This window comes from Thamnophis elegans, chromosome Z (assembly GCF_009769535.1).
Source record: "Thamnophis elegans isolate rThaEle1 chromosome Z, rThaEle1.pri, whole genome shotgun sequence".
NCBI lineage: Eukaryota > Metazoa > Chordata > Lepidosauria > Squamata > Colubridae > Thamnophis > Thamnophis elegans.
Window position 1 is genome coordinate 78,139,408 of NC_045558.1, and position 54,424 is coordinate 78,193,831.

The 54,424-nt window shown below is 39.2% G+C and overlaps 1 protein-coding gene, 1 non-coding gene and 1 pseudogene across 2 annotated transcripts; 2 read left to right on the forward strand and 1 right to left on the reverse strand.

Annotated features, from left to right (window-relative positions):
* Positions 1-7,107: 7,107 nt before the first annotated feature.
* Positions 7,108-28,263, reverse strand: PDIA4 (protein disulfide isomerase family A member 4). Its single transcript, XM_032236905.1, has 10 exons — positions 27,815-28,263; positions 26,308-26,458; positions 25,134-25,339; positions 23,809-23,947; positions 14,350-14,555; positions 14,106-14,264; positions 9,877-10,028; positions 8,877-9,033; positions 8,558-8,791; positions 7,108-7,824 (listed from the first exon to the last, which is right to left on the reverse strand). Exons 1-10 carry the CDS (start codon positions 27,906-27,908, stop codon positions 7,409-7,411), a joined length of 1,914 nt encoding a protein of 637 aa, XP_032092796.1. The 5' UTR covers positions 27,909-28,263; the 3' UTR covers positions 7,108-7,408.
* On the forward strand, positions 21,483-23,800 carry LOC116520516 (annotated as a pseudogene).
* A 6,945-nt stretch (positions 28,264-35,208) lies between the features above and the next one.
* TRNAA-CGC lies at positions 35,209-35,280 on the forward strand. The gene has a single exon. It is a non-coding gene; the product is annotated as a tRNA-Ala (tRNA).
* Positions 35,281-54,424: the final 19,144 nt, after the last annotated feature.

A 54,424-nucleotide genomic window follows, 5' to 3' on the forward strand; every position in this document is an offset into this window, starting at 1 on the left:
TTACTGTGGGATTACTGTGCTTGATTGGCCAGCAAACTTGCCTGACCTGAACCCCATAGAGAATCTACGGGGCATTGCCAAGAGAAAGATGAGAAACATGAGACCGAACAATGCAGAAGAGCTGAAGGCCGCTATTGAAGCATCCTGGTCTTCTATAACACCTCAGCAGTGCCACAGGCTGATAGCTTCCATGCCACGCCGCATTGAGGCAGTAATTGCTGCAAAAGGGGCCCAAACCAAGTACTGAGTACATATGCATGCTTATACCTTTCAGAGGTCCAATATTGTTCTATGTACAATCCTTATTTTATTGATTGCATGCAATATTCTAATTTTCTGAGATGGTGGATTTGGAGTTTTCATGAGCTGTACGCCATAATCATCACAATTATGACAAATCATTGCTTGAACTATCTTGCTTTGCATGTAATGAGTCTTATCTCATATATTAGTTTCACCTTTTAAGTTGCATTACTGAAATAAATGAACTTTTGCACAATAGTCTAATTTTTCGAGTTTCACCAGTTAAAATCCTCAGACTACTTCTCTGTTGGATTGATTAACAAGATTATTCTGTAAATAATGTGCTATGTGCCATTTATTTGCTGTTTTTTTTTTCATAAAAAAGCTTTAGGTATGTGTATTATCAGAGTATCTGTAGTATACCATTAAGGTGACCAGATGTCCCAATTTCAGTGGGACAGTCACGATTATAACAATTTGTCCTGTGTCCTGGGGCGTTTTTAAAAAAGTCCCGGTTTTCTGGCTTCATGTTGAAAGCCCAGTGGATTTGCTTAAGAAATCCTAACTGGGGCAAAACAAAAGACACCCTGTCTAATCCCCCTCTCTGTCTCAGTACTTTCATTGAAGATATTAAAACATTAAAGCAACAAAATGGATCCCCCCGCCCTTTTACCTCATTTTATAAGAAAAAATGACCCAGTACCATAGAGCTCCAGGAAATACTTGGCTAGAGAAGTCGCGAGTGTTCCTTCCTGGATTTTCCAGAGGGGAGAGGCACGGAGATTGGAGGTCAGCTCATGTGGGAAAAATGGTGGCAAAGTTTCTTTGAAAAATATTTCCCTGACTAATTTCACCATTTTAATTTGCTCAATTCTTTGTATTAACATCTACATCATTCTGGATTGACTTGGAGTGCAAGCCTGCTGGTAAGTGAGCTGGATTTTTTTCTTTTATTTTTTTTTAATGTATTTTAAAATAATATTTTATTTATTGTGCATAGGATTTTTTAAAATAGTTTTATACTGTGTGGATTCTTTTTTAAATTGTCTTAGACTATTTAAAAAAAGATTCTATCCAAAATAAATTGAAGTGAAACCATTTTTAAAAATTCTATGCACAATACTTTGAAATATATTGTGCATAGAATTTTCAAAAATAGTTTTACTTCAATTTATTCTCTGTGGAATAGTTTGATTCAATTTATTCTGTGTGGATTCTATCCAAAATTCAAAATACCAGCTGCAGTTATTCACTTAAGAATTGTAGCAAGAAAGGTGGTATAGTGACCAAAGTTACAATGGCATTGAAAAAAGTGACTGATGACCATTTTTCACACTTAGCGACCATTTTCACACTTAGAGACCGTTGCAGCATCCTCATGGTCACACGGTCAAAATTTTGATGTTTGGCAACAGATTCGTATTTATGATGGTTTCAGTGTCCTGGGGTCATATAATCACCTTTTCACAAAGTCAAATGGGGAAACCAGATTCACTTATGTTACTAACTTATCAGCTGCAGTTATTCACTTAAGAACTGTGGCAAGAAAGATGGTATAATGGGCTTAGTGACCAAAGTTACAATGGCATTGAAAAAAGTGACTGATGACCATTTTTCACACTTAACGACCATTTTCACACTTAGCGATCGTTGCAGCATTCTCATGGTCACGCGATCAAAATTTTGATGTTTGGCAACAGATTCGTATTTATGATGGTTTCAGTGTCATTTTAATTGCTTTTTGTGACCTTTTGACAAAGTCAAATGGGGAAACCAGATTCACTTATGTTACTAACTTATCAGCTGCAGTTATTCACTTAAGAACTGTGGCAAGAAAGGTGGTATAGTGACCAAAGTTACAATGGCATTGAAAAAAGTGACTGATGACCATTTTTCAGACTTAGCGACCATTTTCACCCTTAGCGACCATTGCAGCATCCTCATGGTCACGTGATCAAAATTTTGATGTTTGGCAACAGTTACAATTTATATTTGTAAATTGTAGTTATGTTGAAATAAAAAAAAATATTACAATACTATTTTTGCGTTGTATGAAAATTTTTGTTGCTCCGTATAAAATTTTTAATCAAGGCCCACCCCCACCCCCCAGGTAAGAGGTGTCCCTCTTTACCAATCTGAAAATCTGGTCACCTTTTATACCATGCAAGAAATATTATGCAACATATAGTAAGCAAGCACACTGTCTTAGAATAACAATCAATGAAGATATTAATTTACCCCAAAGATCAACCCCAAAGATCAACAACTAGCAGGAAGGACATAGACAAAGTTTTGTTGTTACTTTTTAAAGAGAAAGTGGTAAAATGAAAGACAATAAAAGAGGGCCCTGAGTCAACCAAAGTCAAATGCTATACGGAGTTTAGACTAGATAGAAATAAACATTCAGGAAAGAGAAGAATAAGGTCCAGATTAGCGAAAAGGCAGAATCTCACAAGAGCAGACCAAATTTTAGAAGATGAACAATCTGGGTTTCTCTTTCAGAACCTAACTCCCCAACTGTCAGGCACTACTGCAGTTTATAAATCTGCCTTTTGTAATGTTTATTCAAGAGTCATATCATTCAGCCTCCTGCTTTCCACTGGAAAGGAAACAAGCAAGCTTTAATACTGTTAAGAGACTGTAAAACCAGGAGATCCACTAAATTCCATTTGAATCTTTAAAAGACACCTAATCTGATGTCTTGAAATTCAAACGGATGACTTGATTGAAATCTATAAACATCCGCTCAAAAACTGCTTATAGACCAATTTCACATCCATTATCCATCAGCCAAGAACAAAAGAATGGTTTATCTTCCATGATACCTGAGGTCTGTTGAGTCCTCACAGTAAACAACGGGAGAATGAAATGGGGTGAATTCTATATTATATGCCAAAGAAACTACAGTTTGAGCAGTATTTTTTCAGCAAAATAGCTAATATTATCCATTAAACTGCCGTAACAAGAAAGATGGTACAATTATTTATTTATACCAATTTACACATATGTGTATCAGCCGGAAAAAAAGCCTACAGAACGGCAGCATTCAGCTATCCATTACAGTTGTTCTTAGTAGTTTCGGGGCTGGGACTATCTCACTGTTATATTTTTGCATATTGGTTTCCCATCATGCATGAGGGTATGAAACAGAGGATTCATATGCAAGTTTATATGTGGTTCAAAAATACGTTTGCCTTGTTATGTTGGCTAATTGTATTTAAACCTATCGTATCATATTTTTTTTTAAATGATAGTTTGAAATACAATTTCACCCTATCTTGAAAAATAACAAAATAAGAGCTATATAAATAGAAAGCGTGTTTAAGTGAAATTCAGACTGGTCCGAGAGTAGTGGATAATTTCAATTTCAATTGATTGTTCACCGTCAGTTACAGATTGATCTGATCTCCTTGTTCTCTCTTTCTCCCTTTCCCACTACTGCCCTTGACTAGTCTTTTGATTTACCACAATTATATTTGTTCAGTTCTCCAATCTATCTGCAAATGCACCAAGGGTGTAAGGTTTAGCTGCCTTTAAATGGTTTAATTTGCTTCAGTTACTGAAAGATCATAATTTTGTAATTTCAGATACAAAAAAAATTGTAAATGTAATATTCATGGCACCTTTATTTGAGTACAGATTTTACCTTTTACTTAAGTTTTCTTATGTTAATTAAAAGGATTATGGTTAATACTATTCCTGACTAGCATAGCATAGTTGAGCAGGAAATAATGAGGACAGTTCCAGCTATAATCAGAGCCAGGGATTTTCAATTGACTCTAGATGGTTTCAGAAGGGTATTTGTATAGGTGCCCTAAGCAACTGTATTGTATGTAATGTATGTATGTCCCTACGTCGGTTGTGTGAAATCAAAATTTAAGACCCCAACAAAGTAATCAAGGCTTACCTCAGTGTTTTTATTAATAATTCTTACTTGAGGGAGACACACCCCTGAGACAAAGAGATATGCAAGTTATCCTCAACTTACAACCATTTGTTTCATGTCCAAAGTTACAAGGACACCAACAAAAGTTTTCACACTTATGAAACAAGTTTCCTTATGTTCATATGATCAAAATCTGGGCACTTGAAAACTGCATTATATTTGCACTCCTGGAATCATATGATCACTGTAATCTTCCTGGCCAGCTTTTGACATAAAGAGTCAAAAGAGAAAACCAGATTTGCTTAATAACCACGTGATTCCCTTAATAACTGCAATGATTCACTGTGGAAAAAAAGGTCACAAAATGGGGCACAACTCACTTAACAATTGTCTTACTTAGCATCAGAAATTTGGGCTGAGTTGTGGTTTAAGTTGAAGACTACCTGTAGTATTACAGCATTTTTCAATGATGCTTTCTAATGGAGACTGTTGTTTCAACCAAAATAAGGTGCTTATGGGTAGAAATAATATACTATATATAGCACTGGAAGAAAGTATGAAGCTCTGGCATTCAATCTATTTCCCGCACACAATAAATAAAATAAAAGACCTATGAATAATCAAACCTATCAGAAACACAGACTACTACCTTGTTGTGTCTAAACCAGATGCAAACCTTAAGAGAAAATTCAGTTTGCATCTCTCTACCTGTTTGTGAGGATTTCCAAAATTCTATAGCTAAGGCATAGTGAATATATCCTCAAGTTAAGCTTGATTCCTGATGTCTCTGCAGTTTTCTTGCCTGTTTCTTGAATATGACTTGTTGGATTTTTTTAAACTTCCCAGACTAGCTAATAGGAGTTCCCAGACTTGTCCCCATGTAATTAGTACTCAGGGCTTAGTATTATAAATTATCTAAGACTATATACACCACCAGGATTTCCCTGAAAAAAGGTATCAGATTGAAATATGAGGAATCACATTAGTTGATACTGTTCTTTTGTCTACAAATTATTTCAAGCTTAGTCATTCCATACTCTCCTTGTAATACATACAGTATCTAACTTCCAGAGAGCATCACAAGAATTAGTTTGTTCAAAAACCTTAAGTGCTTTTCAGGTTCTTTTGTCTTCAGTTCTTAACAAATTCAGCTATTATTTATAATATTCCAAATTTATTGGATTCTGTTATGTTTGTATAGAAAAGGGTTGTAAAAAACTGCGTTTTGTTGGAGATATAAGGATAATTCTTCTTTAAAACATGGATTTCTACAAGGATCTATTTGTAGATGTAATGTTATGAGTGCTAGTGGGAAAAAGTAGGGAATTATATAAATATGACTGTACAACAAAAGTTAAAATTTTCACATGACAATATCCTTTTGAACTACATAGTTAGTACTTGGAATTTGACAACGTAAATGAGTTCATTACTATGATCAAAAGACTTAAATTGCAGCATTAGGAAGACAAAGATATGGCCCCTTCATTCAATGGGCTGAGGATCTGATTGCACTTTATATGTGGACTGCCTAAAGATGTAACCTTTCTATGAACAAATATAATAAAATAGGGGGTTTATTTATAAAAAATATAGGTTAAAAAATGGAAAGCAAAGATAAAATGTAAGAGAATCACTTCACTTTGGTAGAAAATCCCTCAGAACACTGACATCTATAGTCTTTGATGCATAGTTGAAAGATAGAAAAGCACAATATATTGTCTTTCCCTCACTCCAATTTCTGCTTGACTTGCAGCCAGATATAGATTGCTGAAGAGCATAAAAGCCTCTGATTATGTTTTGATATTTTGGATGATTACATTATATGCTGCTTCAGACAACAATATTTTACCAAGTACACAAAATTATATATTAGAAATCTTTGTTATTTTTTCAATTTTTAAAAGTGCTCGCTAAAATTTAGTTCTTTATACTTCTGGTTTTATTTTTTCTAAAAATGTATCAGATTACTTATTTTTTTATATGAAGCTGAGTAGTGAGAGCAATTAACCAGCAGAACGGCTCGCCTTCAGAAGTTGTGAGTGCTCCATCATTGGAGGCTTTTAAGAAAAGACTGGACAGCCATTTGACTGAAATGGTATAGGCCAGTGATGGTTAATCTTTTTGGGATCGCATGCCAAAAGCAGGGGGGGCGCAGTGGGTGTGTGCGGTGTTACAGTGTGCGGTGAAAAACAGCCGAAAAAGGAGCTGACAGGGCAACGCCTCGTGTACCCTAACAAATGGCTCCACGTGCCACCTGTAGCATAAGATGTGCCATAAGTTTGCCATCATGGGTATAGGCCCTTCTGCTTCAACAGGGGTTGAATTAGACCTCCAAAGTCCCTTTCAACTTTGCTATTCTGTTACTCTGTTAAGACTACAAGAATGGAGTTGCTACTGTGACTTAATGTGCCATCACAGAACTTTTGTTCACAAAATGTAGCTTTTAATTTCTAACAACAAAATTCAACAAATATCCAGATTAATGTCTTTTACAGGATATTAGGGTGTTGATTTATAAAGATGAAAAAACTAGTCCATAAATATACAACTGAAAAGAATGCACTGGTTTCCCATGTTTTAAATATTTCCATTTGGATATAGCCAGCAATATATACTATATTGCCAAAAGTATTCGCTCACAATGGAGTCTGATTATGTGGATGGGTGAGCGAATACTTTTGGCAATGTAGTGTATGAGTTTCACTCAAACATCTGATAAGTTATTATGTAATGGTACTTTACTGTCATTAAGCAATAATTATGAACAAACATCTTGTAACCTTAGAATTGCTTTTATCTTGTAACAATTGTAACAAATTGCACAAGAAGTATGAATGTAGGTGATCACTTGTTAAGTACAGACACTGTTGCTATCTAAAATTTGTTTTGCATAGATACAGAAAGTATAAGACCAGGATAGAAATTAGTTCATATATTGCTATGTGTTTGGCCATGTGCATTTATATTCATATCATCTTCTTTCCATTAAGAAATCATGTGGAATTAGAACAAACATTGATTTGGTTGGGAAAGTTTCTTTGTTTTCATGTAGAGAGAAAAGAATTGAGAATGTGAGTCACAAAAATGTATTGGTCTTAAATCAAAACTGTTAAACTAATAAAATTTCACATCAAAAAGTGAAGGTTCAAATTTGCTTTATAATACAAAAATCTCATACTGCAATGTTTTTCCACCTCTTTGTTCCAGATGCTGCACTGCTCCTCCACTTTCAGTAAGTTAGCACTGACTTTTTTTAAAATCTGAAAAATGTTCTATTTAAAGTTCATCTTTTGTTGCGCTTAATTTGGTGGCATGTTCTTCAACAAATTTGCTCAAGCTCTCCAAATCTCTTTCCCCAGTTTCAAATTTAATTGGATTCTTCTTGCTGTTGCTGGGAGCAAAATAGATCGTGGGGAAACCTTCCACTTTATAGCTGTCATTTGTGACATCATTAGCAGTTGCGTCCATTTTAGCAATTATTACATTTTTCTGATTTTTATATTTTTTACCCAATTCCATATAGATGGGCTCTAGTTTCTTGCAATGCCCACACCAGGGAGCATAGAATTCTATAAGAACATCTGAATTTGGATCCATTACTATGGATTCAAACGTTTTACCAACTACAATCTTCACTGGGCCTTTGTTATTTTTTGGTATTGGCTGCGATTTCACAATGGGTTTTAGTTTACCTACAAAGGAAATAGAAAAGCATTGTTATACCAACACCACACCCATGCTATTTCCACTTGCAAAATTACAGTCCCCACATAAGCTGTTCCATAGTAGTATTTTTTACTGGTTCTTTAAATCAAACACAAAACACTTTTTCCTGATCATCAGACTATACAGGTGTTCCTCAACTCATGCCAGTCACTTAGCAATCATTCAAAGTTCACAATACCACATTCTACTTACATCCAACTTTAAAGTTATGACTCCTGCAGTGCCTCCCCTCCGCACTGTTTCTCCCCACATCCTGTCCTGCTGGGTTCCCGCAGGTATTCAACCTGCTTTGCCACCCACCGGTTCCACACAGTCCTCTCCACTCACTGCCACCAATTGCTCACTTAGTTTTTACTGTAGAACTCCTTCTGGAAATGCCAGAGATTGCATTTTTGAAGCAGCCTACAAACATTATCTAGCAACAAAGTCTAGGTTACCAAGCAACAGAGAAGCTTGCTGTTCTTCCACAGTGCCTTTCTTTCTAGCTCAGCAACTCTAGAAGCCGTGAGAGAAATAAAGCTGGGAAGAGCTTTGTTGCACCTTTATTTCCCCTCTGGCAGCTTCTGGCCTTCCTTTTTAGCCTAGGCATGAAGAAGCTGCAGGGGAAAAAAGATGGGAAATATTTGTCCCATCTTTGTTTCCTCTGCAGCTTCTAGTATGTGGGTACCCAACTGTATACCTAAATCCAAGACCATTTACCTTTTTTGAATGACAAAACAAATTCTCTAAGTACATCAGAATCAAATTCTTCTGGTTCCATGGCATATTTTTTACCAGCTTCATCAAATATGGCAACATTAACATCTTCTCCACTGTCAACCAATCCCAAATCTTTTATTTCTGAAGAGTAGTCTTCTTCATCAGCAATTGCAAAAGTGTATTCTGGAAAGTCCTTAGCCACCTCTAAAACTTTATTTCGCCAATACTGGGTAGCTGGAAGTACCAACAGACCATTTATAGATTAGTAGATGATATTACACTAAATATTTTAAGAAAATTACTTTATAGTTATACCCACCAACACGATAGTCAAAGCTGAAGTCTACCATATAGTAAACAACTATTAAGGGCTTCTTAGTATATCTCTTAGCATCATTAGAAGTCTTGCGATGACCAACAAGAGGTAGGGCATGTTTCATCACATGATTTTTCACTTCTGCAACATCAGTAGATTCCTGCAACAAAAACTCTTATTTCATTACTTCGTGATGAACCTTATTACAAGAGGCTTCATTATGCAGAATATTCATACCCAAATCCTAACATATATATATATGTTTTCTGAGGTTTTCGCGGGTGTTAGTATGTAGGTCTCTAGTTGTTCGGGTTTTCTCCCGCGTAGAATTGGAGATGTCTTGGCGACGTTTCGACGAAGTCACATTCGTCATCTTCAGGCTGCTGCTGACTACTTCAGGTTTGGTGTTTCCAGGAGTAGTTACTCTACGCGGGAGAAAACCTGAACAACTAGAGACCTACATATATATATATATATATATATATATATATATATAACAAATATAAATCATCCCATACAAATATAGAGTTAAACTTTAATTAGTCAGAAGTGTAGTTCAAGAAACAGCTACTGAAAATGAGTGGAATTTCAAACTTTTCTGAAAGCACATTAAGGAATTTAATTAAAATTCATGCCAAAATTGAGGATTAAAGGCCATAAAATATTTTATGATTTGCACCGACCACATTAAATATTCTGGATTTCATGATTTGTGAACAATTGCATATGTTTATATGCATACATGCAAAGCAGTGTATAACTTCATTTAAGTTTATGATTTCAGGTATAGAATCCCATTAGATGTTTGCATCCAGCTTCACAAGGTCAAACATAAGAAAGACCAACATGAAACATGCATTATTTGCAGGCTGGATCAGCTGAAATAAGTACTTCTACAGTTATAAAAAGTAATCTGGAACACAACAAATCAGGGAATTCGCAAACACATGTGAAAGGAATAAGTCAGATCTGATTCTAATATGCATTTATCATAGTAACTCACTTTTATATCCAAAATAAGTATTGGGGCCTCATATTTTGATTGAAATTTTTCAGGCTGCATGATCACCAGTTTTCCAGGATCTACTTTCAGGAACTTTGATATTTCATTGCTAAAACTATGGTAGAATTTGTAATCTTCTCTCAAACTGTTAGCTGAAAAGGAAAACCCAAAGCATTAGGGAAAAATTCTACAGAAAAATTAGTAGTTTCTGAGTTTGAAAAATTTGAATACTTTGCACATTATTGCCTTTTTCCAGGATTTATTAAAAGTTTGACAATACATAGAAAGTTTACAATAAAACTTTTTGCTACATTTATCTTATTTTAATTTCTGTTCTGCATTAGATTTACTATTTCAGGTCTGAAGGTCCACATTACGACATTATCAAAGCTTTAATTAGGATAAGTAAAATAATTAAAATATTGATAAATAAAATATAATTAAAATTTAAAATAATTAAAGATAATTAAGAACTAGTGTGATTTGGTTTTTAATGGAGTAAGCTAGAAACCAGGAGACTGCAAATTCTACTCCCACTTTAGGCATGAAAACAAGTTGTCTTCTATCCTACCTCACAGGATTGCTGTGGGCAAAGAGGAGGAGGAAGGAGCATTAGATATGTTTGCTATCTCGAGTTGTTTATAACAAAGTGGGACATATAGGTAGTCATCGACTTAATAACCACAATGGAGCCCAACATTCCTGTTGCTAAGTGACACATTTGTTAGTTGAGTTTTTCCCCATTTTATGGCATTTCTTGCCAGTTAGTGAATCACTGCAGTTGTGAAGTTAGTTAACATAGCTGTTAAGTCAAACTGGTTTCCTCATTGACTGCTTGTCAGAAAGTCGCAAAAAGTGATCACATGATCCCAGGACATTGTAACCGTCATAAATATGAACCAGTTGTCAAGCATCTGAATTTTTGTCACATGTCACATGTAACTGTGAATAATTGTTATAAATCACTTTTTTCAGTGCTGTTGTAACTTTGAATGGTCACTAAACGAATTGTTACCAGTTGAGGACTATCTGCAATTGAATGAATAAATAAATCCAGTGGTGGGATTCAGCTGATTTGCACTGGTTCGGGAGAACCAGTAGCTAACTTTCCGAGCAGTTCAGCGAACCGGCTGTTGGAAGAAATCTCCATCCAACAGTCTTTTGTTTTTCCCACTTTATGGAATTAAATCCTGTCAGGAAGGTGACATTCTGATGTGCCTGTGTGTTGTTTCTAGCCTAATTCTGCTTATCTTTATTGCCCTGCTTAAGTGTTTTCCAAAGCTGCCTGTGGTTAAACCTTTTTACATTGTAACAGCTGTTAATAATTCTTGACATTATGCCCAGGCTATAGAAAGTCTGGGCGGCTTTTATGGAGTCTTTTTTCCTTTGTTGGTACTTTTATTCGGGGCTTCACTTTATTAAAGGGGAAGAGTTGTTTTAAGCTTTTTACACTGCTTTAGTGATTCCTGGCACTGTCCTTTTGGGGTGTACTTCTAACACAGCTGGATCCTCTCCCAGCCACTTCTTGCTTCCTCAGTCCCCAATTAAGGGTGAAAGGGGGTAATCTTGGGCCTCTTTCTTCCCTGGATCGATAATCATCTCTAAATGGCTAGTCTTTGGGTTTTTTTGTTACCAAACAAAAGGCTTCATGAGGCTTCCCCCTCCCCCCAACATGGATGGAAAAGCAATGAGTTAATTTTTTCCAACCGTCACTGCCTACCTGATCGAATTAAGCAATGCTGCCTAGAAAAAAAATCTTTTTCAAACTGCATCTTTCTCTCCTCCCCACAATGTGATCTTTCCTTAAATCTGGATGATTTCCTTAGGATATTTTGTGAGGTGAGTGAGACCAACTGGTATCTTTAAGTGGTGCAAATGGATCTAAGGATTGCTTCCCCTGGGTGGGAAAGGGTGCTTTGTCCATTCACTGAGCACAGGAGTCTCTTGTCTATGTGAATTCTTCAGTCATCCAGGTCATGGTTGTCCCAAACGTGTTTTTTTCAAGAGGCAACAGTTGCCTCTTGAAAAAACATATTTGGGACAGGAGTCTCTTGCATTGCTTCAGAGTGACCAAGGCACATGCTTGCTCACTGTTAGTAAGATTAAAAAAAATAGGTAGCTGTATGTATCCTCCCTCCAATTTGTTTTAGTCTTGTGATAATAAAGCTTAATAACATGGCACCAGGCTTGAAGTTTATTTAGATATTTGTGGCATGTACTAATTTTATTGTGATCCTGGCGAGCTTGGGAGGACAGAGACTTGAACCTGGGTCCCCTATATACTTCGTTAATTTGTCTCTTTAGCATGACATTTTGTAGCCCAACTCTGCCCACCCACTTTCTGGAGAGCTTAAATGACCTCTCTGCTAAAGGGTTTCACTTTATAAGCAAGAGTTGGCTACTGACAGTTATCACTGCATTTTAACTATTTTGATTTCTCAAGGTGCTCTGGCACACAGTCTGATTTGTAACTACAGGTTGCAGGTATTGCTGATGAAAAGGAAGGTATTCTGACAGAATGGTTTAGGTTTCCATGATGGCTGTGACTCATTGATCTTCAGTATGTATTTCCCCATTTCTAATCTAACGATTGGTATTTAGGGCAGTTTTTTGCAAGCAAAGAAGCTTGTATTTTTGTACAGGCAATCTTTACTTACAACAGTTCATTTAGTGATCATTCATAGTTACAATGACACTGAAAAAAGTGACTGGGAAATATGAGAATTTATTCAGTGGTCTGATTCAAATAACTTAACAACCGGTTCTTTGCCCTAACAACCAGCTGGGTAGGCATAACTGGATAGTCATGTGACTGGGTGGGCATGGCCAACTCAACATCACTCATGTCGGGCGCCACAACTCACTAGGCCACGCTGTGCCATGCCTTATCCCTTCCCTCCCAGCCACTCCTGGTCACACTCGGCATCTTCCCGACCTACGACCACAATTGAGCCCAAAATTTATGTTGCTAAGTGAGAAATTTATTAAGTGAATTTTGCCCCATTTCATGACTTTTTTTGCCACCTTTGTTAAGTGAACTGAACAACTGCAGTTGTTAAATTAGTAACATGGCTGTTAAATGAATCTGGCCTCCTTGTTGACTTTGTTTGACAGAAAATTGCAAAAGGGGATCACACGATCCTGGGAGACTACAACCTTCATAAATGTGAGACAGTTGTCAACCATCTGAATTTTGATCATGTGACCGTGGGGATGCTGCAATGGTTGTTAAGTATGAAAAATGGTCAAAATTCTCTGCATTTGTTTAAATCCATACCTAGTTCTGTGTCTTTCCTGCCTGTTCCTTTATCTCATTTTTTTCCAATATGTGTACAGTATTATGTTTTTCTTTGAAAAAGAAATGAAAATTACTGTATTTTTTGGAGTATAAGGCACACATATTTTCCTCAAAAGAGACTGAAAATCGGGTGGGTTTTATACATCAAATACAACATTTTTTTGCCTACCGAAGCCCTGCTCCTTCACCAAAATGGCTATGCGTATCCTTATGGAGGCTTCCAGAGTGCTTCTGGGGGCTGGAGAGGGCAGAAATGACTAAAAAATGGCCCTTTCCACCCCCAGCAGCACTCTATAAGCTTCCATAAGGCTATGCATGCAAGTTTTTGGCGAAAAACCTACCTACCTACCTACTCTCTCTCTCTCTACCTACCTACCTACCTACCTACCTACTGTAGTTCTTTCTCTCTCTATCCCTCTACCTACCTACCTACCTACCTACCTACTTACCTACCCTCTCTCTCCCCCTACATACCTACTGTATTTCTCTCTCTATATATATCCCTCTACCTACCTACTCTCCCTCCCTCCTTACTTACTGTATTTCTCTCTCTCTCTCTCCCCCTTTACCTACCTACCTACTCTCTCTCTCCCTACTTACCTTCTATATTTATCTCTCTCTCCCTCTATCTACCTACCTACTTTTTGAAAAAAATTGCCTCTTCAAAACCTTGGTGTGTCTTATACTCCAAAAAATACAGTATGTTGCCCCATTTTATTAAAGCAGCAACAGGTTATTAACTGAAGTGACAGTCCTTTGAGAATTATGTGGCACTGCAATTATAAAAGATGAAGACTGTATGGTATTATTTAATTTTCATATTTTCAGTTTGTTTTTCTGCTACTCTGCATTCACAGAAACTTTTACAAAGTAATTTATATGTGCTAACACTGAACAATATTTGCAATCTTTTAATAAAAGAAAAATGTACCTGCTTCTTGATAGAGATGATAGGCTGTGTCTTGGTTTTCTTTAAAAACACCAATAATAATAACATCATCTCCATCTTTCAGAAATTCTTGTACTTGTTTAATGGCCTGTATTTGTTTGGATGGAGGGCCACTCTGTTCTATCATGTAATCAACAATCCCTGAAAACAAAAATAGTATCGTTATTGTCTAGAAAAGCATCCGTTTAGTATCATCTTATGACTGAAAAAACAAAGTTCACCATACCATACTTTTCTCTTGGCCCATTGTAGGCAAAAGGTTTGCCCTTACGGAAGATCTTAAGAGAAGGGTATCCAGACACATCAAATCTCTTTGCAAGTTCTGTTTCAGCAATAGCGTCAACTTTTGCTAGAGGGATAGGAGGAATACGCTTGCTAAGCTCCTTAGCTGCTTTTTCATATTCTGGAGCTAATCTTTTACAATGCCCACACCTATATCAGAAGAAAGGCACAAAGAGATCAAAAAGAGATCAAAAAGAGAAGTTCTGTTTAAAAAGTTCTGTTACTGTTATCTTTTTAGGTAAAAGTTTTTTAAATGTATATTTTGATATAATATGTTGCAAATTATTATTTTACATAGCAGTTTGCAATTATCGTGGGTGTAAATATACACAGTATTTATGGAAGTGTTATGTTGCCTGTTGTTGCCATGTTATTTCACATCTACCCTGAAGAAGCCACAACTTTTGGACTGAAATAATGCATATTTATATTATACATGGCATCTGATGAAATATGTGTGATCATACATTTATACAAACTATATCCCTGAATCGAGGGATGAAGGCTACATGTTTTTTTCCACAAATAAGTTAAGTGTCTTGAATACGCAGATTTCTTCTATTTCACATTTTTATTAATTTATCAAAATATAAAATACAAAAAGAAATTCAAAAAAGTAATAGAAACCTAGGAGGAGGAGGGAAAAGAGAAAAAATGGTGTAAAGAAGGAAAAGCAAAGAAAAAGTCACCAACTTCCAACTCTTTAAGCACAGTAGTAGATAACATTACAACCTCAACTTTTTATTTTTACACAACAGTATATACTAGCCATTTCTATAACAACAAATCTATCTAATTAGCAAACATAAGATCAATTTTTTATTTTTTTTATTGCAAGCACAAAATCTGGAAGTAATTTCCACATAGAAACAAAGTTAAATATATTCTCTTCTTTGGATAAAAGAATCAATTTGACCATCTCTGCCTCTTGCTGTGGGGAATAATATATGATTCTATTTACTCATTGCTCTTTATTCAATTATATAAATCACATATAAGTACAATTAACTCCATTTAACTAGTTTAACAGCCCTGTTGGACTCAGGCTGCCCCAGGTACCTGGTGAGCCTGGTCTGAATGGAGAAATTGGGGGATCCGAATTGAAACACCTGAAGGTCCCAGGTCCCAGTGGCATTTTGAGAGATGGATGGATCTGTTGCAGGGGGCATCCCAGCAACATTCAACACTGAGCCAGTAGAAATGCGGGGTTCCACCACAAAACTGCGTTCGACTAAAGGGCGCTCCACGAAACCACGTAGCTGACGTCATCACAGGGCGACAACAGCACGGAGACAGAAGCATGCTGTAAACGCTAAACCTAAAATTAACCCCTAAACCTAAACCTAACCCCCCTAAACCTAATCCTAAACCTAACCCTTAACCTAACCCTAACCCTAAACCTAACCCTAAACCTAACCCTTACCTTAACTTGAATCGGCTTGCTTTCAAAGCGCTATTTAAAGCGCCCTTTTTTCTCCGCGCTTGCTGTTGTCGCCCTGTTGATGACGTCAGCGACGCGGTTTAATCGGGTGCGCTTTAGTCAAGCGCGGTTTTGTCGTGCCACGGAAATGCGGATGGGGGCCCATGTCAAGACTCTTAAGCTTTGTAGTGGCTCCAGGGATGGAACAAGATTTGATGCTGGGGTTAGCCTGGCTCAGGAAATGGAACCTATATGTAAATTGGAGAAGGGACCTGTTAAAAACCTGATGGACCTGCCCAGTGTGACCCAGAGAAAATTCAGGCAACAGCTTAATCAAGGTACGAGACCTGGGCTATAGCACATGAACAGGGGAAGGACCTTGGCTTTATTCCTAGAGTACTTGGATCTGAAAGAAGTGTACAAAGGGATAAAACAGTCCAACCTTTCAAAAACAGCACCACAAAAATTAGATTAGGAACCCAAGTTAAAATAGGGAAGAAAATGGTAAGTGAGCACCTGTCTATCTTAGAGGAGTTCAAATCACCAGGACCAGATGGATTGCCCCCCAGGATTCTGAAGGAACTGGCAGACGAGATCTCAGAACCACTGAACTATATCTTTCAGAGATCCTGGAGCACCGGAGAACTGCCAGAGGACTGGAAAAGAGCTGATGTGGTTCCCATCTTCAAAAAAGGGGAAAAAATATCTAGGAAACTACAGACCTATCAGCCTGACTTCAATACCAGGAAAGAGTCTGGAAAAGATAATCGAGCAACGAATTAGTGAACACCTAGAAGTAAACAAAGTAATAGCTAAAAGCCAACATAGGTTTGTCAAAAACAGATCATGCCAGACTAATCTTATTGCATTCTTTGACAAAGTGACACAATTAGTGGACCAGAAGAATGCTGCTGATATAGTTTACTTGGACTTCAGTAAGGCATTTGACAAGGTAGACCATAACCTACTACTAGATAAAGTAGAAGAATGTGGGTTAGACAGCATCACCACCAGATGATGCTGGCTGACCAACCGCACTCAATGTGTAGTCCTCAATGGAACTGCATCTACATGGAGGGAAGTATGCAGTGGAGTACCCCAAGGCTCTGTTTTAGGCCCAGTACTCTTCAACATCTTCATCAATGATTTGGATGAGGGAATAAATGGGGAACTCATCAAATTTGAAGATGACACCAAGCTGGGAGGAATAGCCAACACTCCAGAAGATAGGCTCAAGATACAGAAGGATCTTGACAAACTTGAACATTGGGAACTATCTAACAGAATGAAATTCAATGGTGAAAAGAGTAAGGTTCTATATTTAGGCAACAAAAACGAAATGCACAGGTACAGTATAGGTCAGTGATGGCGAACCTATGACACGCGTGTCAGTGCTGACACGCGTAGCCATTTGGGGTGACACGCACAGGATTCATCCCTAAGGTGACCAGACGTTCCGCTGTTGGGACGCGATGCATCTGTAGCGGAGGAGCGGGATCCCGAGGGAGGCTGTTGCAGAAGGGCGAAATCTGAGATTTCTTCGCTTCTGCGGCAGGATAACATTTGTTCTTTAGAGGAAGGGGGGGAGAGACCACTACAGTTGCATTTCTTTTCTTGCTGGGGATTTAGAAGTCTTATGTTCACTTTTATTCCCGGGGAAAAAAACAAACCCGAGCCTCCGCCGTTGTCCAACCCTCGCGTTTCCTGGCAAGAAATCCATCCCCCATTATGACGAGGTATGCCGGCTTTCGATTGGTAAGGCATCCTCGGCATCCCCCGGGTGATCTCTGGGCCCCCGGCTTCCCCATCTCCTCTCCTATGGGGAGACGTGCATCATAATGTTGTAAGCTGCCCGGAGTTACCTGTGTGTGAGGTGGGCTGCCCTATGCATTTGCGTTTGTGTGCTGGAGAGAGAGTGAAAAAGAGAGGGAGAATTATATTAATTAGAAGCGGCGGTGGCGGACGTCGGCAGCGACTGTAACGACTGCTCGGGCGAGGTGCGGAGGAAGAACGGAAGGTCCCTCCCGCCCGCAACGACGGCTCCAGCCATGGACGACCAGGCTGGCCCCAACAACAACAACGCACTGCTCTTGCCGCCACCTCCGGATGGGAAGCAACCACGCTTGTGCGGCCCCTGTGCTGAGGTGGGAAGCGAGTTGGCAAGGCGTGGTTGCTTCCCACCCGGAGGTGGCGGCAAGAGCAGGGGGTTGTTGTTGTTGTTGAAGAAGATGCCGGGGCCAGCCTGCTCGTCCATGGCTGGAGCCGTCGTCGCGGGCGGGAGGGACCTTCCGTTCTTCCTCCGCACCTCGCCCGCGCGGTCGTTACAGTCGCTGCTGACGTCCGCCACCGCCGCTTCCCTCGTCCGTCTCGATTGCTGGAAGCAGTAACAAACGGCGCGTCTGCTCCGCTGTCAGCGCCTTGACAGCCACCCCAGCCGGCGGCTACCGGGCCTCGCTGGAGTCAATTGCAAAACCGCGTTCAGCGCTTTGAGGACCTGAGGCATCTTGGGAAATGCAGTTCCCTATCGGAAAGAATGGAGTAGCTGCGAATTTGTAACAACAGAAGATAATAACTTGGTGCTTCGCAGGTTACGAAAATCTCAAGTTTGATTTGCACACTGTTTTTTAAAAGTTAGATAAAGAAATTATGCTGTGAAAGCGACTAGAAAGCCTCCCCTCCCCTTCCTGTGTGCGAGAAAGGGAAGGAGAGGAAGGAAGGAGGGAGGGGGGAAGGAAAAGAAGAAGGGAGGGGGGAGAAGATGGAAGGAGAAAAGATGGATGGAAGGAGAAAGAATGGGAGGAGAAGGAGGAAGATGGAATAAAAAAAGAAGAAAAAGAAGGGAGGGAGAAAAGAGGGAAGGAGGTAGGAAGAAAAGGGGAAGAGAGGGAAAGAGCAGAAAGACAAAGAGGATGAAGTTGATAGGCAAGAGGAAAGAGGAAGGAAGGAAAAAAGAAAAAGGGAGGGAGAGAGGAAAGAAGAAAAGATGGAACTAGAAAGGAAAGAAGGGAGGGAGGGAGGAAAGGGGAAGACAGGGAAAGAGCAGAAAGACAGAGAAGGTGAAGGTAGATAGGCAGAAGGAAGGAAGAAGGAAGAAAGAGGGAAGGAGGGAAGGAGGAAGGAACAGAAGCGAAGAGGAAGAGAGAAATGGAAAGAGCAGAAAGACAGAGAAGGTAGATAGGCAAAAGAAATGAAGCTGAAAGAATGGAAGGAGGAAGGAAGAGGAAAGGAGGAAGGGAGTGAGTGAGGAAAGAAGAGAGGATGGAAGGAGAAAGGAAGGAAGAGAGGGAAAGAGCAGAAGACAGATAAGGTGAAGGTAGATAAGCAAGAGGAATGAAGGAAGAAGTGAGGAGTCTCGAGGAGGGGGAAAACATTTAGTGACCAGAGTTACAATGGCATTGAAAAAAGTGACTGATGAACAAAGAAGTTACTAAGCAGGTATGTTAAATAATTTGTTTTTGGTTTATTAAATACAATTATATTGCAATTATATATTTTTGTAGTTTAAACTATAAATTGCGCAAAATTATGTTTTTGTCGAAGTGATACACAACGCGAGTTATGCTCGATTTTTTGCCGATTTTTGACACACCACGCCAAAAAGGTTGCCCATCACTGGTATAGGTGGTACCTTGCTCAATAGTAGTAACTGTGAAAGGGATCTTGGAGTCCTAGTGGACAACCATTTAAATATGAACCAGCAGTGTGCAGCAGCTGCCAAAAAAACCAACACAGATCTAGGCTGCATAAATAGAGGGATAGAATCAAGATCACGTGAAGTGTTAATACCCCTTTATGATGCCTTTGTAAGGCTACACATGGAATACTGCATTCAGTTTTGGTCACCACGATGTAGAAAAGTTGTGGAGACTCTAGAAAAAGTGCAGAGAAGAGCAACAAAGATGATTAGGGGACTGGAAACTAAAACATATGAAGAACAGTTGCAGGAACTGGGTATGTCTAGTTTAAGAGAAAGAAGAACTAGGGGAGACGTGATAGCAGTGTTCCAATATCTCAGGAGTTGCCGCAAAGAAGAGAGAGTCAAACTATTCTCCAGGGCACCTGAATGTAGAACAAGAAGCAATGGGTGGAAACTAATCAAGGAGAGAAGCAACTTAGAACTGAGGAGAAATTTCCTGACAGTTAGAACAATTAATCAGTGGAACACTTTGCCTCCAGAAGTTGTGAATGCCCCAACACCGGAAGTCTTTAAGATGTTGGATAGCCATTTGTCTGAAATAGTATAGGGTTTCCTGCCTAGGCAGGGGGTTGGACTAGAAGACCTCCAAGGTCCCTTCCAACTCTGCTATTGCATTGTTCAGTGAAAAGTGTCAGATGAGATTCTACCTCATTGATCAATGGACTGTGCTATATATATATTGCAAGGGGCCAAGCTATCTAAGCCAAAGGTCTACTCAATTACCCTGAGGGAGCTAGAAGAATTGTATGCATTCATTGTTAAGAACCTCACTCAGGGATTTATCTAGCTGATATGGCCTCAGGTGGCCAGTCCTGTTCTATTTAGGGAGAAGAAAGATGGATCACTTCACTTGTGCATAGATTATAGAGGGTTAAATGGTGTGTGTGTGTGGAAAACATTTACTCCTTATTCCTAATGAAAGATATGCTGACCCACCTGGCTAAGGGCAAGATTTTTACTAAATTGGACTTACAGGACACATACTATCGGGTGAGGATAAAGAAGTGGATGAGTGGAAGACCACTTTCAACTGTCCACTAGTGTACTTCCAATTTAAGGTCCTCCCTTTTAGCTTCCAAGGGGCTCCAGTTGTTTTCATGCAACTGATTAATGAGATGCTACACAAGCATCTATACAAAGGGGTGCTGGTGTATTTAGACGACATATGGATTTACACAGAGACAAAAGCTGAGTATGTGAAGTTGGTGAGAGTGGTTTTAAAAAAGCTAAAAGCTAAACTATACACCAAACTTTCATGCTAGATTCACCAGAGCAAAATAGACTATTTGGGATACCCCATTTTGCATAAAGGAGTTGAAATGAATCCCCAGAAGATCCAGACAGTACTGGGCTGAGCTTTGCCCTGCACTAGAAAGCAACTGTAAAGCTTCCTTGACCTTCACCAACTTCTACCGGCAATTTATCTCTTCTTTTGCCCAGATTGCACTCCCTGTCACTAATCTTTTAAAAAAATGAAAGAATCCAAACCTAAACCCAGCCAACCTTTAAAATGGACAACAAGTAGACTTTGATTTACAGCAGTTCACTTAGTAATGATTCAAAGTTACAACGGCACTGAAAAAAATGACAATTTTTCACACATGACTGTTGCAGCATCCCCATGGTCACGTGATTTACATTCAGATGCTTGACAACTCACTCATATTTATGATGGTTGCAGTGTCTCAGCGTCATATGATGCTTTTTGTGACTTCTGACAAGCAAAGTCAATGGGGGAACCAAATTCACTGAACAATTGTTTAACAACTGCAGTTAATAATTGTGGCAAGAAAAGTTGTAAAATGGGGTAAAACACAACACATTTCTCACTTAACAACATAAATATTGAGCTCAATTGTAGTCATAAGCTGAGGACTACAGCTACTGAGGGGGGTGAGAAAGAATTTCCTGACTAATGCTCTGTCACAAATGCCTCTGTATAATTTGCACTAAGTCAGACATGGTCAAGCCATTAATCCCATCATGCCAGCTGACCGCCCTAGTATTAACCAGTACACAAGTGAGAGAAAAGCCTCAGATAGACAATATAAACAGCGGCTCTTAAAGACTCACTGCAGGAGGACAAGTGGTTTCAAAGTCACAAAAAATAAATATTCCATATAGGACGGACTAGCTGGGGTAGGGGGAAGAAAGTCAAAGATTACTAATTCTGGATAAAAACCACAATTCAAAAACCGTGGGACATTTTGGCTTTGTAAAGACTCTGCATCTAATTAAGAGACAGTTTGGTGTCCATCCTTAAAAAGGGACATTGAAAGCTATGTGGCAAGTTGCCCAATTTGTGCCTTTGCTAAATAGCAGCAAAGGAAAACCCCAGGGCTCCTGCAACAAGTGGCTGAGTCAAAAGCACCATGGCGAGAAATCTCCATGTATTTAATAGTAGAACTGGTGTCCTGCCATTATGCTGGGTTAAACGGGGATTGGCATGCTTGGAATGTTTCCGCTTCTGCTATACACTTGAGAATTAGGGAGGGTGACTGTCTTCTGAGATGGGACGGACTCCTTCTCAGCTGTTTTTCACCAAGTTCCAGGGGCCCAGAGTGTGAACTGCTATGTTCCTAGCACATCAGCATTCTTAAAACATTTTCTCGGTATCACATTGGCTGCTGGTGGACTAGTCGGGGGGGTGGGGGATGGGTTAGGATTGGGAAACAGAAAGAATTGCTTTTGAACGGGCAGTGGCTTGCACTCGGATCCAAGATGGCGGCAAATGAAGTTGAAGCAGCCTCCTGAGCTCAAAGAAGTCCCAACTATTCACAGTTGGCCACGGCTGTGCCAGAGCCAACAGCACTTGCACAGGTTGATCGCGAGAAGATGTATCAATAGATTAATGAACTATCCACTTGAAACTTGTGAGAATGCACTAATCGAGCTAAGTAAAAATGAGAGTCTGTCCCTGATCTTTCCCCAATGTTATGCGCTCATTTGGCGCAATTGCACCTGTTACAGGAAATTGTAACTATCTACCCATCTATAAATCCACTAACTTTGAGAAGTCATCAATCCAACTGAGTATGCAATGCTCTGGCACTTTTGCACTGTGTTGTATCACATCCAGAAACCCGCTCAGCTTTCCTTGCTGCACATATCCCTCTTTTCTTGTATCCCTTCTTCCACATTGTCAGCAAGATTCATCTCTTTGAATATCTGTGACTCAGAAATCTCAGAGTAATTGGGGTGCTTGTGAAAACAGATGAACAAGAAGTTATCAATTTCCTACTAACAACTGAAATTATATCTTTGTGTTTGCGCATCATGGAGTCTGGCAGTGATAGTTGCTACTTTTATTCTACAGAAGATCATATTAGATGATACAGGATTGGCATACATCTTTCAGACTTATGAGCGATTTTCTAATGTTGCAATTATACTGGGTAAAATGGTCTTGCAACTTTCCAAGGATCCTTGTGCAACCTGCTGAAACATGTGGTCCGTTGTTACCTTTGCCTTTCCGATAATCCAAGGGCACGGGAAGCCCTCAGGCAGTGCCTTCCTGATCAGCTGAAAGATACCATCTTTGAACATGTTGTGAAGGACAACACCACTACAAAGTATTGGCTAGCCCAGCTGGTCAAGAATCTCCAGGAAGGCCAAGTCACTGACCCCAGGGTATCCCCCTTCATCCACAATGACAGCCAAGGAAGTGGCAGAACCCAGGAGGAAAGAGCTCATGTTTACAGAGAGCCAGGAATCAATGACCTCTTCCAAATCCTGTCAGCAATGCATGGACAGCTCCACTAGATTGCCAGTGGTCACTTAGATGGCAGGCTGTTTCTATACTTCTCACTGTACTATAACTTCTCACCATGTCTTAGAGAATTATGATACCAGCAAACACAGTTGGGACAGACAAAGAATTGTCTTTGTTTTGTGCAGGAACTTCAGACTCATCTAGGGTAGACAGGTGCTCACTTACCATTTTCTTCCCTATTTCAACTTTGACTTTACTGCAACCAGTTTCTCTCAGTAAAAAATACTTTTGATTCAATTCAATGAATCCAAGAGTCTGCTTTCCTGAATGAGCTGACTGGGGCAAGTCTAACAGTACAGCTTTGAAATATTAGCTGTTTAAAGTTTTTCGATGTATAATTCAGCTGTTTTTTAAAAAGCTGCTGAATTTTTATATTTAAACAAACTACTTACCATGATGTAAGTGACCATGAAAACAATGTCTATGAAGAGCAAACTTGTGCTGGCTTTTGATGTTCTGCCAAAGGAGGGAAACAGTTATGACATGTATGATAAAATATTCTGCTTTTTCTTACCATGGAGCATAGAATTCAACTAGAATTATGTCTGCTTCATTCACTGTTTCATCAAAGTTCTCTTTTGTTAAAACCAATGTAGCTTCAGGAGGAGGGACCCATTCAGGTTGTGAAACTTCTTTTACTTTAGCCACAATTTCTAAAAACACAATATGAAGAAACTCATTTTTATTTCTAATTAGCAAAATTTGTATCAGTTTAACAAGTGTGATTATAACAAAAAGACAACTGATAATTTGGAAATGTATCTTATTCCAGAATAGAAAAGTCTGGGGCATTTTAATTAGATTAGAAATTAGAAATACTTCAGCAAAGGTGAAACTAACAATGAGAATCAAACTTATATTTATTTATGAAACTATTTTGCAATCAGTTTTTGAATCAGGAAAAATATGAGAGAACTGGCTTTCATCAAGAAGAAATCAAATCATAATAAATATCATTTGGACGTCTATTGTTGCTATTATCATCTTTGCAGTCATTTTTTTGAGATGATTGGAAAACTGACTCATAGGTCCTGTTCAAATACAAAACACACTATAGCAGTGATGGTGAACTTTTTCAACATAGAGTGCCCAAACTGGATCACATGTACGTGCACACACTGGAGCCCCGGAAACTTAAAGACCAGCTGGCCAGTGTGCATGAGTGTGCCGGTCATCTGATCTTCCAGTTTCCGCTGTGCACATCTGTGCCGGCCAGCTGGAAACCCAAAGACTCCATCGCCAGCTGCAGAAGAGCAGCTGGTGATGGAGTGCATGCCCAGAGAGGGCTCTGCATGCCACCTTTGGCCTGAGTGCCATAGGTTCGCCATCATGGCAGTATAGGAAAAAAAGCATGCAAATAAATTCTTATCCTGAACCAATATCTCATTCTAAATTTTCAAAATTATAATATAATTGTATGGAAAAATAAAAAACTCTTCCCAGACTTGTCTGTAAAATTAATAAGTGTCTACTTGGCTGGTACTATAATGGAACATTTTCAGCAAATATAGGCTATGCTATAGGAATCCTTTATACACATAATGATGAAGCAAAGCACCTGGGACATCCCCTTTCCAGGTTTTGTCAAAGACAATAAAGATTTACTTAGTGCAAATATAGTTTGTATATCTTCTTCTGGGACACTAAAAAAGCATGTCCTTTACAGAATTCTCAGAAGCACAGAAAAATGTTCATATTCCTTGTGCATCTTCTAGCAAATCTACCCCTGTAATAAATAAAATAACACACTGCCTTCTTTTAGTTTTTTTTTTAATAATCAAGGAAATCTTGTGCATTTGGAATAAATTTTACCTTGTGCCTAAATAACTTACTACCTACCAGTTTCTGTTCTTGATCCATCATAATCTATTGGTTGTCCTTTCTTCAGAATTTTAATGGTGGGGTAACCACTAACATCAAAACGACTTGACAAACTAGAGGCTAATGTAGCATCTATTTTGGCAACAGGAATAGGTGGATTATTTTCTTTTAATGTTTTGGCTATTTTTTCATATTCTGGAACAAACTGCTTACAGTGTCCACACCTAAAGAAAATGAGAGAGTTTGTTGCTTCTACACAAAATTTAGAAATTTTAGATTAAGGACAGAGGCAATTTTATCTTAATATTATGTTTAGTTAGATAGCACTCTGATCACATAAATGGAAAGAATGAAATTGGTGAGAGAGATAAGTAATTAGAAAGATAAGGATCATTGGTAGACTTCAATGTTGTGGGCTCAACACAAATGAAACTGTTCGCCCAAATATACATGACAGTATTTATTTCTTTTTTTTAGACACCTATGCAGACTCAGACAATAAATACATAAAACCAAAACCTAACATATTATCAACCTGACTTTTGGGGAATTTTTTTTCATAGGATAGGAACCCCCACTAATCTCATTTCTCATAAGCTAGAAGTCCTAACAACTTGAAGAGGAATATACTAGATGTTCTGGTCCTAGTTTAATAAGGCAGTTGTTTAAAAACTTGAGAATTAAATCACTTAGGATTTTAAATACCAAAGGCTCTGAAATATACCCAGACGCTTACTGACTCTCACCCATCCACATATAGGCTAGGGTATTTTAAACAGCAATATGGTATTCATTTAACTACCATATGTAGGTATGCTAGTGCTGAAAATAGTCATTTATGACGGGTCTTTACACTTACTATTGCAGCATCTGGGTGGTTATGTGATCAAAATTCGGATACCCCACAAACAGCACATATTTTTGATTGTTACAGCATTCCAGGTTCATGGTAGTCATTATTTACAATCACCCCAGATGCCACCCAACAAGCAAAGTCAATGGGGAAGCCAGATTCATTTAATAACTATTGTGATTTTCTTAATCATAGCAAAACAAGGTTTTAAAACTGGGTGAAACTCACTTAACTATATCACTTAGCAATGTAAGTTCCAATTGCAACTATGGTCTTAAGTGAAGGACTACTAATAAACCTGAAAAGATGAAAATGAAGAAGCAAAAGCATGATGCTTACCAGGGAGCATAAAACTCCAGAAGTACAGTGTCTTTGCCTTCAACAAAACTGTCAAAGTTCGCATCATTCAACACTAAAACACCATTTTCTTCTTTTACTTCTGAACTGTCTTCTTCTTCATCATCATCAATTTCCTCACTGGGAACAGAATCTAATTTAAAGGAATACAGATTTCTCATATCTGTAAATTCTGAATTACAATGCACATGAAATGCACTGCTACCAACTTTTTTCAGCAATACCCGAATGTTTAGAATGGATCATAAGAGATTCTGCAAACAAATATCACACATATCTTTTCCCCAACCATAGTTTTTCAAAACTTCAAGTATACAGTGGTGTTCTTCATGCAGTTTTGCACAGCTTCTGAATCTCTAATGCTGCTGAAGCTCAGTATTTCCTGATTGTTGCTACCTTAGAATTTATTAAAAATCTGGAAAGCATTAATTTTATCTAACATTTAGTAGATTATGCATTTTTACTTGAAGTTTAGTACAGAATAAGTGCAAAATATAACAGTGTTTTGGTGGAAGAAATTATGAAACCAGGGTTACCATAGAATAAACTGCACATCAAAAATGTTGGTCACTTTCTAAAGTAGGGAATCTGTAATTTTACATGTTTTAACTTACAACTTCCACAATTAGTATTAATAACTGAGACTTCTTCAGGAAGATCAACACATTAAGAAGGCTAAATTATTGATGAAATACTTCATTAACAAATATTCCTTCAGATAATGCCATCTGAACAAATTTTCCAAAGATTCAAAATTCAAACTGGTAAAACAGGGTTTTCAGCCTTTCTGGAAGAATTATGAGTTCAACAGATTTTAAACTAATTTTAAATCCTTCCAAAATAGATAAAAAAGCCTGTTTCAGGCTCAAACAATCTCTTCAAAATTCAAAACCATATTCCACATTTCTAAATCCAATTTATCATTAATATTTGAACAAAAAAAACTCCAGTCTACCATAGCCATAGCCTTGACAAATTGACAAATTCTTACAAAACTGTTTTTCATGTTTTTCATAAGTTTTTAAATACTTCACAAATCACGATAAAGAAATTCATTCTGACTCCTTGAACAGATGAAATTAAACACAATGTTGGAATGAATTGGGGGGGGGGAAATATCTACTACTTTAAATCAGTATACATTCCATCTCCAATTACAATTTGCTTGTGTAAAGTGAACTAATTACAGGGTTAGGCAGATTTAATTATATATGGCTATATCAATATAATTTAAAGAAAAACAAACACACCATCCCAAGAGATCTAATGTGGATGTCAATTTGAATTTGAGATCTCTTACATGAAAATATATAGGTTTTCTGTATTTTAAATAAAAAGCTACTGCTTTTTTCATGTGCATACTCTAAAAAGGTTATGGGGACAAGAAAAAGATGAAATATTCCATTGGCTGGAAGACAGACTAATTCAGCCAAGTAAATTCTCAGCCTAGAGAAAGGTGTTTTGTTTTGTTCTCGACATAAACGCTTACCTCCCTCTTCTTCCTCCTCTTGGCATCTGGCTAGTAAAGCAAGCTGCGCCAGTGCTAGGATAAGCGTTAGCAAGCACACTCTTCTGACGTTCATTGCAGCAGCAACGTCCTCTTTGGAGTCCAATTCTTCTCAGCAACACGCCTCTCTCTCGCTCTTCCCTTGAGAAAGAAAGCCTCTTCTTCCCAGAAGGCGAATTTACAGGAAGTCGTGCGACTTGATTGGCTATTAAAACAGTGAGACTCCTGAATAGTCAACCAATCCAAGAACGACGTATGTTGAAAGGAATTCAAGTTGTGTTTGAAGAAGTGACTATCAGCCGGAGGGTGTGTGTGTTAATTTCTGGAAGTGGAACGTCCCCGCGCTTATATCCCCTACGGCGAATCTTCTATCTGCAAGAAGAAGGTGTGGCAGCACACACAAAAGAAAGCCCAGTGAAATGTGTCACTGTATGCCCACCTTGTGCGAATTTTTTTTTAAACTACAAAACTCTACTGAGGTGCCTCTCACGGATTGGCTCCCCTGGAAACTACCAATCAAGACTTGCCACTCGTTTGGAAAGGCAAACAAATGCTGGGGTGGAGCAAAAGAAAAGCGGACAAAGAAAATGGGGGCGTGGTGGTGTGGGGCTCAGTTAGGCTGACGGGGAAGACACTTATCGCTGTTGGATTGGTCTGACAGTGAGGAACAGAAATAGTCATAGGGCGGGTGAACCGTGGACGCTTAGGCTGGTCCACGTCAGTTGAGCAAATGGGTTGGTTCTAGTTAAATACTTTCTTGAAGTAGTATTAAGGCCTTGAAGTAGCCTTGATAAGAACAACATAAGCGTTAAGGTTATTAGACAGCAGAAGAGAACCGTGTAACTATTCGCTTTTATTATTTCACATACTTATTGCATAATTTTAGATGGAAATAATACTGTAATATGCAGGAATGACGTTTGTCTTTTAATACGGATACAGATCTTGAGGAAATGCAGAGAATTTGGGTTTGGATAATTAGCATAACTATTTTGATAACTTATCAAAAGTTAAATGACTAACTTGTAGGAAGATTATGTTCTTGGGCAATAATGTTACTTAGGAATGAAAACATCTTTTTTTCTGTACAATACAATATCTTGTAAAACTAGCTCCCCAAAATTGATGTTCATTGTTTTAAATTTTGGTGAAAATTTTTTTTTAAATACTAAAGCACTATAATTAAGGGAGAAAAATTAGAATATAGACTGGTTCACCTATTGCTGAGTACATCATCTCAATTGAATGAGATATATAAGCAACTCTCCAAAAGTTGTTCTGTGGGAATCAGAATTTAATACAATAGATTAAATAGGATGTATCCTGGTTGAAAATCCAGTCTGTTGGCATTTTTCCTTCTCTTTAATTTTCACTTGTAACTGGGAGGTAGATGTGTTATTTAGTATCCTTGTCTGTAATACAAAACCTTCCAAATGAAGGGAGTATTAATGGAAAAAGCCTGTAAAGATACTGATATTAGGAAAATGTACTTTATTTATCTTTAATTTACCAAATTATCTCTTTAAAATATTGCCTTTATCTGTCACATCATTTGTAGCATTTACTTGAGTTTCTGTCTTTATTCACTTTTGCTTATTTAAATACTGTTAGATGGCTAATATCAAAAGCTTGGGGTAGCATAGAATTAAGAAGAAAAACATGAAGTAGTCTTCAATATACAATCATAATGGAACCTGCCCTTAATGGTTGAATGTTGTAGTGGTCATTAAGAAATGCCATAGATGCTAGTTGCATCAGTAGTTCACCATGGATGCAGTTTTACCAACAACCAAAACTAACTTCCAGTTTTTGGCAAAACTATTGTAAAATGTGGTCACATGACCCCTAGATCCTGCAAATAGCCTTAAATGCCTGAAGTTTCATCCCATGACTACAGAGGAGGCTTAACCATTCAAACTTTGGAACCAGGTCCTACCTATTCCAAGATCGGTCCATTGTAACTTTCAATGCTTGCTACGTTACCAATCATAAATAAACATGAATATATCCTGTTTTCTTTGTGTTTCTTATATATTTGATATGATCAATTGACAAAGTTTCTACCATAAGCTAAAGACTACTTGTAAGATGTTCGGAGAATAAAATGTTTTTGCCCACTTCAAAAAGGAGAAAGCACTAAGCAGACTCCTTGGAAAATTTGGTTTTGTAAGTGGAGGACCAGCACTGAAAACAAATGCTTCCCAAACACATTGAACACATTTAGTTACACAAAAATAAACTGGTGGTGAAGCAGGATAACACAATATGTATTAGAATGATTCATAACTGGTTCCATTTAGTGTTTTGCTGCTAAATTTTATACTCCCCAAAATGACTGCATCAATGACAACTCCTCCAATGGACAATATGCTAATCTAAATAAGCAATATCAAAGCATTAATTGCTAAAACTAACCCATATGGTTCAGCACCAGACCAAATTGGTAAAAAGGTCATGTGTGCTGCAGAGAGCATGTATGAACCTCTTAGTTATAAAAATAACTGCAAGCAATCATCAGGAAATTAAATACCACTTGTGAACATCTTTATAGTAACTGACCACTAGACTAGACTAGACTATTAGAATAGAATATAGAACGGAACGGAACAGAACAGAATAGAATGACAAAGTTGGAAGAAACCTTGGAGGTGTTCTAGTCCAACTTCCTGCTTAGGAAGGAAACCTTATACCACTTCAGACAATTTTCCCCACAAGAACCCTTTGAGATGGATTGATCTGAGAGAGTGACTTAGCTCTCTACCAGTCCATTAAACTAATCCCTGATCAATTGCCAGATTAAAATTGTTTTATCAAACTCACATGAGCAAATTGCACGTTGTAAGTTATTCAAGTAATTTTATTCATTTATTTATAATTCACTTTTATTATTTTTAGAAATAATTCAATTTATCAAACATACTGTAGGAAATAGATGTCGCCATAACTGGCTAAGTGAATTAGCTAGGAAAAAAGCAATTTGAATTAAAGCCTAGTGAAAATTTGCCAAGGCCAGTTAGCTGACATGCAAAAGAAACATTCCTAAGATAAGAAAGTGTTAGAATTCATTCCGGACGTTTTGTGTGAAAGGCAGTTTCTGTTCTGGAACACAAATACACAGGAATGATTTATCTTCACACTAAGAAACATCTTTACGGCTTGATGGTCATAAATGCAGCTTAGTGTAACAAACAAAATGTGAACCAACTTTTCCCACACACACATGCCTCAACCTCCTCTCCCCCCTCTAAATGCCATAAAATTTGTAATCCTTTGTTCTCCTTTTGCTCACTTTTTCGCTATGAAGTGAATTATGATTGGTTTATTTTGAAGAATGCTGTGATCTTTTTACTTGTACCATGTGATACGCTTCTCTCAGATGACGCTGTAATTAACTTGTTTTTCAAAATAAAAAGAGCATTCTGTGGACACAGAATCAGCCATTTAAGAGCCATTTTCACCCAGATCGTAGCCTTGTGTTTTATTGGGAAGCGATTTCAGGAATTGGGACCGTGAAAGTGGCCCACTGGTTGAAGGGACCTCTGCAACCCTGCAGACGTTGTCTCTTCAAGTGGTGACCCCGACGTGATTCTTTTACAACAGAAGTCTATCGGGGTGCGACGCAGGAAGAGGCTTTTCGTCTCTGGCGTGCCTAACAACTCTCATCTCTTACCCAGTGCACAATTCGTAAGTATGGGAGAAGGTTTGTCTAAAAAGCAGGAGGCTTGCCTTAAGGGAACTGGACAATTGTCTACAGAGCAAATGGCTCACCTTGAGGAAATTGGACAAATAGTTAGAGCTCACGAAATTATATTAAAGAATAGAGTTGGAATTCCTACAAAAAAAGGGCTTCAGGAATTATTGAAATATATTTGGCAGAATTGTCCATACCCCAAATATGGGTCTTTAAATATTAAAACATGGACTGATATAGGCTCCTATTTTAATGAAGAGCCGAGACCACCACCATTTATATTAATTAACTGGAAAGCAGTCTTAATCGCCCTCTGTCTCCATCACGGAGACGCAGTTCCCCCTTCACAAAAACAGGCGGATGAATTAACACCTTTAAACCCAACCGCCCCTCCCAAATACGAGGAAATAACATCAGAAGCTGCAGAGAAAGTAAAAAGCAAAGAGGAGATTTTACAACAAACTCCTCAGAAAGAAAAACGCAATATTCCTCCTAAAAATGAAGAAATAGCAACAGAGGTTGTAGAGAAAATTAAGGAAAGAGATGAAGGGGAAATTAAACAACAAACTCCTCAGGGAGAAAGATCTAACATTTATCCGGTTTTAAATACTGGGTGTCCATACGGACCTCTGACTACAGGGATTCAGACAGCAAGAAGTGGTGGAAATGTAGAATTAAATGATTTAGAAATCATGGCTGCTTTTCCTGCACCTCCATCTATATTGATAAATTGGAAGGCTGTTTTAACTGCCCTTTGTCTGCATCAGAGAGATCGTAGCCTTGTGTTTTATTGGGAAGCGATTTCAGGAATTGGGACCGTGAAAGTGGCCCACTGGTTGAAGGGACCTCTGCAACCCTGCAGACGTTGTCTCTTCAACATACCTAACAGACCTTCCTCTTATTTCCCTCACATTAGTAACCTGTGAGGTAGGTTGGGCTGAGAGACAGACTGGCTCAAAGTCACACTGTTTTCAAGTCTAAAGCGGGACTAAAACTCACAATTTTTCTTGGTTTCTAGCTTTGTATTTTAACTAGTAAACAAAGCTGCCTTTTTCAATGGACTAATAATGATTTTGTCAACGCCATTGATGCTCCAGATGTTTTGGAGTTGCATCTAAGGAGCCAATTAGCAACCTTGGATACTAATCCTTTTTTTCTTTTGCCACAGTCATTCTACCTCTGTTTGCAGGTCTTTGTTTTTTGTGATTTTTTAAAATAGTTCTTTCACTTCTGCTGTCTCCAGGTATTTCCATGTCCATTATCCAGACTTCATCTTTATCTAAAATATACTAAATAGATCTAAACAATTTGACTTTGTGGAATCAACCAGAGGCTGCCACTTGCTGAAACACTGATTAAATGTGTTACTTAAATATTATGAAAGCTTTACTTAAATATTATGAAAAAGATAAGAGCTGACACTATGTCCTAAGGGAAACAACAGATTAAAAAGGCTTCTCCTGACTGATACTAGAACAAGAAGCCTTGTGAAGTACTTGGATCTTTGATAAACTTATAGCGAGGACAAGAAAAGTTATTAAATAAATGGAACTGGTATTTATATATTATTCTATAGATACTATAGAAGCCTAGTTAATTTTTTATTCTTTCTGTGAAATTCTGAGAGCCTCCTTTTGGATAAAGGAGCAATTGATACTTGGACAGTGGTTATTATAATGAACTGTTCGATTGTCACACAAATGTTCACTCAGCATAGATAAATATAGGATATAAAATAAAACCAATCGAAATGCAAAAGAATAAATGCCAACTGGTAAGGCAAAAAATCTTCTAAGATAAGGAATTCTATATTACTGATCCAAAGCTATTGCCACTGAATTGCTGCTAATAAGAGTCTTATTGAATGCAACAATCTTGCTTAAATTCCTGGTGGCATCTAACGAACTGATTAGAGACTGATTAATCAAACTACAGCTAAAATAGGTATAATTCAGTGGTAGGTTCTGGCTGGTATGGCCTGGTACGGCTATACCGATAGTAGCCGGGAGCAGCTAATAGTGTATCAGTATGGTGGTTCGTTTGGTCCATTCGCCCACCCATGTTCTATACCTGTTTTTAAGGCAACCAGCCAATTGCGCATGCATGCACAGCATGCGGTGCCTGTGTGACGCAGCGTGCGGTGCCTGTATGACCTGTGCCTGTGTGACCTGTGGCCTGTGTGAGCAGCGCACATGCATGGACAGGATACGCGGCTCCGTGAGCAGCATACCGGTAGCAATAGGGAGAGGAATCCACCACTGGTATAATTATATTTTCAGACTCCAAAACAGAAAAAAATAGTTACCATATATCAATTTGCACAAATATATCTTACTTCCCAGTTATGTGCAGAGAAGCAAATGCAAAATAAAATCCTGTATGCACCCCGTCTCCCACGCATGCGTGGCAGAGACCCAAAAATCAGCTGGGCGGCAGGAGGCATGAGCGCATGAACGGTGGAACTGGCTGGGGCGATGGCTTCTGTACCCGCACAGAGAGTTTCATGATCCATCTTTGGTACGCGTGCCATGGGTTCGCATCACTGCTCTATAGTGATGCTCTAACTAATTTAATTTTACATTTTAAAATATTCCTTTTGTAGTAAGATGCTTTACCTTTTGCATATTTGTAAGAATACCATGCTATAGGTGCAAATCTAGTTGCAAGTCAGGTTGTATTTGTGAAAAAGAAACATTACATCATTTGAATTGATAAATAGGATTTAAATATTTATTATATTCTTGGGCCAATTAAATAAAAGAAGAAAAAATCTTATGGATAAATATGTATATTGATTGCTACCTACACGGTAGAATGATTGAATAAAAATTAATATTTTAATAATGCTTGGAAAGATATCAGAATTCTCACTGAAAGGCTACAAGAGATGATTAACAAAATCTGGTAATTGCAGTAGTTTATGCTTAGCATAAGAGTGTACAGATTAGATTTTTGTTCTCTAAATGTAAAAGTACAGTAAATTTAAATAGGTTAAAGTGACTAGATTTGAAATTACATAATTGAAAATTGGTTATTAAATGTAGCATACAATTTAGAATAAAATTTGGCTAAAAACTGAGAAACCATAAGTCCTGCTGAGGCACAAAGCCAGAGGGGTAGTCTTGTGCCCAGTCACTGCCTCTCAGCCCTTAAAAGAAGACAATAGCAAATTTACTTTGAGGGGGGGAAAATCTTACCAGTAAAACTGTAGGAACTAACAGGCAGTTGCAAGAAATCTAAACAGATTGATATACAAAAAAGAATGGAGTGAGCAAGTGGAAAATATACCTAAATGGTTAGAACATATACCTAAAAAACCTAGAACAAGCAGAATTGTATGGCTCAATACATGTTTACTAAAATTGGAAAATGGATGAAGAAATTGAAAATGGGTGATGGGTAATATGTGGCACCTTTGAATAAATGAATCAGGCATATATAAATCAGGGAATCAGGCATGTATAAATAAATTTTAAAGAGAGAATTTAATTTTCTTTGATTAGTTGGTTTGGCATTTTGGTATTGTCTTACCGGTTTTAAATAAGATTATCATAGAAAACAATGTCTTTTGTAAAGAAAGCAGTATTAGGAAAACACCAGTGATAGAATTATTACCCCTAACACTTTCTATTCTAAGACACGGTAATGTGTGGAATGCATAAATTTCACTCTTCAGACACAGCTGGGGGATGTAGCTCAGTGGTAGAGCGCGCGCTTCGCATGTGTGAGGTCCCGGGTTCAATCCCCGGCATCTCCATTTTTTTTGTCAATCCAATGGGTGCTTTGAAATATAAAGTTTCAAAGTCGTTCAAATGCATTCAAGTTTTTATTTTTGTCATCATGTTTTGTCTTCATGTTACAATGTATTTCAAATACATTGTTTATATTATTGCAAAACAAGTCCCAATTTAGGCATTTTTTTCTGATTTCTGGAATGCAAACTTAGGGAGATATTTAAGGAGAAACCACCTATTAATTGTAATCCTTGCCTTCACTCCTCCCCCAGAAAAATAAGAATTGCAGTGACTGGAAATCAAACCCGGGCCTCCCATATGATTGGTGAGAATTCTATCAACCAACCATCAATGCATATATGAAACTGTTTTAATGTTTCTTTTTGGAAAAATTTCTATGCATATTTCAGTAAGGTTACCATTATTTTAAGTTGATTTTATATATGATTATTCTCAGTTATAAAATCTTGTAAACATAATAGAAATACATAAAAAAGCAAGTTAAAGTAGTAATGAAATGCATATAATATTCTTTTAACAGTTATGCTAATGCTTAAATGTATAGAGAAAAATCGCAGTCACAACAGCTTTAGCTTCTAATCAAATAAAATAGCTGTATTAATTTGAATCCACAGGGATTAAAAATCATTGTGATGCAATACAACTGCTAAAAGACATTATATTGTATAAAATTCAGCAGGTTTATATTTTCAGAATTTCTCTCAGAAGATTTACAATTACAAAGCAGCTATATTCTGGTAGGTTAAAATAAAATAAAATTCCAATAATTTTATCAAACAATAATGTATTTCTTTATAGTGACAATAACTTTAAAAATCGCCATAGATTTTTAAAGTAAAAAAAAACCCCAAACGATAATAAATTGGATGCTATTGGGCCCAAGGTCCTGCAAGTCCGTGGGATAGCTGAGTGGGAAGTAGACAGAGGCCTAAAGCTGTAAAAGCTCTCTGTGTGCTGGTAGCTTCTGCCTGGCTTTAGGCTCCTTTGAAGGACTGGATGGGAAGCAGACTGAGGCCTAGAAGCTGTAACCATCCCTCCGTGCATTGGTAGTTTCTGCTGCCTAGCTTTAGGCTCCCTTGGGGGACTGAGTGGTCAGGTAGGGTTCTGCCAAAGTGAGGAGAAGAAATGGGTGTGGGAACCCAATGGGATGGGTGAGAGATGGGGGACACTGTAGCATCTCTGTGGTCAGTTGTAAAGGTGAACAACCACAGAGGCACTGCAGCAGCTGTAACTTTTAAACTGGGTCTAACCAGTGATCACCAACTGGTGATCCGTGGACCACTGGTGGTCTGCGAGAAATTTTTTGTGCTCTGCAGAAAAATTATTTGCATTTTTTAAACTGCACTAAATACTATTTATCTTTTTTAGAAAATTCATATTAGTGGTCTGCGGGATTTAAAATTATGAATTTAGTGGTTCTTGAGGTTCGAAAGGTTGATGACCCCTGGTCTAATTTAGTACAGGGGTGGGTCTGTCATAACTTTGAACAGTCTCTAAGTGACCAGTGGTAAATTGAGGATTCCCTGTATTTGCTTACAGCCCAGATTGAACTCTATGAAAATATATCTTAGAAACTATTTTCTCTCACTACTAGTGTTAAATTAAACATATTGTTTCTTCCCACACAGATGCAATTAGCAGTTTTCAAGAATATTCATTGTTAATTTTGTGTAATAACTTTGAACAAAGAAGTTATTTGATAAAATATTGGCCATATCTCCATGTAAAATATTATTCTTCCTCTGACACACATCATAGCATTTAAAAAATTAACTAAAGTAGAATAAATTATGGATTAAAATATAAGATTGAAGATGTGGCATAAAAGGGACAGTTAGAAGCTTGCTTAAAGGGACAGGGAAATGTCATCAGCCTTCAACCACAACATGTTCCAGCAAATGTCCCTATGTCAAAAGTCCAAAACCACAAGGTTCAGTTAAAGTTCGCATAAAGACACGTAGTCCGTACCTATGTCCCAAGACAAAAGGAGAAGTAAGACCCCATCTCCTTATAAGGCTTTTTCCTCAAGGTAACCAATAAGAAATGAGTTAAGTGTTTCCGTGTTACTCTGCCTTTGAGAATGTATAAGAATGTGTGCTTCGATAACGAAGGTTGTTCAGAAGTTTAGTTTAGTTTTAGTTTTCACTTTATTTGTATGCCGCCCTTTTCCCTGGGGGGACTCAGGGCGGCTCACAGTTCAAGGGGGAAGGGAAGGACAAACGATTTACAACATAAAACATAAAAGCACTACACCATTTAAGAACTCAACAGTCATACAATTCGAGTAGGGGTTAAAGTCTTTAACCCCAGGCCAGTCGGGATAGCCAGATTTTAAGTGCGGCGCGGAAGGTCTGGAGGGTGGTGAGGGTCCGGATCTCCACGGGGAGTTCGTTCTAGAGGGTCGGAGCAGCCACCGAGAAGGCCCTCCTCCGGGTAGTTGCCAGTCTACACTGGCTAGCTGATGGAATTCGGAGGAGGCCTAATCTATGCGATCTTATCGGTCTAGTGGAGGTAATTGGCAGTAGGCGGTCTCTCAAGTACCCAGATCCACTACCATGAAGGGCTTTGTAGGTGACAAGTAGCACCTTGAAGCGCACCCGGAGATCAACAGGCAGCCAGTGCAGCTTGCGGAGGATAGGTGTTACGTGGGTGAATCGGGGTGCACCCACGATCGCTCGCGCGGCTGCATTCTGGACCAGTTGAAGTCGCCGAATACTCTTCAAGAGCAGCCCCATGTAGAGCACATTGCAGTACTCCAGCCTAGAGGTCACAAGGGCATGAGTGACTGTTGTGAGGGCCTCCCGGTTCAGGTAGGGTCGCAACTGGTGCACCAGGCGAACCTGGGCAAATGCCCCCCTGGTTACAGCTGACAAATGGTGTTCAAAAGTCAGCTGAGGGTCCAGGAGGACTCCCAAGTTGCAAACCCTATCTAAGGGGCGTAGAATTTGACCCCCCAGCCTGAGAGATGGAACACTTGGCCAATTCGTGGGAGGGAAGCACAACAGCCACTCGGTCTTTTCTGGATTGAGCACAAGCTTGTTAACCCCCATCCAGTCTCTGACAGCCTCAAGACCCTGGCTCATCACGCCCATCGCTTCATTGAGTTGGCACGGGGCGGACAGATACAACTGTGTATTGTCCGCATATTGATGGTATTTTATCCCGTGCCGTCAGATGATCTCGCCCAGCGGTTTCATGTAGATGTTGAAAAGAAGGGGGGACAGGACTGAACCCTGCGGCACCCCATGTGTTAGGGGCCTAGGGGTCGATCTCTGCCCTCCGACTAACACTGACTGCGACCTGTCCGAGAGGTAAGAGGAGAACCACTGTAAGACAGTGCCTCCCACCCCCACCTCCCGCAGTCCTCGCAGAAGGATACCATGGTCGATGGTATCGAAAGCTGCCGAGAGGTCAAGGAGAACCAGGATGGAGGCATGGCCTCCATCCCTGGCTCTCCAGAGATCATCGGTCAATGCGACCAAAGCGGTTTCTGTGCTGTAGCCAGGTCTGAAGCCGGACTGGAATGGATCGAGATAACTGGCTTCCTCCAAGGATCGTTGGAGCTGAAAGGCCGCCACCTTCTCAACAACCTTCCCCATAAAGGGGAGGTTGGAGACTGGACGATAGTTGTTTAAAATGGCTGGATCCAAGGATGGTTTCTTCAGGAGGGGTCTCACCACCACCGCCTTTAAAGCGGGGGGAAAGACCCCCTCCCGAAGGGAGGCGGTAACAACCGCCTGGATCCAGCCTCGTGTCACCTCTCTGCTGTTTACAACCAGCCAGGAGGGGCACGGGTCCAGCACACATGTGGAGGCACCAACAGCTCTCATCACCTTGTCCACGTCCTCAGGGGTAACAGCTTGAAAATCAATCCAGCGATGGCTTACCGGATTATCCCTTAGTGCCTCGGCTGGTTCTGCAGAATTGGAGTCCAGGTCCGCCCGGAGCCGAGCAACCTTGTCCGCGAGGAATTGGACATAATCCTCAGTCCTGCCCTGCAGCGGATCGCCCGTGTCCCTCCTATTTAGAAGGGAACGGGTTATCCTAAACAGGGCGGCTGGGCGTGACTCAGCGGACGCAATCAGAGAGGCAATATGTGATCTCTTAGACGTCCTGATTGCTCGAATGTATTCTGTGATGCAGGTTGTTAAAAGTGCTCGGCTCGATTCGGATTTACTGGACCTCCAATTGTGCTCTAGGCGTCTCTTCCGGCGCTTCATCTCCCGGAGTTCCTCAGTAAACCAAGGAGCCCTCCGGGATCCACTGCCTCGGAGCAGCCGTAGAGGCGCAATCCGGTTAAGGGACTTCGTCGCTGCCGAGTTCCAGGCAGCAACCAGAGTCTCCACCGGACTGCGGGCGAGAGTATCAGGAATAACCCCAAGCTCCGTCTGGAACCCCAAAGGGTCCATAAGTCGCCTGGGGCGGAACCACCTGGTCAGTTCCTCCTCCCTACAGTGGGGGTTTGGTCTCCGAAAGTCAAGCCTCAATAGGTAGTGGTCCGACCATGACAGGGGCAAGATCTCGCTACCCCTCAGACCAAGATCGCAATTCCACTGCTCCGAGAGAAATACGAGGTCAAGCGTGTGACCCGCTGAGTGGGTTGGTCCCCGAATTACTTGGGTCAAGCCCATGGTTGTCATGGAAGCCATGAACTCCTGCGCTCCATCAGAGTGTTCACCGAGCGAAGGCAAGTTGAAATCCCCCAGAACCATAAGTCTGGGGAACTCAACTGCCAGCTCGGCTATTGACTCGAGGAGCGAGGGGAGGGCTGCTGCAATGCAGTTGGGAGGCAGGTACGTTAGCAGCACACCCACTTGACCCTTGAGGTCCAACTTCACCAGCAGGGACTCACACCCGACAAGCTCCGGAGCAGGGATCCTACGAGGTGCTAGAGACTCTCGGATAACAATGGCCACACCCCCACCCCTTCTCTGGGCCCTTGGCTGCTGGAGCACCTGAAAGCCCTCTGGGCACATCTCTACGAGGGGGACTCCTCCCTCCGGGCCCAGCCAGGTTTCACTAATACATGCCAGGTCTGCCCTCTCGTCTAAAATTAAGTCCCGGACGAGAGGAGCCTTATGAACTACAGACCTGGCATTTAGCGACAGCAGCCTGAGACCAGGGTCCTGATTACTCGCGCCATCTGGCCTTGGAGTGGGACTCATAGGGCCGGAAGGAGGGATCTCTGTAATGTAGCGAGCCCTCCTTCCCCGGTAATGGCCAGCCCTAAAGTCCCCGCCATATCTGCCCCTCCCTGTTAAGACCGTAATGCTCCGGCCCACTCCCGTGTCCGTAGTCCCTCCACCCACCCCCATAGTCCCCGCGTTTTCCAACAGGCCCTTCGAATTAGTCAGCCTGAGATTGGAGTGGGCCCAGCTCCCCCCACACTTCTGCGAAGCACTCAGTGTTGGGGAACCTGGTTCCCATCCCAGTCTCACTTACATACCCAAACATTCACTCATTCACTCACACCCCCGGAAGAAATTTTAAAATACAACAATATAATAAAAAGGGAATTACACAAGTCTAAAAGTGGGGTCATTCGCTTACAGTCATACACATCCACACTACTTACAAGGAAAAATTTGCGCAGGTATAAAAAGATGATAAAAATACGCGAGTAGTCCATACATAGAGATATAAAGTCCAAGGAGCAACTGCACGGTGGTAGACACAGTTCGGGGGGAAAGAATGTAAAAGTAAAAGTCCAGCGAGGTAGTTCATAAAGGTGAAAACGTAGTTGGAGAAGCAACCTAAGGTAGATGGTAAAGATGGTAAGCAGGAAAGGCCCCCCCACCACAAAGGAGGGCAAACCGGGGGGGCCTTGCACGCCCAATAAGATGGATTGTAGATTGTAGATTGAAAGGCGTTGGATGGGGGGGAGAGTTCAAAAGGGCTGTAATGATGGTTACAAACTAGCCACTCGATCACATTAAGTCCTAACCCACCCATCCAGGCTAGCCACCTCTTCACCCGTTCCACGCTGATGAAATAGACCAGGCGGCTGAGCCGGGGGATTTTCCAGGCAGCTTCGGCAAGCCCATAGAATAGCAAGCCAGCAGCAGCCAACATACCAGTAGTCAAAAAAGTCAAGGCGGCAATCAAAGCAGCTAGGTCACGGCATTCTCTAAAGCTGGGCCGCGGCGTTTTGAAAAAAAATGGCCACAGCAATCAGAGACACAGATGCGGCAAACAAGGTGGCAGAGGGGGGAGGGGAAAATTCTCTCAGCCAGCAAATGGGGGAGAGTCGAAGCTGTCTCAGGCCAGCCGGGTCACAGAGGACCAAGCCCCGATAAATCCCCACCTCTCTGGGGTGATGGAGGATGGTAATAACCGGTTATAGGGTCCCCAAGTCTCACCGCTCGGCTGAATAAGTTTGAAACGCTGAAACGCTGAAGATTGAAGTTTGAAACGCTGAAATGCTGAAGGTTGAGGTAAAACGCCGCCGTCAGCAGCGGGACGCCGTCCTCCTCCTCTCCACGCCGCGTGTGCAAATCCGGGCTGCCGAGAGTTTCACCCCTGCTTCCCTTCGTCCGTGCGACGAGCGGGGAGGAAAGATGCCCAACAAGCCGAGATCGCTCGCAAACATCAGAGAACGCTGAAAACCGGAGCGCCGAAGTCTGCTCCAGAGCCTCCAACCAAGCCTCCGGGTGACGCTTGTTAAATTCATTTACCACCCCAGGCTCAGCTCAAGCTCCTCTCTTAGCCCCCTCACTGTTTAAATCTGGTAAACAGCGGGGGAGTTCAATTCGGGGCAGTTTGAAGCTCTTCTCAGCCGGAGCGAAAAGCTCAGGCAGCCATCTTCCCAGCGCAGATGCAAAGACAGTGGGCCATAGTTTGCAATGCTAGCCATGGACTAGTTTTCTGAACCTGGCTGCCAAATAAACTTTTCCTGTATCCTGAGAAGTCTAAGCCTGTCATTTTCTGCAACATAACCATGGTTTATTAAATAAACAATGTTGCTGTATTCACACAACCCCCCCAAAAGTGAAGTCAGACATTGTGTTTTAAGGATTAAAGGTAAAGGTTCCCATTGCACATATGTGCTAGTTGTTCCCAAATCTAGGGGGCGGTGCTTATCTCCGTTTCAAAGCCAAAGAGCCAGCTCTGTCCGAAGATGTCCCCATGATCATGTGGCTGGCAAGACTAAACACCGAAGGCGCACAGAAAGCTGTTACCGTCCCACCAAATGTGGTTCCTATTTTTCTACTTGCATTTTGCTTTTGAACTGCTAGGTTGACAGAAGCTGGGACAAGTAACAGGAGCTCACTCCATTATGTGGTGCTAGGGATTCGAACGGCTAAACTGCTGACCTTTCTGAACAATAAGCTTAGCGTTTTAGCCACTGAGCCACTGCACCGCCCTCCTTATGGGCTAGCAGGCAATATAAAATAAGTTAATTATTGTTTTGTGAACAAACAGTGGTTAAAAAGCAAGGTCAGCATATTTCACTAACTGATTTGTTTTGTCTATAGGTTACATTGTTGTCTAAAGCATGCTTTACAAATCACCATGTTATTGTTTATACCTCATATTGAAATAAAATCCATTCACCATATGATTTAATATGTTTTATGAGCTTAGCCAGTGATGACACTGGAACAAAAGGGGGTTAGCATCCAAATAAGGATAGGAATTTATTATTCATTTGTTTAATTGTATTTCACCTAACTAGCCCAAAGTCATCCAGCTGGCTTTCATTCCTAAGGTAGGACTTTAACTCAAGTGTCCCATTTTTTAGCTTGGTGCTTAATGATTATACCAAACTGGCCTCTGTTAAGCTCCTTCACTTTGTAGAATCACAGGTTAGGGTTACATATCATGGCAAGACATAAGACAGTATAAAATAACAGAGTTGGAAGGGACCTTGTATGTTATAAATTGGAAGGGATCTTGTAATCCAACTCCCTGTTTAAGCAGGAAACTCTAAACAAGTTTTGGTTTATTGTATTATAAGTGTATTATGTCACTGAGGTTTAAAGATGATGTTTTATGAATGTTGTGCAACCCTAGCCAGTTGTGATTTATGTGATTTATGTGGGATAATGGTGAGACAAACGACAGGTCAAATTATATGAACCTAGGCTTTAAGTATTAGCAGATTTGCTAAATTGGAAGCTAGCTGTGGGTAAGTTATTTCTTGATGGCATTGCCAGCAGCTATTTGCCACTTAAGAGCTTAAGAAGCAGTAACTAGATCACCTTTGGAATGGCTAACTGGATCACTCAGTGGTTTAGTGGATTTATTAATGTTCCCCAGCAATTCTCTTCATCAAAACCCAGAACTGCCACAATTAAGTCCAGCAAGAAACAGATCAACGCTAGTCCGCAGAGCAATAGCCAATGAGTCCACAAGGCACTTGAACGTGTCCCATTCAAAATAAACCCACCAGGCAAAATTAAATCAATAATACAAGAAGGTTCATGAGTCATGGTCCAAGTCAAGCCACGCTGTCAATCCAAAGCAAGGCAAGAATCACAACAGCGAGAAAACACACAGCTAGAAAATGAACACATTGTTCCAAGCATTGTTTCTATTTGTCTGCCGTGCTAAATAGCCAGCTTCTGGTGCATCCATCAAGAAGGGTCAGGCTTTCTCCTCACAAGTAATTTGACCTTCTCTACTCCTGCCTGTTTTCCGCCCTACATGTTCTTAAATGAGGTGCAGAAGGCAGTTCATCTTCCTCATCACTGACCGGCTGCAGCTGCATACTTTCACCTGAAGCCTCAGGGTGGTCCTGCTGCAGCTGTGCCTCAGCCAAATTCCTCTCAGATGGCTGCTTGGAGCCATTGCCAACTCCTCTCCAGACGTACCTGGAACTGGTTCATCTTCTTCCGAGCTGACATCTGGAAAGGCATCTGGAGAAGTGTTCAGGAAAACCATTACAATAGATTCAAAAGCACATGTTCTAGTAGAATATTACATTCTCCTAGATATATTAATCTAGGGGGATCATTCTCCAAGAGAATATTAATATTTTCAGTTTAGATTGGATACCAAACTATGATGATGTGCTGTCAAATTATTTTCAACTCTGAGAAAACAGAGATAGGTTTTCTCCAAGAAAATCTAATGTTATCTTTCTTTAAAAATTCCCCAGCAATACACTTATTATCACATACTTTGGACTTGGTTGTCCTCTTTCCTTCAGCAACTAGAAATCCTGAAGGCTCTAATCTAATCACATCATAAAAACCATTGACACTCTAAAAGGTCTGCAGAGCTTCCTTGGGAACATGTTAACTGTCATTGACCTGAAGAGACTATCATTGTGTCAGTATTTTATATGTTCTTTCCATGTGGGTTTTTTATTGTTTTATCTTTGCCTTCTCTGGGCAGAAGGGAATTAATGCCTTTGCCACTAAAGTGACCAAATAAAAGAGGAGGTGGGGTTGCACTATATGTAAGAAATAACTACATCTCTACAGAAAATGAGCACAACAATGATGAAATTGTTTTGAATACATTTGGGTCAATATTAAAGGGGAGAAATGACATTGCCATAGGTGTATATTATAGGTAACCCAATCAAATAAAGGAAATAGAAGAACTTTTTACTAGTCAGTTAACTAAGATATGTAGGAAGCACATCACAATATAAATTGGGGAGTTTAACTATCCTGACATCAACTGGGAGACAAACTGTGCACCAAGTGGAAGATCAAACAGTTCCAGACAAACTTAGCAGACAACTTTGTCTCCAAAAAATAGAGAAGGAATTAGGGGATCAGCCATATTGGACTTAATTCTCACTAACAGAGATGAACTGATAGAAGCTGGTGAAGGTATAGCAAATTGTGGGGGGTTGGGGGTGGGAGGGATAATACAATATTGGAATTCAACATTAGAATTTGCTAGGGTTCATGGGTTTCCCTATCTCATGTGCGCTGAATGATCTGTGCATTCGATTACCAAGTGCATAGGTGAAAGCAGGGAATGATCGCAGTCAGGTTGTGCAATTCATTCCTATGAATTATCAATTATCATGAATGTAACTTGCTCCATTATATTTGTAACTCAAGAACTATTGTACCTGTAGTAGGTTGACATCTATTTTATCAAATGTGTTGCTGAAGTCCAAGTAAATTATATCTACAGTATTCCTCTACTCCACTAATTTTGTCACTTTGTCAAAGAATGCAATAAGATTTGTCTGGCATGATCTGTTTTTGACAAACCCATGTTGGGGAAGGTTGTTGAGAAGGGGGTTACTCAACAGCTCCAGAGGTTTCTGATGAAACATATCTCTTTTAAAAAAAATTGAATGTTTTAATGTTTAAGAACAGAAAGAAAAACACCACAAGAACAAACAAAACACAAAACATAAAACATACATAACAATATAAAGTAAATTTTACAGCCTTCTGTAACAGCTTTCCTGTTTAGTCTTTATAATTCTCCATTCTGCATTGCCTTCCTATTACTTTAACCTTGTCCTATAATATAACAACAGTAGTGCTAACACTTATAATAATATTGATTATTTCTATCACCATATATTTACATTCTCTATCTTCTGTTTTGGCTTCTATTTTCTAGCCACTTATAAATTTTATTCCATATTTTATAAAAATCCGATTCTTCTCTTTCTTTTAGTTCTATTGTCATTTTGTCCATCTCAGCATATTCAAGTACTTTTCTAATTATTGTTTCATCTGCAGGTGTATTGATTTTTTCCCCCATTTTGTGGGAAAGCAATCCTGGCTGCAGTGAGTATGTGTATGATTAGGTATTGAGATTGTTTATCCATTTTTTGGTCTAATAGTCCTAGTAAGAATGCTTCTGGTTTCTTCCAACCATTTCCGAATTTTGCACCAGTATTTCCTTGTGATGGGGCACGTCCACCACATATGATAGAATGTTCCAGACCTGTGGCTACATCTCCAACATTTGGGGGATAAATTTGGGTACATTTTGGGTAATTTCGCTGGAGGCAAATGCCATCTATAAAACCTTTTATAAAGGTTTTCTTTGTAAGCTACTGCCATTGTAAATTTATAATTTCTTTCCCATAATTTATTCCATTTTTCTAACTCTACATTATGGCCAAAATTTCTTCCCCAGCTAATCATTGTCTCCTTTACCGTCTCTTTCTCCATTTTATATCTTAAAAGAAAATTATATAATCTAGTAATCATTTTCCTTCAGTTCCTAATAATATTTTATCTAATTCTATTTGTTTCTGATGTATTCCGTATTGTTCCCGATCTTTTTAGAATCTTGTTTTAATTTGTAAATGGGGCCACCATTCCATATTTATTCCTTGTATTTTCACATCTTGTACTGATTTTAGTTCTGCTTTTTCATCTAAGAGTTCTGCATAACTTACCATTTTGCTGAAATCTATAGTATTTGGATATGTCATTGCCTCCATCGTTGGAGTGTTCCAATATCTCAGGGGTTGCCACAAAGAAAAGGGACTCAAACTATTTTCCAAGGCACCTGAGGGTAGAACAAGAAGCAATTGGTGGAAACTAATCAAGGAGAGAAGCAACTTAGAACTGAGGAAAAATTTCCTGACAGTTAGAACAATTAATCAGTGGAACAGCTTGCCTCCAGAAGTTGTGAATTTCCCCAACACTAGAAGTCTTTAAGAAGATGTTGGATAGCCATTTGTCTGAAATGGTATGGGGTTTCCTGCCTAGGCAGGGGGTTGGACTAGAAGACCTCCAAGGTCCCTTCCAACTCTGCTGTTGTATTGTATTGTATTGTATTGTTGATAACCAGATTGATAACCAGACTGCCTAGGCAGGAGGTTGGACTAGAAGACCTCCAAGGTCCCTTCCAACTCTGCTATTGTATTGTATTGTATTGATAACCAGATTGAAATTTTGACGTAATGGTTTTTTTTTTTAAAAAAAAACTCCCAGACCTTAAACAGGGCATCCCTTACTATGTGTCTCTGGAAGTAAGAATTAATTTTATTCCTTCCCTCCCAAAGGAAGCCATGCCAGCCTAGTTGGAGATCATGGCCTTCTAGCATAAGAATTATTTTGTTTTTTAATCGAATCCAGTCCTTGAGCTATGTCAGGGCTGCTGCCTGATGGTAAAGCTCCCAGTCTGGGAGGCCAAAGGCCCCTTTGTTTCTATTATCTTGTAGAAGTTTGTATTTAATATGCAGTTTTTTCCCTGACTAGATAAATTTGGATACCATTTTATTTAGTTGTTCGAAAATTTTTCTCTCTAATTTAATCAGTATTATTTGGAAAAGATAAAGTAGTTTGGGTAATACAGTCATTTTAATTGTTGAGATTCTGCCAATTAGTGATATCTGTAGTTTAGTCCAATTTTCCAAATCTTTTTGTATTTGTTGTAGCAATTTATTGTAGTTATCTTCTTTTATTGTAATACATTTTGCCGAATAACCATATTCCCAAATATTTAATTTTCTTGGACCTCAAAATTCCCAGTTTCTCTGCCAGTTCTTCATTTTGCCTTTTGGTTAAATTCTTAGTTAATATTTTAGTTTTCTCTTTATTTATTTTAAGCCCTGCCACTTTACCAAATTAGTTTATGTCTTGTAATAATATTAGTCCAGTTTCCAAGAGTTCCTCTATGATAAATGCTAGATCGTCCCCAAAGGCCTGCACTTTGTATTCCTGTGCTCTAATTTTCAATCCCTTTATATCCTTGTTTTGTCTAATTTGTAACATCAATGTCTCTATTGAGACGATAAATAACAGGGGGGATAGAGGGTATCCATGTCTTCCCCTTTGATTATGCTGAAACTTTCTGTTGCTTACACATTTAGTATTATTTTTGCCCTCTGACTAGAATCTATTGCTCTGATCATCCCGATAAATTTCTCTCCAAAGTTCATTACTGCTAGTTGATTTATAAGAAAATCACAATTCAGGTTATCAAATGCTTTTTGTGCATCAATAAATATCAATGCTGCTTGTTTTCCCGAATGTATCTCATAGTATTCTAATGTGTCCATTAATGTTCGTATATTGTTTTTTATATGCCTGTTAGGTAGAAATCCATTTTGGTCTGGGTGTATGATTCCATTTAGTATATTTTTAATTCTTTCCACCATTATTGTCATATATACTTTATAATCAGCATTTAGCAACGAGATTGGCCTATAATTTGGGATCTTTTGTTTTTCCATGTTGTCTTTGGGAATTAATGTTATTAGTGCCTCAATCCAGGATTTTGGTGTCTTAGCTTGTTCTAGTACTTCATTATAAATTTCTAATAATATGTTCTCTAATGGATTTTGCAATTCTTTATAAAATTTTGCTGGAATTCCGTCCGGGGTTTTGTTACTTTTTTGTTTTTGGATTGTCCTTTTTAATTCTAGCTTTGTTATTCTCTCACTTAGTGTTTCCTTTGTTGTTTCAGGTAAGGTAGGAAGATTCCTCTTCTGTATATATCTTTTAATATCCTCCTCTTCTATTTTCTTTCGGTTATATACTGTTTGAAAGTATCTTACTGCTATGCTTTCCCCTCCTTCCTTTTGGTAGTGTATCGCCCCTTCTTCATCCTCTAGTTGCTGTATTAATTTCTTTTCTTTTTCTTTTTTTTTAGTTTATAGGTTAGCCATCTCCCTGGTTTGTTGGCATTTTTGAAATAATTTTGTCTACTTGATCTAATTTTCTGGGCCACTTCTTGTGTAATTAAATCTAGTCTATGTTTAATTATTTCTTTTTCTTCTTTTACTTCTTGGTTTTGTGGTTCTTTCTGGATTTTATATTCTAATTTCCCCAGTTTCTCCTTGAACTCTGAATATAATTTCTTTTTATTTTTGTTTCTTCTTATTGTATATGCTATCGTAATGCCACGCACATAGGCTTTGGTTGTATCCCACATGTTTTGAATGGTTGTTTGTTCATTCCAGTTTTTCTTTAGGAAAAATGCTAATTCTTTTTCCACATATTGTGGAATATCTTTCACAATTCTCTGATTCATGGTCCATCTCTTTTGCCTCTCCTTTCCATTTGATTGTTAATGGGTTATGGTCCACCCACATGTTCAGTGTTATTTCTACTTCCTCCACATCCTTCTCCATTTCCAGGTCCATCCACATCATATCAATGCTGGCCCATGAATTACGTGGATTTGAAAAGAATATGTATTGACTCTTCTGTGGGTAGATTTTTCTCCAGACATCTTTTAGATTTAATTCTCGGGCCATTTCAAAGAATGCATTTGGTAGTGTTCCCCTTTCAATTTTTTTTATTATCTGTTTTATAATCTTTCTTTGGGTCGACCAACACATTGAAATCCCCTAATAAGCATATGTTGTCCAGTTCCAGTTCTGAAATCCGCTTATGTAATTTACTGTAGTATTCTTTCTGGTTCGTGTTTGGTGCATATATGAATGCAATTAGTACTCTTTTTTGTTTTATTGGTACTTCAGTTAGTAATGTTCTTCCCTCTTCATCTGCATATACCTGTTTAGGTTTTAGCCATTCCTTTATATATACTGCAATTCCCCTTTTCTTTGTTTCGGCCAAGGCATAATTTCCCTAACTTCAGAGATTCCCGGATACTACCATTTCTTTTTTTAATATGAACTTTCTATAGGCATGTGATGTCCATGTTTTATTTTTGGAGTTTAGAAATTGTTTGTCTTCTTTTTATAGGTGAATTTAGTCCATTTATATTGACCAATGTTAATTTCACTTCTTCCTCCATCCTGTTACTTGTTTGTTCCCTTTGTTCTTCTACTTGGTTTTTTTCCCCTTTGGTTTCTTGTCCTTGCTCCTTCTCTTTCTTGAAATTCCGTATCTGTATTCTCTCTCACTTCTTGGTCTAATCCTTTTTCCTCCGTCTGCTACTCCTCTTGTCTTTTGGTTTCCAACTCCTCTCTGCTATGTGATTCTCCCTCTATTTAATGTTCATAGAATTCCTGGGCTTTTTCTATGGTGTCAATTATTATTTTCTTATCTTACCAGGATATTAACATGCCTTCCGGTATCAACCAGCGGAATATTATTTTATATTTTATCAGTTGTGCGGAGAGAAATTGGTAGTTCCTTCTTTGCTCTCTGATTCTCTTTGGTATCTGCTTGAGTGTTATGACTTCTTTTCCTTTATAGACCAACAATCCATCCCTCGTTCTTTTATAGATTTCATCTCTGACAGCTTTTTTTGCAAATCTTATATGTATTTCACAGAGCAACGTATGTCTTCATGCACAATTAGTATGCACTCTGTAGATTTCATCAATATTATTCCTCAGTTCACTTTTGCCCATTTGCAATTGATCAGCTAGAAGATCCCTCGTGAATTTTGATAGTTTCTCATATTTTGTCTCTACTATGTTCTGAAATCTTAAATAGAAAGAGGATCTTTCTAACTCTAAATGGACTATTGCCTCCCCGAGTTCTCTGTTGGCTGCTGTCAGTCTTTCTTCTGTTCCTTCTAATTTCCTTTCAGTTTGTTCAGTCCTTGCTTCTACCAGTTTTATTTTCTGCTCATTGTTTCCTGTATCTTCCCCATTCTATCATCCAACTTCTTTATATCATCTTTCTCTTCCCCTAGATCACCTTTCATTTCCTTGTGATTTTTGGTTATTGATTCTTGTGTTTTTATCATAAATTCCTGAATCATGTTTAATGAAGCTGGTAGGCTTTGCAGGATTGGTGCAGATCCTGGTTTTTCACTGCTCAACATGTCTGTTATTAACTTCTGTCCTGCTGGAGAAGCTATCATCAGAAGCTATCAATGGCAGCGTTTTCTTTACAGTTTTGGTAGCTGTGAATGTGTTTGCCATCTTTAGTTTTTGGAAAAAAATATTCCACAATACCATATGTTTTCAATCTTTCACTCTAGTCACTGTCCCTTTTCCTCTCTCTTTTTAAAAATCTGATAGTTAACAATGGTAATGTAGCATAGGTCACTGATTAAATCCAATCCTTAATATCAATTTTCTATAGACAAGTATATAGACAGTTATATATGTAAATCACAATTACAAATTATTATATTTGTAGTTAATTATTATAGATTGTCCTAATTTAACTGTATTAAAGGGAGAGAGGGAGCAAAAGAGAGAGATAAATAAATATTTATAATATCTATAAGTAGTTAAATAGTGTATTACACTTTTTTTACTATATAGTAAATCTACTAAAAATTCACAAATACATAAATCGGTATGTGCAATCAATCAGTTAATTAAAGGTTACTATTAATCAACAGTTCCTACTTTAAGATTAATATGCAGTAATAAAGGAAGTGGCTATAGATTCTACCCTATTTAAAATTTACTTGAATCTATATTAAATATATGTAGAGAATAATATAATATATATATATAATAGTAGCTTATAAACTATTAAATTTGTTAGGAATATAATCTAACGGTTGGGTTGGCAATATATAAATCATATAACAATGTTTGTACCTGTTTCTTTAAATCATACTGTAAAATGTGATTGGTTGCTGTTTTCCTCAATCGGCCATAAGAGGGAGCCAGAATGACTGTTAGCTCTCTGCTCTCTGTTTGTTAGATGCTGGGCTGATCTGGAAGTGCTGTGAACTATTGTAAGTTTTGCAACTGCTAGCAAACTTTGTGTACTGGACTGATTGTATGATTATGGACTATGTTATTTGGATTATCCCTTAACTGAAAGACATTGATGACTGACTGTTTTATCCGTGTATGATTTGGACTGTTTGATGGACTCTGTTACCTCTATTTCCATGAAAGTAAAAGCCTATTTAAACTGCAGTGTCTCTGTATGCTGGTTTGTGTGTTCTCCAACACAACTCACAGCGCTTCGTTGAATGTACTCACTCTCCCCACGGGGAGCTTACCTAACAAAATTCTTTGATCTAAAGATCACCATGGTAGATATAACAATATTTAAATACAATAAATAGTGTAAAAATATCTGAATTGTACAAAGCTGATTGTAAATGAATCCAGTCCAAAGTCCTCCATTGGGAATACCACAGTTCTTATTCCTCAATCTCTCTCCTTCCTTGCAACTTCTTCTGTTCCCTACTCTCTGTGCTCAAAATGACTGCTGCCCTCAAATTGCACAGTCACTGTCCTCTCTTCGTTTTCTTCCTCCTTTGTCTCTCCTGTTGCAAAGGGAATCTGTTCTTCCTTCTTTCTCAATCCATTTACCACCCACACAAAACTTTCAATTTATATCACTGGAGGCCCAGTCTCAGAAATTAGTAGAAATTCTCCACTCTACAACTACAATCACTTTCACTCTCTACAGATTCTGTAATTCATCTTCTTTGTCTTTCTGCTCCCCAACTCAGGCACCGATTCCCCCTCTTTGGAGACTCATTTAATGCTCTGTTGTAAATTCCACCAACTTGGAGAAGTGTCTTGGAGTTTCAGGTTATTTAACACTGTCCGTTGATACTTCTGCTGCTTCTCACTTTTTTGCTTCCTCCACCATTAATGAGGCTGTCACATCTCAGGACCAGGCCATAACAGCTGGTCTCTCCCATGTCGGATTTTGGCGATCCGACCTTCGCAACGGGGAGATTGCTTTTTTCCTTGTCACCTCTGGGTATTCCCCTCACTATCGCTGTCCTCTCCAAGGCTCAGCTTTGCTGCTGATAGCCTCCAGATATGAAAAATCAGACAGGGAGAGCAGAGACTCGCTCCCCTGCAACTGCTCCAATGTGACGTCACCCAGGAAGTTGAAAACAGATTATCTCAATCCCAACTAATCAGGATTCAGGCCTGGATATGGGACAGAAATGAAGGATAGGACTTCAAGCCTCCCATCAACTTGCAAATGCTCTTCGCATCAAGACTGGGATGGTGCAAAAGACATTTGTCAGCCTATAGAAAGCTTGAAGCAATGTGATTTCACTACACCAAAGTCTCGTTGGCTTGCAAGCTCTCCTCATCCGGATTTGGTACAGGCCTTGATTCACAGAGAACAGAGGCCTGCTTCAGTTTCATGGCAAAAGGCTTTGTAAATGGAGTGGCCTTCCCTCTGTTTTGCAGCAGATCTCATATATTTTAGTGTACTAATGTACTGTAGTGCAAGATCACACAAGATCAGTAACATGAGATTTTGTACTACATATTTCACATGCTGTCACTACCTTAGGCCTCTGTTTTCTGCAAATGCATTGAAGCAGGCAAAGGAACTGATGGCTTGCTAGATTGTCACAAAGTGAATCTCCACAGGCCCAATGGCTGTGGAGAACCAGCTGGTGGTGGTGGGGAAATAGGCTGGACAAACGTTGCAGCACCTTTGCAGTCATTTGTAAGTGTGAATGAGAGTGGTAGTGCTACAACATTTGTATCTTTGGGACTGGGTCATAAGAACTTGGGTGGGGGGGTAGGTTGTAAACATTGAATGGTTGCTAAGTGAATTGTTGTAATTCGGGGATTACCTGTACTTGATAATATAGAAAAATGTGGGTTAGACAGCATGACTACCTGATAGATTTGTAACTGGCTGACCAACTGCACTTACCATATAGTCTTCAATGGAACGGCATCTACATGGAGAAAAGTATGCTGTTTTAGGCCCAGCACTCTTCAACATTTTCATCTATTATTTGGATGAGGGGATAGATAGGGAAGTCATAAAATTTACAGATGACTATGGAGATTACCAGTAATCCAGATTATGGTTGTCCCAAAGGTGCTTTTTCAAGAGGCAATTGGACTTTCTGGTTTTTCTTTGAAGATGCTTTGCTTCTCATCCAAGAAGCTTCTTCAGCTCTGACTGGATGAGAAGGAATAGAAGGATTTATACTCCTTGCAGACAGCTAGTCATTTGCATTCTTTTAGTGAGTAGTAAGGTCACCTGGGTATTTATGTGTCATCAGTGTCACCTGAGTGGTGCAAATGGATGTGGAGCCTTCTTGGAACTGTTGAAAGGGCTGTGTTGTAGATTGGAGATAGATGATGTTCTATCCCTCCCCTTCTGTTGTGGGGCTGTTCAATTTTTACATAGATGGCCTCTTTGACTGCTCTTTCAAACCAGCAGTCCTCTCTGTCCAAAATGTGGACTTTTCTGTCTTCAAAAGATAGTCCTGTGTCTTTTAAATGCAGTTGGACTGCTGAATTAGGAGTAGACATATGTATGGAATGCTATAAGGTTTCCTGTCTGAGCAGGAGGTTGGACTAGAAGACTGCCAAGGTCCCTTCCAAATCTGTTATTCCATTCTGTTCTAACGTGATCATCTATGTTCAGCATCCTCCTA

Excerpts from the sequence above, each read along its gene's own strand:
- PDIA4 (XM_032236905.1), bottom strand. The coding sequence starts at position 27,908 with ATGAACGTCAGAAGAGTGTGCTTGCTAACGCTTATCCTAGCACTGGCG. Across the intron at positions 23,948-25,133 it reads TGGATCAAGAACAGAAACTG|AAATTGTGGCTAAAGTAAAA; the intron begins GTAGGTAGTAAG and ends TTGTGTTTTTAG. Across the intron at positions 7,825-8,557 it reads TGTTTTGTCATTCAAAAAAG|GTAAACTAAAACCCATTGTG; the intron begins GTAAATGGTCTT and ends TTTCCTTTGTAG.